This window comes from Littorina saxatilis, linkage group LG9, assembly GCF_037325665.1.
Source record: "Littorina saxatilis isolate snail1 linkage group LG9, US_GU_Lsax_2.0, whole genome shotgun sequence".
In the NCBI taxonomy this organism is placed as follows: Eukaryota; Metazoa; Mollusca; class Gastropoda; order Littorinimorpha; family Littorinidae; genus Littorina; species Littorina saxatilis.
The window spans coordinates 13,965,145-14,035,319 of NC_090253.1; the positions used below are offsets into that span (position 1 = coordinate 13,965,145).

At 42.7% G+C, this 70,175-nt stretch overlaps 4 protein-coding genes across 6 annotated transcripts in view; 2 read left to right on the forward strand and 2 right to left on the reverse strand.

Moving 5' to 3' along the window:
* Nucleotides 1-14,761: 14,761 nt before the first annotated feature.
* On the reverse strand, nucleotides 14,762-23,815 carry LOC138975339 (uncharacterized). Its single transcript, XM_070348000.1, has 4 exons — nucleotides 22,986-23,815; nucleotides 19,012-19,160; nucleotides 17,773-17,897; nucleotides 14,762-15,968 (listed from the first exon to the last, which is right to left on the reverse strand). Exons 1-4 carry the CDS (start codon nucleotides 23,635-23,637, stop codon nucleotides 15,779-15,781), a joined length of 1,116 nt encoding a protein of 371 aa, XP_070204101.1. The 5' UTR covers nucleotides 23,638-23,815; the 3' UTR covers nucleotides 14,762-15,778.
* LOC138975340 (BTB/POZ domain-containing protein KCTD7-like) lies at nucleotides 23,680-28,647 on the forward strand. Its single transcript, XM_070348001.1, has 2 exons — nucleotides 23,680-23,883; nucleotides 27,908-28,647. Exons 1-2 carry the CDS (start codon nucleotides 23,680-23,682, stop codon nucleotides 28,616-28,618), a joined length of 915 nt encoding a protein of 304 aa, XP_070204102.1. The 3' UTR covers nucleotides 28,619-28,647.
* A 26,747-nt stretch (nucleotides 28,648-55,394) lies between these two features.
* Nucleotides 55,395-63,604, forward strand: LOC138975338 (cytochrome P450 1A1-like). The gene is made up of 6 exons (XM_070347999.1): nucleotides 55,395-56,040; nucleotides 56,844-57,304; nucleotides 58,139-58,366; nucleotides 60,039-60,230; nucleotides 61,391-61,490; nucleotides 62,411-63,604. The coding sequence occupies exons 1-6, from the start codon at nucleotides 55,704-55,706 to the stop codon at nucleotides 62,641-62,643; spliced, it is 1,551 nt and encodes a 516-aa protein (XP_070204100.1). The 5' UTR covers nucleotides 55,395-55,703; the 3' UTR covers nucleotides 62,644-63,604.
* A 3,582-nt stretch (nucleotides 63,605-67,186) lies between these two features.
* The window catches only part of LOC138975341 (cytochrome P450 1A1-like), a 10,823-nt gene continuing 7,834 nt past the window's right edge, over nucleotides 67,187-70,175 (reverse strand). For all 3 annotated transcript variants that reach the window (XM_070348004.1, XM_070348003.1, XM_070348002.1), the window contains 3 exons: nucleotides 69,250-69,441; nucleotides 68,662-68,761; nucleotides 67,187-67,773 (listed from right to left, as the gene is read on the reverse strand). In XM_070348004.1, the coding sequence (XP_070204105.1) occupies nucleotides 67,541-67,773; nucleotides 68,662-68,761; nucleotides 69,250-69,441 (525 nt within the window). In that variant the 3' untranslated portion in view covers nucleotides 67,187-67,540. The remainder of the gene's footprint in view (nucleotides 67,774-68,661; nucleotides 68,762-69,249; nucleotides 69,442-70,175) is intronic.

Here is a 70,175-nt window from a genome sequence, read left to right on the forward strand (position 1 = left end):
AGCCGCGGACACAACTTATGAATTCCGCAGGGGTAATCTATTTTTCCGCATCCCATTTCATCCCAGTATCTATAACTTGTTGACCGAATGATATGGAGAGAAGTGAAGATGGAACAGAACCCTGGAGGCTTGAGAGTTAAATTGTGCTGACTGATAACTGATAGTCATTGTGAGCTTCAATGCAATGGGGCGTCACTTGGATCCTATTATTGCCAGTATTGGATTATGAATTATTACGTAAATATGCACCATTACAATGTCACCAATGTTGTGTGAAAGTGTGTTTTTTGTTTGGTTGGGGTTTTTTTTTTTTTTTTTGGGGGGGGGGGGGGGGGGGGGGAGTGAGGAGAATGTCGTTTTTACCTGATCCAAACAAATTGAATTTTAGTCTCAGAATGCACCAGATTGCACAGATTTTAATGTACCATTTAAAAAAAATTCGGGGGAAAAAAGGGATTTCCTCGTTTTTCATCACAAGAGTCCCACCCCTGACTTGGGAGGGGTGTGTCTGAAACACATGGAAAGTTTGTTTAAGCAAGAGTATTCCCCCTTTCACAACCCATACAAACTGGACAGTTACTTCTCCATGGGAGATAATAAGTTGATTTGATTTCTGGAGATCCTCTATTATGATACCCCAAATATCGATTTTCACAATGCAGACTGAAAAATAATACAGCTACTTTTTGCACTGAGAGTTGGCAAGCCTGTTGGGATGGGGGGGGGGGGGGGTGCTCAAGCATTGAGTCGGATACATACATGTGTTGAAACTTGACAATGTACATGACAAGAATACACTGGTACCTGTGATGAAAGGACACCTGTGGGAAGATCAAACATGGATACAGGGATAACAGAAGTTGTCCTTTAAATATTGTATTGTAAAGGTGTATGGCCTGTCAGCGCAGGTGTCTCACTTCAAAGGTACTACATGTACGTACTGTATGTGAAACAGTACAAAATATTCCACCCCGAGAAAGTTTTTGCTATGAATTTACAACCAGTGCAATGCATGTGCTATCTACTGGATGCTCTCAGTGTCATTATTCCTGTTTGATGATATTGTAAATATGTCTGTTGGGATGTCCCTGACAACACGGTGGACCCACACATAACATTTAGACTGCAATGGTGAACTGGTCTGTTGTGTGCGTATAGTGTGAAGGGTAGGGTTAAGGGTTAAATCATTTATTTGTTAGGCTACAGGATTGGGGTGCAAGAGTAGAGGTTAGAGACTTTCGAGGCAGCTAAATTTAAGACGCTTGTTTTGGAACCTCGATCTCTTCTAAAGCCTCGTGCAATCTATTACGTTAAAGCAAAGAAACGTCACTCTGAAAGTGTGGCGTGGCGTGTTAGTTTTAAAAATTCATCGAGGGTAATTAGCGAGCGCAATTCTTTTTCTATTATGACGTTTGTCTCGGTGACTTTGTCATCATAAGCGGTGCAAAAAAACCAGGTCCCTGCCAGACTTGCTTGACATGACCTCATTTACATGATATACACACGTGTGATTTGAACGATTATTATCTCACGAGTGTCTCTCTCACGTATGTAGGATAAAACTCAGTTAGAGATAGCACATTCTCAACGAAAATTCATGCATATATGCCGAGTGCAATGCTATAAGTTAAATCATTTTCAAGCTATTTTGAGCTCAGAATTGATAGTCAGCAATTGTGCCTGAACATAGACATTTTTGTGTGTTGGAAAATGCTGTGAAAGAAATTAACCCCTTCACTGCCCACCCCGTATGTAATACGTGGTCATTTTCAGTTTGTCGTACGCCCATAATCATACGTGGGATTTGTGTCAACAACATTTCAGGACATTTTCTGAAAACTAAATGGGAGGTAACCACTGTCCAACAACTTGTAGGGGTTCTAAACACAGTTTTTCCCATAGACCGTTCGGATAAGTTGCTAAAGTTGCTACCACGTGTTGAAAATGCTGTTATACTGTGGCAGTGAAAGGGTTAAGAGCCAGCTTGGTGAATCTCTTCTTTGTTTGTGAACAAGAATATTGTTACGGTTTTGAGCTGAGCATGATTTGTATTCAAAAAGAATGACTGCTGGCAAGAGCCAAGGTGTTTTCATGTACATGTGCTTTAATATTTTTGTGAATTGCTAAACTGGAAGCTACAGTGGAACCCCCCTTTTGAGACCTAAAACAATCTGAGAAAATCAGGTCTTAAGAACGAGGGAGTCGTAAAGTGGGGGTACATTTTCAAAGCTTATGAATAGCAAATCTTAGAAACCATTGTGTCTTAAAAGGGAGGGTGTGGGGCGGGGATGTAGCTCAGTCGGTAGCGCGCTGGATTTGTATTCAGTTGGCCGCTGTCAGCGTGAGTTCGTCCCCACGTTCGGCGAGAGATTTATTTCTCAGTCAATTTTGTGTGCAGACTCTCCTCGGTGTCCGAACACCCCCCGTGTGTACACGCAAGCACAAGACCAAGTGCGCACAAAAAAGATCCTGTAATCCATGTCAGAGTTCGGTAGGTTATAGGAACACGAAAATACCCAGCATGCTTCCTCCGAAAACGGCGTATGGCTGCCTAAATGGCGGGGTAAAAAACGGTCATACACGTAAAATTCCACTCGTGCAAAAAACACGAGTGTACGTGGGAGTTTCAGCCCACGAACGCAGAAGAAGAAGAAAAGGGAGGGTCTTAAAAATTGGGGGTCTTAAATTGAGGGTCTTGAAAGGAGGGTTCTACTGTACTGTAATGTATACATGGACTCAGGAAAAGTGGTGGAACATTGAAAGGAGATGCGGTTATGATTTTTACCAAGGAAAATGTATGCTGTTTATAATAAAGAGAGAGAGAGAGAGAGTGATGATCCAGAAGTTAAGACTTGCTTTGTTGGTATGTTGTTGCTTTTTCAGGCTATTGAATTTGATCTCAACAAATACCCCTTGGATACAGGACATGGCTTTAGTATTAGCTGGTTACATCATTCCCTATAATCAAAGATAGCTCTCGGTAGCAGCGCTGGCTTGAAACCAGTTGTTGCCATCAGCGTGGGCTTGACCCACGTTCAGCAACGATTTATTTTCCACAAGTCAAAATTGTGCAGACTCTCTTTGGTGTCTGAACACCCCCGTGTGCACGCATGTGCATGATAAAGATCCCAAGTTCACAGCGAAAGTCTCAGGGCTTTGAAACATGAATAAATGCATGCAGGAAAAAGACCACAAAGAAGTGGGTTGCACCTTAACTATCTGGCAGCTCGTGGACTGGGTGGCCGAGTGGTAACGCACTTGCGCTCGGAAGCGAGAGATTGCGAGTTCGACCCTGGGTCAGGGCGTTAGCAATTTTCTCCCCCCTTTCCTAACCTAGGTGGTGGGTTCAAGTGCTAGTCTTTCGGATGAGACGAAAAACCGAGGTCCCTTCGTGTACACTACATTGGGGTGTGCACGTTAAAGATCCCACGATTGACAAAAGGGTCTTTCCTGGCAAAATTGTATTGGCATAGATAAAAATGTCCACCAAAATACCCGTGTGACTTGGAATAATAGGCCGTGAAAAGTAGGATATGCGCTGAAATGGCTGCGATCTGCTGGCCGATGTGAATGCGTGATGTATTGTGTAAACAAATTCCATCTCACACGGCATAAATAAATCCCTGCGCCTTGAATATGTGCGCAATATAAATTGCATTAAAAAAAAATAAAAAAAATCCCTGCGCTTAGAACTGTACCCACGGAATACGCGCGATATAAGCCTCATATTGATTGATTGATTGATTTCCCCAGTGAGAGCAGTCCAAATTTGTATGAGGGTTAAACTGGGTGGCCGAGTGGTAACGCACTTGCGCTCGGAAGCGAGAGGTTGCGTGTTCAGGCCTGGGTCAGGCCGCAATTTTCTCCCCCCTTTCCTAACCTAGGTGGTGGGTTCAAGTGCTAGTCTTTCGGATGAGACGAAAAACCGAGGTCCCTTCGTGTACACTACATTGGGGTGTGCACGTTAAAGATCCCACGATTGACAAAAGGGTCTTTCCTGGCAAAATTGTATTGGCATAGATAAAAATTTCCACCAAAATAACCGTGTGACTTGGAATAATAGGCCGTGAAAAGTAGGATATGCGCCGAAATGGCTGCGATCTGCTGGCCGATGTGAATGCGTGATGTATTGTGTAAACAAATTCCATCTCACACGGCATAAATAAATCCCTGCGCCTTGAATATGTGCGCGATATAAATTGCATTAAAAAATTTGTTTTAAAAATCCCTGCGCTTAGAACTGTACCCACGGAATACGCGCGATATAAGCCTCATATTGATTGATTGATTGATTTCCCCAGTGAGAGCAGTCCAAATTTGTATGAGGGTTAAACCTCACAAGACTTAAGTTTATGTGACTGTATTTCAAGCTAAATGGGAAAGTCTCATTTGACATATAAAACAACAACATAAAGAAAAGAAGGGAGAGAAACAATAGCTAAATCTTTGACATAATTTTATCATGTTTTTTTAGAGGGACTTCAGGAGGGAATGAAAGAAAAGGAATAAGTTGGAGACACACACGGGTGACACTCAAATGTGTCAAATCATTTGTCCTGAGATTTTATGTATAACACTAAAGGCAGGGAATGATATTGATGTTTTGCCTGTTGAAAAGATTTGCTATTCATATTAATAATTACTGTGGGACTAAAACATGTTTGAACAGATTGAGTGTGTGTTTGCCTGGTTTGCGAGAAAATGTTAAAAGTACACATGTGCATTTCATTTACATTTTTGAGTCACTTGAGAAAAAGTGACTCTATGTAATCGGTCAGTGTTAGTCTGTCCGGCCGGCCGGCCATCCGGCCGGCCGGCCGTAGACACCACCTTAACGTTGGACTTTTCTCGGAAACTATCAAAGCGATCGGGCTCATATTTTGTTTAGTCGTGACCTCCAATGACCTCTACACTTTAACGATGGTTTCGTTGACCTTTGACCTTTTTCAAGGTCACAGGTCAGCGTCAAAGGAAAAATTAGACATTTTATATCTTTGACAAAGTTCATCGGATGTGATTGAAACTTTGTAGGATTATTCTTTACATCAAAGTATTTACATCTGTAGCCTTTTACGAACGTTATCAGAAAAACAAGGGAGATAACTAGCCTTTTCTGTTCGGCAACACACAACTTAACGTTGGGCTTTTCTCGGAAACTATAAAAGTGACCGGGCTCAAATTTTATGTGAACGTGACTCATTGTGTTGTGAATAGCAATTTCTTCCTGTCCATCTGATGCCTCATATAATATTCAGAACTGCGAAAGTGACTCGATCGAGCGTTTGCTTTTCTTGTTTATTGTTGTAAGCTGACCCTTACCACCATCTTCATTGTGATATGGTGTTTTTGAAGTGAACAAATAAATCTTTTAGCACAAAAACTGGTGAAATAATGTGTCTCTTTATTTTTCTTTTAGATGTTTTAATTGTAAGCAAGGAAAGAAAGAAAGGGAGAAAGACACAACACACTTCCCTATGGTGACTGTACACTTGCAGAAGAAACGAGTGCACAACAGACAGACAAACACAGTCTTCCCCATAGTAACAAGAGGCGAAGCCATCAAGGCTCACGTAAGAAATCGACAAACAGTAACACAAATTCAATCACTCCGTCACACATACACACACACACACACACACACACAGAAAGAGCATAGGTGAAACTGTGCAAGAAAGCGAGACACTAGATCTAGATCTGTCTGTCTGCATGTAGCCTACTTACAGGGACACGACTGCCAACTAGTCTCGGCCCGCTCAAAATAATAATGACCGAGACTTTCAATACTTCCTTCGCGTGACGTCTAACCCTCTTACGTCATAATGTGACGTCAATGTAATGTGACGTCTTCAAATGTTAGAGTTTCTACCACAGACATACACACGCACGCACGCACATACGCACGCACGCACAGACAAAGTTACGATCGCATAGGCTACACTTACGTGAGCCAAAAACGGAAGCAATCAGTGCTGTGCAACTTCTGCAATAAGAAGTTTTCCTACCAGTCAGTTTTGATATGTCTGAAACACAAGTGTAATGTCTGTAAAGGAAAATCGTGCATTGAAAAGAATCCTTTTGGATGCATGCCCAAAACTTAATCACTTATGCGATAAAGCCATCAAGTGCATTTAACCTGTCTTAGAATAAGCAGTAGGATTCCACATAGAAACATACCAATTTAAGCATTTCAAACAGTAGTCTTTTATCATCTTTCATCCATATAACTATTGTACTGACACTGTTTTAATCATCAGGTTTATTTCGAAAGATGTAAACTTGTAACTGGCAAACAAAAAAACACAAACAAATAATGTATGCATATTTGGATACAAAAACAACACACATTGACAGCTAAACAAAATGATTGGCTCAAAAATTATAAAATCAAATCACTTGATTTAATCAATTTGATTCTTTCTTTCTTTCTTTATTTGGTGTTTAACGTCGTTTTCAAATCAATTTGATATATACAGATATCACAATAACAATCACAGAGAACGTCACACTAATACACACAAACAAATGGATCAAACATCAAGACTACACTCTGAAACATACAATTAATCCATGTTTAAAAATTTACAGATCTTGGCAAGTAATTAGCTTAATAATTTCACATCAAAAATATTTTGATTAGCAAAATAGTATTTGAATTTGTCGCAACAGAATTCATTTCTTAATCAAACACAGAATTCCACCCAGAAGACAAACAGCAGACTAAGTTGGTAGCAACCCCATAGACAATTACATAAAAAAACAACCCAGGTGTTTCGCTGTACCACGCTGCAACACCGAACAATACAGACAGTCGTTCTTCCCACGATCCACAATAGAGTGGAATCACCTGGACAACATAGTTGTCCACTCAACCTCTACTGAGGCATTCAAGTCGGCGCTAACCACCAGCCGCCGCTAGACGACGTCGCTGCGCACACCCACCCGTCGCGCCAAAGCCAGCAATCTGGATGCTAGCGACGTACCCTACAGATACAGAATAAATATGAGGGGAAAGTTCTCCTGCTGTTGTTTTGTTGTTGAGAGATTCAATGACTGTGTTGGTGTTAAGGAATCTTTTTCATCTTAACAGCACATTTCCGATGTGGTAGTATGTGAATAAAAAAACAAGAAAGGTAATTTGTTGGGACTTTTTGATTCTGAATTTTGGCAGTCTCTTTGTTTTTGGATTTGTGGTAGTTTGTGATTTTGAAACGGAATTGAATGGTATTTTTTGTGTATGACTTTTACATATCTGTCTGAAATCTTAACAGCGTGAGATTTGTATGCAGAGAGGCGGTTAGTTGAGAACAATGTTATTAATTAGTACATATATTTAAATATAATATTAATGTTGTAGTCTTTCGTTTGTCTGTATGTTACATGCATCACCACTGACATTTCTCCATGTGAGATAATAAACTTAATTTGATTTGATTGATTTGAACAAACAAACACGCATCTGCAATGGGAAAGCCTATCTTCAAATTAGTTTACTACACATTTAATATATCATACTTTTTAGGGCACATAATATAAACTGTTGCTTGAGTTCATGACCCTATTGCTTTCCATTTTATTATTGTATCATGTTTAAATTAAATAAAATATTGTTTAAACCAATATATATTTTGAACATGTACAGAAAGAAGACCAAACATAGTGAAAATATGGAGCAACACAGAAAGTAACTCTGCCAATAATCTTTCTTTCTTTCTTTATTTGGTGTTTAACGTCGTTTTTAACCACGAAGGTTATATCGCGACGGGGAAAGGGGGAGATGGGATAGGGGAAAGGGGGGAGATGGGATAGAGCCACTTGTTAAGTGTTTCTTGTTCACAAAAGCACTAATCAAAAAATTGCTCCAGGGGCTTGCAACGTAGTACAATATATGACCTTACTGGGAGAATGCAAGTTTCCAGTACAAAGGACTAAACATTTCTTACATACTGCTTGACTAAAATCTTTACAAACATTGACTATATTCTATACAAGAACCACTTAACAAGGGTTAAAGGAGAAACAGAATCCGTTAGTCCCCTCATACGACATGCGGGGTGCAGAGAAATAAGGATGTGGAAAAGAAGACTTTTGGTAAGTGAAATAAAGGTGATGGATCCAGTCACTGCCAATAATGAAGATAACTGTATTTAGATGACCAAATTAACAATACGATAAAAATAACAAGTAGACAACACAGGAGTAAAATACCTCGATCAACACACATTTATTAAATATTCTTCGCATAGCATTACTATCAAACTGCGTACAGTTCCTTAAGGGCAATAAGACACATTTGCACAAAAATACAAGTTCAGCGCTTTGCTATCCCACAACACACAGAGGTCACAGATAACATAAAGACACATTGAAAAATAATAGCATGAGACCACATGCACGACATGTACACAAAATGCAAGTTTTCTACTTGTATCTTCCAAAGCACACAAAAGCCGCAGATAAAATTTATTACACAGCAAAAGATCCTAGCAGTTGAACACTATATCAAAATCATTAAAAGAGGTACATGTACTGGCCATTTATCATTATGTGTAAATCAAAATATTTATAAATAAATAAATCCGTTTTTAGGGCAACTTCTTACACACCACTGTCTGGAATGGTAGATTTCAAAGCCACAGTCTTTTCCCTGTGAATGATTTGGCTTCACATCTTCAGGGGTGGGACTCTCTTGTGATGAAAAAAGAGGAAATCCCTTTTCTCTAGGGGGGTTCTGGGGCATGCTCCCCAGATTTTTTTTTAATGGTACATTAAAATCTGTGCAATCTGTTGCATTCTGAGACTAAAATTCAACTCGTTTGGATCAAGTAAATAAGACAATTTCTTCTCACTCCCCCCAAAAAAATCCACAAAAAAACAACACCCAACCAAACAAAAAACACACTTTCACACAATGGTAACATTGTTCTGGTGCATACTTACTCCATTACTGGCAATAGTACTATTATGATCCAAGTGACGCCCCAATGCATTGAAGCTCAAAATGACTATTAGTTATCAGGAGTTTTCAGTCAGCACAATTTAACTCTCAAGCCTCCAGTGTTCTGTTCCATCTTCACTTCTCTCCATATCATTCAGTCAACAAGTTATAGATACTGGGATGAAATGGGACGCGGAAAAATAGATTACTCCAGCAGAATACGTAAGTTGTGTCCGCGGAAATTCGCGGATTAGTCCCACCCCTGCATCTTAGATCTGTCCAGGGTTTTAAAAAAACGTCCCTCCACTTGGACATGTACCAAAAATCAACATCCTGATTGTTCCATGCGCAGTTGGAATTATCTGTATGAAGTTGAAAAACAAAAAATTCTGAACTCACCGATAGGACAGCACAATAATAAGAATTTTCGATTATAAAATCTTTATCAGGATCAATCAATCAATCAATATGAGGCTTCGATCGCGCGTATTCCGTGGGTACAGTTCTAAGCGCAGGGATTTATTTTTTTATTTTTTATTTTTATTTTATGCAATTTATATTGCGCACATATTCAAGGCGCAGGGATTTATTTATGCCGTGTGAGATGGAATTTTTTCACACAATACATCACGCATTCACATCGGCCAGCAGATCGCAGCCATTTCGGCGCATATCCTACTTTTCACGGCCTATTATTCCAAGTCACACGGGTATTTTGGTGGACATTTTTATCTATGCCAATACAATTTTGCCAGGAAAGACCCTTTTGTCAATCGTGGGATCTTTAACGTGCACACCCCAATGTAGTGTACACGAAGGGACCTCGGTTTTTCGTCTCATCCGAAAGACTAGCACTTGAACCCACCACCTAGGTTAGGAAAGGGGGGAGAAAACTGCTAACGTCCTGACCCAGGGTCGAACTCGCAACCTCTCGCTTCCGAGCGCAAGTGCGTTACCACTCGGCCACCCAGTCCAAAAACAAAGGACAACACCACCAAATTGCATGGACTACAAAATTGGTGTCCTTTGTTTTTGTCTGTTTCCTGATGAAGCTTTTATAATGGAAAATTGGTATTATTGTGCTGCCCTTGTGTTGGTGAGTACACAATTGTTTTGTTTTTCACCTTTGTTCATCTCACTACAGTCACTTTATTATTTAGATTATCTGTATGAATAAGTTTCATTGATTGAAGCTAGTACTCTTTAAGAAATTAATTCATCAAACAATTCTGCACAGAAATGATTCTGGCCGTTGATTCTTGGTTTGTGACCAAGTGGCCTTATTCCATGTAAAAAGCCTGGTCAGATTTTCAATCAATAGTCAAATCGTTTACAGGGGAAGGACTGTGGATTTCTTCTTCTTCTTCTTCTGCGTTCGTGGGCTGAAACTCCCACGTACACTCGTGTTTTTGAACAAGTGGAATTTTACGTGTATGACCAGGCAGCCATACGCCGATTTCGGAGGAAGCATGCTTGGTATTTTCGTGTTTCTATAACCCACCGAACTCTGACATGGATTACAGGATCTTTTCCATGCGCACTTGGTCTTGTGCTTGCGTGTACACACGAAGGCGGATAAGCCACCAGCAGGTCTGCACATAAGTTGACCTTGGAGATCGGAAAAATCTCCACACTTAACTCACCAGGCGGCCGCGGCTGGGATTCGAACCCTCGACCTTCCGATTAAGAGGCCGACGTCTTACCACCCCGCCACAGCGCCCGTCACTGCGGATTTCACCATGCATAGTATTGCTTTAAAATATTGAATGACACAAGATGACCCAGCCCAACACAAGATACTGGAATTACAGATAACGTAATGGAGAAATTGTACATCTGATTATCGACATCTACTTAGTAAATTTATGGTGTTAAATTTGACTTTCTGCCAAGAAGACACATTAAAAGGAAAATTAGCTGAACAGACTAATGTTAATTGAACTGCCCTATATGTAATTTACTCTTTTGTATTTTCTCATTGTTAGCAAGTGGTATATTGTGATTGTCTTTGTTCACATCTCTGCATACATGCATATGTAATTCCTTGTGTTTATCTTCTTCGTTCATGGGCTAAAACTCCCACGTGCACTCATGTTTTTGCACAATTGGGTTTTTACGTGTATGACCGTTTTTACCCCGCCATTTATGCAGCCATATGCCGCTTTCGGGGGACCTTGTGTTTATGAAAAAAGCGGAAGGGGTGTCCTTGTGCATACATTATCATAATTTAAAACCGAAAATTAACAACAAAACATTCAAAAATGTAAAATCAGACCTGTAAAAACATTCAAAAATAAATCACAACAAGCATCTCAAATGAAAACTGTTGACTAGTACAGATAACTCGCGTATGCTTACGTAAACGCAAAAACACACATATATACACACACATTGACTATCAGCATAAAGTGTCTTTGATTTTGTAGTCCATGCAATTTGGTGTTGTGTTCTTTCCATATTCACTGTAGTTCATTCAGTACAGCCTATTTGTCATGAAGGCTGTTTGACAACTGTCCTTTTGATCACAAAATCTTTCAGCACATCATTTGATTATGTATGTCATGGTTAACCACAGCTGTTCCTGGCTTGCATTTTAGTTATGGAAGGTGCAAGTTAAAAATAGCCAGGGCGGAGGGAATCATTTGGATACCAACAGCTGCAGCCAGCACACAGTTACGCTCACTTGCTTGTTATACAGTGGAACCCCCTTTTAAGACCTCCAAAAATCTGAGAAAATCCGGTCTTAAAAAGGAGGGAGTCTTAATATGGGTAAAATTACAGAGATTATGAACAAAAAATCTGAGAAAACAGGGTCTTAAAAGGGAGGGAGTCTTAAATTGGGGGGTCTTAAAAAGGGGATTCCACTGCACCCAAATGCTTCTGCGCTATGCTGGGAGATGGAACTTATCATGGTTGGCACCAAGCTGTTGTGTTATCTCTGCTGTGGGGTGAAGGTTGGGTGCTAAAAATAGCTCAGCCTTCCTGCAGCTAAAGAGGCAGAAATAAAACCCTAGGAACAACCGCGGGCTGAGATCGGAATCTAGCTGGATAGAATCAGAATTCCGACTTCAGCCAGAAGTTCACGGGATAGAATAAGAATTCTAATTTCATCTGGCGGAGATCGGAATTCTGATTCTATCCAGCTGACCTTACCAAAATCAGAATTGGTATCAAAGATATTATAACTTTTTCTGAACCAGTTAATGTCCGGGCATGACCAGTATTCTCTCATGTTTCCCCGCTTTTTCCCTCCTTGTGTGCACACATATACATGTATTCAAATCAACTAAGGTCTTATAAATAGGTACATGTTGTTATATGTGTATATATATATATATATATATATATATAATGAACAAGCAAGCAAACAAAAAACAAGCAAAAATGCAAAGAGTGATAATATATGAAAACTACACTTTCCATTTTAGCAAACACATGATCAGAATAGGGCAGTGATCAAAAATACTGAACACAAATCAGTACACATTCACATCTGACTTTGGATTATTATTGTGTAGAATCACACATAAACACACCATAAATAATTGCATTGATTCCAAAATGTTCTGATCTAAATGGAATGATTAATACGAATATATATTTTTTTTTTATAACGCGCACATATCTCACCAACAGGCGACTCAAGGCGCACAACACGAAAAAACAACACAAACGCCGTCTTAAAGAACTGTAGAATATACTTACCACATACTGTCAATAAAACCACATGTTTTTTGCTTTGCTTTGATGTGTGCTTTTTATTTTGGGAGTCTCTACACACAGTACAGACTGTAAACGTTGAACACAATGACACAGTGCTGAGCCTGTTCATAATCAAAAGTACTTATTCTTCTGATGAGTTTAAAGGCCGGGCGCTCCGCCTCGTGAAAGCAGTTCCCTTCACCGTCTCAGATCTAACCAGGCTTTGGCATGGGATAAGACCATCCATCCACTTGATCACATACCAAAAATCATCACCCTGACTGCTTTCTGTGGTGAGTTGGAATTTTTTTGATGAATTAATTTCCGAAAAAGGCACCGGTGCCTTGTGCGGAATTAATTCTTTCAATAAATACCACTGCGCACTGAGAGCACCCAGGCTGTTCATTTTTGGTATGTGACCAAGTGGAGGGATGGTGTGTGACCAAGTGGAGGGATGGTATGTGACCAAGTGGAGGGATGGTGTGTGACCAAGTGGAGGGATGGTATGTGACCAAGTGGAGGGATGGTATGTGACCAAGTGGAGGGATGGTGTGTGACCAAGTGGAGGGATGGTATGTGACCAAGTGGAGGGATGGTATGTGACCAAGTGGAGGGATGGTGTGTGACCAAGTGGAGGGGTGGTATGTGACCAAGTGGAGGGATGGTATGTGACCAAGTGGAGGGATGGTATGTGACCAAGTGGAGGGATGGTATGTGACCAAGTGGAGGGATGGTATGTGACCAAGTGGAGGGATGGTGTGTGACCAAGTGGAGGGATGGTATGTGACCAAGTGGAGGGATGGTATGTGACCAAGTGGAGGGATGGTATGTGACCAAGTGGAGAGATCGTCTCATCTAATGTAAAAGCCTGGTTAGATCTGAGACGATGAAGGGAACTGTGTGCACGAGGCGGAGTGGGCCTTTATCTCTTTTCTAATAAAGAATATTGCAAACAGGTTGTCTGGTTTGATTCATAACAATATCAAATTCTTCTACATATTAATAAGCTGCCAAAGTGATTGCCATTTTTGCTTTGATTTTTAGCTTGTTGCATTGAAGGATTGCCGATAACCGTAAAGCATATATATGAGACCAAAATAATGAACTACGTACTTAGCTTGTTCAGTCATCATGGTTTCTGAGCAAAGTTGCAACAGTTGGAAAAACATTGTGCAGAACAACCTAATAATGAGAAATTGCAGGCAGAAATGTTTAATGTTAAATCGAAATTGGAAATAATGACCATGGATAAAGCAAGAGGAGCTCATGTACGATCAAGAGCTAAGTGGGTAGAAGAAGGAGAAAGAAATACGAAATATTTTTTGAATTTGGAAAAAGTACAAGCCCAAAATAATGTGATGACACATGTGAGGGCAAGTAATGGTGATATTGTTGATGATCAATTTCTTGTGTTGAATGAACAAGTGCAGTATTATAAATGTTTGTAAGGTAAAAGTCCAGAAAGTCAGGAACGCATCAGGGCAGAAGCAAAGGAATTTTGTGATGAAGAAGAATTGGTTAAATTAACGAACGAAGATAGTAATGTATGTGAAGGGATGTTGACGGAAGCAGAGGTGGCAGCAGCATTAAAGATGATGAAAAATGGTTCATCACCTGGAAGTGACGGACTCACTACAGAGTTTATTAAAATGTTTTGGAATAGATTAAAGAGCATGATTACAGACGCGTTTAATGAAGCCTTTCGTAATAATAATTTGTCTTTTACGCAAAAACAAGGAATAATTAAGTTATTACAAAAAAGTACAGAATTACCCAGGGAAGACCTTAATAATTGGCGTCCAATTACCCTACTTAATACAGATTATAAGATCTTGGCAAAGGTTTTAAATCAGAGATTGAGTTCGGTTATTTGTAAGTTAGTAAATGAAGATCAAGTTGGTTACATAAAAGGAAGGAATATTGGAACCGTGATTCGTACAATAGATGACGTAATAGAGTATTTAAATCGAACGAATAAGTCTGGGTTTATATTGGCCCTTGACTATCGTAAAGCGTTTGATTCCATTTATAAGGAATTTATGATAGAAGCATTTAGATCATATGGTTTTGGTGAAGATTTTCAAAAATGGGTTAAGCTTTTAATGACAGACACTTTTAGTAGTATTAATCACGGAGGGTGGATTTCAGAACCGTTTCCCTTGAAGTGTGGTATAAGACAAGGTTGTCCATTTTCACCCCTGGCCTTTATATTGGCGGTGGAAATACTTGCCATTAAAATTAGGAAAAGTGATATAACGGGTGTTGAATTACCCTCAAAGGTGGGCGAGGAGAGTGCCCTAAAAATTAAACAGTTAGCAGACGATACAACAATATTTTTACAGAACAGTGGTGATGTCTTTAAAGTTAAAGATATAATAATACAGTTTGCAAAGTTTTCAGGACTGACCCTGAATGTTAATAAAACCAAAATAATGAAAATTGGACAGCATTGTGGTCAAAATCAACACTTAATAACTATTAAAAATCAGCTCTAGAGTACTCAGGGGGCTCAACTAGTCCACATCGCCAATCAATTACACAGGCTGCAGACCTAAATGAAATCGATCCTCAACCACTTAGGCTGCTGAACTATTCAAATTCAACTCTCAATTTCTCAGGCTGCCGAACTTGTCAAAATCAACACTCTGGCTGATGAACATTTCAAAATCAAGACACAGTAACTATTCAAAATCAACTCTCAATTTCTCAGACTGATGAACTATTAAAAATCAACACTCTGGCTGCAGAACTTGTCAAAATGAACATACAGTAACTACATGTATTAAAAATCCACCCTCTGGCTGCAGAACTTGTCAAAATCAACATACAGTAACTATTCAAAATCAACCCTCAGACGGCTGAACTAGTCAAAATCAACATACAGTAACTATTCAAAATCAACCCTCAGACTGCTGAACTAGTCAAAATCAACATACAGTAACTATTCAAAATCAACCCTCAGACTGCTGAACTAGTCAAAATCAACATACAGTAACTATTCAAAATCAACCCTCAGACTGCAGAACTTGTCAAAATCAACATACAGTAACTATTCAAAATCAACCCGCTAGCTGCAGAACTTGTCAAAATCAACATACAGTAACTATTCAAAATCAACTATCAGGTACTCAGACTGCTGAACTAGTCACTGGCACTGTCAGGGTCACTGTCAGACCCACGGTTGCTGGGGTCAAAGGCAAAGGAGAGGTCAACATCACCAGACTGGTCAGGTGACAAGGGGACCACTTCATGCATAAGATGGCTCCTCAACCTCTGTTGTTCTGTGGATCCGAACCCGATGTACTCCAGGTAACCCTCCACTGACCCATACCTGCAAGCAACACATACAGTAATGCCAAAAAGACATTGTGACACGGTTAACCTTGACCTCCTCTCTTCAGGATCGTGCTTTTTTTGGATTACCTGTTCATAAGGTCTGCAAATGACTGTAATATTATAGTAATATTTAGTTCTGCCTCGTTATTAGCCATTGAGTATAACTGTTTTATCATCATTGCTTTGTTGTTGTTCTTTAGCCATTTACGTTGACTTGTTATACATTGACATTGATAGTTTTATTCTTCTTCTTCTTCGTCGTTCGCTAGTTAGTTTTTATCATAAGAACCTTTTCTAATTCCTATTAACCCGATGTTCTTTAACTATATCTATACATAAATGCATATATTGTAAAGCAGTATGCATTGTTAGAGGATTTTTTTAGTAGCAGTGTTTAAATGTCGAAGCTGCTTTTCCCATTTTTACCCAAGAGACCGACTGTATATTGTGTTATTGTATTTGTCAGACTTGATTGTACCAAGTCCCTACACATGTTGTAATGCGCTTAGAGCCAAATATTTTTGTTTTTTGTAAGGGATAGGCGCAATATAAATACACTTTATTATTATTATTATTATTAGTAATACGCCTCCATTTTATGACTGGTCTCCCTGTCTTTCAATAAGTAAAAGTGAGTTATGTTTCTTTAAAAGAAACTCACTTGCATACCAAGCTAAGCCTGCAGAAAAGTCAATCACACACACACTCTGATAGATAAGAGTTTGGATTGGCTTTGACAACCACAATGGTGAAATACCCTCACAATAGTTCTGTTGGCTGAAAAAATGCAATGACACAGTTTTTAATTATACTCTAGTTACCGTATTTTTAAAGAATCTATTGCACACAACAACAACTACAAAACAAAAACAAGTCGCGTAAGGAGAAATTACTACATTTAGTCAAGCTGTGGAACTCACAGAATGAAACTGAACGCACTGCATTTTTTCACAATGACTGTAGTCCGCCGCTTGTGTAAAACGGAGTGAAACTGACGAGCCTGTTCAGCGCGGTAGTGGTTTCGCTGTGCTGCATAGCACGCTTTTCTGTACCTCTCTTCGTTTTAACTTTCTGAGCGTGTTTTTAATCCGAACATATCATATCTATATGTTTTTGGAATCAGGAACCGACAAGGAATAAGATGAAATTGTTTTTAAATCGATTTCGGAAATTTAATTTTGATCATAATTTTTATATTTTTAATTTTCAGAGCTTGTTTTTAATCCAAATATGATATATTTATATGTTTTTGGAATCAGAAAATGATGAAGAATAAGATGAACGTAAATTTGGATCGTTTTATAAAAAACACATTTTAATTACAATTTTCAGATTTTTAATGACTAAAGTCATTAATTTTTAAGCCACCAAGCTGAAATGCAATACCGAAGTCCGGCCTTCGTCGAAGATTGCTTTACAAAAATTTCAATCAATTTGATTGAAAAATGAGGGTGTGACAGTGCCGCCTCAACTTTTACAAAAAGCCGGATATGACGTCATCAAAAGTATTTATCGAAAAAAAGAAAAAAACGTCCGGGGATATCATTCCCAGGAACTCTCATGTAAAATTTCATAAAGATCGGTCCAGTAGTTTGGTCTGAATCGCTCTACACACACACATGCACAGACAGACAGACAGACAGACAGACAGACACACACACACACCATGACCCTCGTCTCGATTCCCCCTCTATGTTAAAACATTTAGTCAAAACTTGACTAAATGTAATGATGTAGGGACGAACAGGTCTGCCAACGCCTTCATCAGGGTCAAGGGTAAGTGGAAGTGCATGGTCTACCTTTCTTTGATGTAGTCAAACAGTTGGTGCATGGTTTCTGCCTTCGCAGTAATGAACTCTTCGCTCATGTGGAACTGTTCCACGACTTCTTTGTGCATTCGGTGCTTCACGGTAGCCAGTCCGTCCTGAGAAAAAACACAACAGTACAGTCGATATTAGTGTTGTTCTCAGTCTGTGGTCACTGACCAATATTTTGTTGATTTGATGCATTGTTCTGACCCCCAAGCCTGTCAACTGTCCAGTGACAAGTAGGAGGTCTTCTGACACAACAATGTTTCGTGGCCAGGGCATTTGGACCTATACATATTTTCCATCTAGGTCCAACTGACCTATTGTCCACACACACACACACACACAAACACACACCTACTAGTACTACAGACGCACACACTCCATTCAATACATGTGTCATAGTGACACACAGACACTGAGACAGACACATACAGAAAAATTGACAGACAGACAGACAGACAGACACTCCATTCAAAACTCGTGTCACAGTGACATGTATACAGACACTGAGATAGACAGACACAGACAGACAGATTGACAAGACAGACACACACAACACTCCAGACACACACCCCACTCAACACACCAGAGACCTCCCCACACACACACCAGACCAATGACGGACACACACAACACTCCAGACACACACAACACTCAACACCAGAGACCTCCCCACACACACACAAGACCAATGACAGACACACACAACACTCCAGACACACACCCCACTCAACACACCAGAGACCTCCCCACACACACACCAGACCAATGACAGACACACACAACACTCCAGACACACACCCCACTCAACACACCAGAGACCTCCCCACACACACACAAGACCAATGACAGACACACACAACACTCCAGACACACACCCCACTCAACACACCAGAGACCTCCCCACACACACACCAGACCAACGACGGACACACACAACACTCCAGACACACACCCCACTCAACACACCAGAGACCTCCCCACACACACACCAGACCAACGACGGACACACACAACACTCCAGACACACACCCCACTCAACACACCAGAGACCTCCCCACACACACACCAGACCAATGACGGACACACACAACACTCCAGACACAGACCCCACTCAACACACCAGAGACCTCCCCACACACACACCAGACCAATGACAGACACACGCAACCAAGATGTCACGTTCATGCTCAGTCTCTTTGCCCCGCTCTCTCTCTCACTACTCACATGTGACAGGGCGTATTCCGCAGCAATGTAATCGGGGGATTTGCCAAGACAGCTCAGCACCAGCGCCGACACGATGCCGGTCCTGTCCTTCCCATGGGCGCAGTTTAACAGGGCTGGTAAGTTGCTCTTCACTGACATCAACTTCAAAGCTGCAAACAGCAAAACCTTACTTGAATTCACTTGCGATGAATACATGTAACTAAAACACCAAGCATTTGAATACCGACTTTTCTGTTCTTTGTTTTGGTTCTTTTAAATTAAAATCTAATTTTACACTGCTTGAATTAAACAATCAAACCAAGTCCATGGAAGCTAAGGCCCCCCAAAAAATAGTCTGTTTACGGTAACCCGACCGACCCTATTTTTTTCGCGCGACCCTAGACTTTTTTTTGGCATTTGGGAAAAAAAAAATAACGTAAAAATATGTTGTTTTGAAAGAAAAAAAAAATAAATAAATAAAAATCCCGACCTACCGACCCTATTTTTTTAGCCTATGTTACCGTAAACAGACCTATTTTTTTTTGGCCTTAACGAAGAAATTAAGCTCAGACCAATCAACCGCACACACACATGTAGTGACACGTTCACACACACTTGTTAGGCCAAAAAATAAAATGTCTGTTTACGGTAACATAGGCACACAAAAATAGGGTCGGTAGGTCGGGATTTTTTTTTCCCAACAAACCATATTTTTAAGTTATGTTGCCAAAAAACAAAGATTTTTTTGTTTTTCCCCAAATGCCAAAAAACAATAGGGTCGGTCGGGATACCGTAAACAGACTTTTTTTGTTTTGTTGGCCTTAACACACACACAAACTACACATGGGTGTGACACACGGTGCATATGGCACACACACAGTGACAACCAAACTTATAGTTATAATATATATACACACTATACATACATACATGCACTCATGTAGTCTTAACATTACAGGGTTTAGCCTGGAAGAAAAAGACAATCCCCCTCAACCAAATTCTGATGGGACATTACAAAGACGAAGGCAAAACGCGCAAAGCAGGCTAGGCGGTCCGAAAATGGTTTTGTTGAAAGATGCAAAATAGTGTTATTTAGTGCCATATGATACAGTGGAACCTCCCGTAACGACCTCTCCCAAGAACGACCCCCTCCTTTTGCCAACCGAATTTCTCGGCACGGATGCTTTTGACACTGTAACTAACCTCCCAAGAACGACGCCCTCCTTTTTCCGACGACCGACCTACCAACATAGGGTCAATAACGACTTTGACCTTTTAACCAGTGAGTGTTAAAGTTCGTAATTACCCTGCACACGCGGAACACGCACGCCATTAGTCACGCATCAAGAGTCAGGGGTGGTAGTCAGTAGTGCGTGCAAGTCCAGCGGCCCATGGCTGTCATCTTCTCACCTATTGTTGTCACAATTGAGGGACTGCCCTTGAAGTAGGGGGGGGGGGGGGGGGGGGGGGATAGGCGGGGTTGGGTAAAGGCAGTTAGAACAACAACTCAATAATGAATTGCTGTGTACTATTCTGTGAGTGTGTGCTCACCAACTGAGACCTCGTTCAATGACCCATACTTGCCAATGAGCAAGTTTTACCCTCTGGGATGGTATCCTTTGAATGTTTGAGAGGAAACTCTTCCTGTCCCAGGTTACAGACACTGACTTTCTTACCTGAGGTCAATCACTGAGTTTTACCTATGAGGCAAAAAAAAAAAGAAGGTGTGGTTACGGTAACATCGCCAAAAAAAATAGGGTCGGTAGGTAGGCAATCACTTTTTTTTTTTTTTTACTTTTTTTTCTAATGTGTACAAATTAAACCTACTTGACAGCGAAATAAGTGTGCGACTCGGGCGCTTTCGCTGCGTTTTTTGCACTCGGTTTTCTTTTTTTTTGTTTTTTTGTTGACAAATGTAATAAAAAGTTATAGGATCGGCCCCTAAAAATAGGGTAGGTCGGGTTACCGTAACCACACCTATTTTTTTTTAGGCCTGAGACTGCGCGCACTATGTGTGTTTGTATTATGTCTGCCCGTCTATGCGCTGGTGTATGCACGTACACCTCCATATGCACATCAAATGGGAACAAAAATAGGATAAGGGACACAACTTGACGACTGAACTGCCCAACAGCTGCCACCCCTGTGAAAAAAATTAGACCTCCCAAACTCCCAATAAAGACCCCTCCTTTTTACGACAGATTTTTCTGGACATTTTCAAGGTCGTTAGTGGGAGGTTTTACTGTTCGAGAATTTGCCCCTGTATCAGGTGTGTCTGAGTGTGGTGTGTGTGTGGGTCTGTGTTTCGATTGATATTGCTTCTGTTGACCGTTTCCAAAGAAGTAAACGCGCGAGCACTGATAGTTCGCAGGATTGGTTGAATACATGTACTCATGAATTACATTTTAAAAGCCACTCACAGCGCGTTTCACAAACTCGCAAGTTGCTCGGCTTGACGCGCGTTTTTGCTTAGCTAGGTCATTCCGAACACTGTACTCCCGTGAAAAGTGTGCATGGGGTGGCGCAGTGGAACGTAATCTCAGCGTGCGCCCTTTGACGCACTGAAGGGAATTCCAATCCAGGTTTCCCAATTGCTTCGTTTCCGGCCGATTTATGTGGAGCACGTGATGCGCACAAAAAATATTGGCGGTCTAGAAGTGTCGTCTGCGCAATGATCGCGGCGGCTTTCTTGACCGCCAAGGACGACCACGCACGTTGTGAGACGTCATTCGTCAGACCTCAATGGGACATTTTGAGATGTTATGCGCCAACGGCGCACTATTAGTATTAAATGAAACCCTGCATTAACAACTAGGAAGACACATGAATAACTTGCTATTTCAGTTTTACCATTTGCAATATTACCAGCTATTGTGTTTTCAGCGTAGGAATAGGGCCCGATATTTAGACGAGACAAGTATAATGCCGACGAGTCGAAGACGAGTCGCATTATACTTGTTCGAGTCTAAATATCGGACCCTATTGCTACGATGAAAACACAATAGCGTTTATATAGCTATTCTGACATTAAATTCTGTGTTAAAATCATGTTTTTGTCAGCAACAAGTACCAGAATGGTCCATGTCGCTGATTGCAGACGACGGTTCCCTTTCCGCATGAAGCCACGGAAATAACCGAACATTGAAAAACCCACGGACATGTATTACGGAGAAAACTCGAGATAACCGGATGTTTAGCATTACGTCAATATGCTAGGAATCATATGACGTCATGACGTATCATGCTTGCCTACGTATATTGTATGTTCGAAAGTCTGACTTCTGTTGGGAATTCGCGTGGTGAAGACTGCGGTAAATCTGTAGATGATAAGAGAACAAGGATTGTCTCAGAAAAAACGACTAAATGTTTCAGACCGGTAACTTCATTTCAACATTGCACTATACAATGGACGTTCTATGTGACAGGAGAGTTTGCTGATTTTGTGTTAAACATTGGAGAGATCGTCTGCTAGAATCAGAGATAGGTCGCTTCAGATTGCAGCTTCTGGAAATTTGCAAGGTTTGTTGCCTGTTAAAGAACTGGATTTTACACGTAATGATGTATGTCATGTACAGTAAGCAACAACAAAAACACACACAAAGCAAATGGCATCGTCTGTCGACTAGTCACAGAAACAAACCTGGCGAGGTATGCGTGTACTTTATACACGTGGAAGAAACCGGAACCATGCGTCTTTGTTATCGACAATATGCTTTTGGATATTGAGTAAAATGGCCGACTTCCGCCGCATTATGCTTTGATGATCGGAAGAGACCATCCAATCACAGCCCCCGAATTCCCCCACGTGTTCATCAGAATAGCTAAATATATATATATATATTAACCACAAGCACAGACAGACATGTATGCATGCATGCAAATGCACTTAGCTGAACTTACAAACTTTTGCATACTTGACACATGTGAATACCGTACAATAATTCACATAGAAACACACAGGACACAGTCAAACAATATGGAACCGTTTAGTATACCTGCACAGATGCTTCTTTGGCTGAATTCAATCATATCCTTGTACTGTCCAATGATCCCCGTTGAATTCAGTATTGTTCGCGCAAATAGACGAACAAAGTGCTTGTGACCCGTCCCACACACTAAGTCAATCAACATGTAAAAAAGCGAATACAGGCGGACGTACCATGGAGCTCTGTTAAACACTTCCCAGATGTAGTTCAAAGTGAAGAAGTTGATCAAATAATGTCTGCGGTTGGATTGGATATTCTCAACGTTATCGACGCAAGAAACTCTTTCAACTTCTACCCGTTCATCATGACGATAATTTCGGCCCTTTGGAAATTTGACATGGTATAAATGGTATTCTTGATCGAGAAGATGGTTGCCGTCCGATGCCAAATATTCCTTCTTGGAACGAAAGTCAATGATGCTCTGAATACATGTTTCATTGAACACTTCCAGATCGTCCTGCCCAATTAGGTCAGGCCTCGAAGATCTGAATATTGCGTTCGGGCTTCCCTTTTTATTGCAGAGAGGACGAAAGTTTGGCACAGTTCGTAGCCGTCCAAAAAACGCAGCAACATGCTCTACCAAGGAACCCCGTCTTTCTCCACTTTCGCCCACCGAATTCAGCATTTGCTCAAAGTTTCGATTCGGAACAGCCGCCACCATCTTGAAGTTCTGCACAAACGGACTTTGCCCTCCATTTATTGGATGAAATTCCTGCAGTCAAGGGGAGGCCACGCCGGGTGCATTGCTACGAACAACATGTCCGACAAAAGCGACTACGACTCGGACTCTGTGGAAGAAATAATCACAGTCCGTCCGTTGCCAGTACCTCGATTAAAGCCGGCTCAGGAGGCGAGGACTTTTTTGAAACCACACAATGAAACTGACAGCGGTCGTGGATCGGAATGGGTAAGACATCATTTGAAACAGGTGGTTGTGGAGTGGCTTACCCAAGCACTTGACGTTGAACTCGGAAATCACCTGTTTAAATACGACAGAAAAGCTATTAAAACATTTGCATTGAAAAAACATTAGCCATTGAAAGGATTGGTTATATACAAGTTAATTGTTGTTCCAAACTCAATTAAAAAAAATGATGCACTTGTGTGTGCGTGTGTGTGTGTGTGTATGTGTGTGTTAGTGAACGCCCTGGCTACACGCACTCCGAGCGTATACAAGATTCTGCCCCCGGCAGAATAAATGACTTCTAGTCCCGAAGCGAATTTGCCGTTCGACGCCAATTTGCAATATAGGAACGCAGAGCATATGATTATCAGAGTACAAAAAAACTAAAACAATCTGATGCTGCATGGGCTTTACTGTAATGTAAATTACATTATCGTAGTGTACATAAAGATCATAGAACCTCATCAACACTCAGAGTGTCAGTCGATGCCATTATGTGAAGGAACGTACGCAGTGCATGTGTTAGGCGCGTTTGATCGATCTGCGCGATCGCGCTGCGCGTTTGGTGGATCGATCAAACGCGCACACATCGATCGATGTGTGCGCGTTTGATCGATACAAAGAATACAAGAATCGTTAAAACGCGCAGCTCTTATATACTTGCGCATTTGGACGATCCGTCTCACAAATCACCATACTACGCACACACACGTCTGCTGGCAATGACCGGAAGTACGCCTAGCTATAAGTGTCTAAACAACAATCTGCAGGACATTTAAAAAAAGAAACAAAAAGGGATTAGAGAGAGAGAGAGAGAGAGAGAGTGAGAGAGAGAGAAGAGAGAGAAGAGAGAGCGATAGAGAGAGAGGAGATAGAGAGAGAAGAGAGAGAGAGACTGAGACTAAGAGAGACAGAGAGAGAGAAAAGAGAGCGAGAGAAAGAGAGAGAGAGAGAGAGAGAGAGAGAGAGAGATTGACCTGACAACAAACAAGTACAACAAATAATCTTCAAAATTTGAAAGATCGCTAGAAATTGAAACAAGTCAATCGAGAACAAAAATCTTTGCCCAAACATAATAATATGTAGTTCTTCGTACCTGGCTTTGATGTTTTGGATTGGGGACAACTAACACATCGTTTAATCCCAATCCGGGCATTCATCAAGGAAAATTTCCTCTTCACCCAATGTCGAAAATGGGGTTCCACCTTAGTATGGGATTATCTTAGGTGTTCACAACCGTATTGAACTTTTCGCTTGACATCAAGCTTGATTTGGGACACATGGCTGATGCCAGTATCCGAGTGCCTCCACTTGCAGTGTGTGCCTAAACCTCTCCATCATGTATCAGTTAAACGAATGAAGAGAGAATGAAGCAATCAAGAGAGAATGAAGCAATAAAACTAACTTGAGCCTATGTCATTGCCAGCAGACGTGTGTGTGCGAAGTACTGATGGTGATTTGTGAGACGGATCGTCCAAATGCGCAAGTATATAACAGCTGCGCGTTGTAACGATTCTTGTATTCTTTGTATCGATCAAACGCGCACACATCGATCGATGTGTGCGCGTTTGATTGATCCACCAAACGCGCAGCGCGATCGCGCAGATCGATCAAACGCGCCTAACACATGCACTTTCGAATCATAGTATCAAAGTACGCTAGGGACAAATTAACACACACAAAAACAAACACACACACACACAAAACTGATGTTCAACGGCAGTTTATTGTCGGAGTTTGGAACACACTTGGAGAGTGTATCGACATAGAAGTGGTTGTATACCAGGTGAGTGTACATTATTGCCAGCCTGGTTTGTACACTCCGAAAAGGAGACGGCGGAAGTCAATACATCAGATTGATTTTCATTGGCTTAGAGTTGTAACAGAGTTTTTCATTGTTGGAGTGTATACATCCCTACCGATCCTGTTTACACTTGGAGTGTATATACACTCTTCAAAAAAAGTTAATGATCACTTTTTTACAAGCACGCCACACAAAACAGACAAGACCGAATTCTTTCATTTTTTAAAAATTATATAATTGAACAACCAAGGAGTAATGACAAACAAAGCAAAGATCGAACGCGGCAGCGACAATTTAGCTAGAGTGTGTCAAACGTGACAACCCTCGAAAATGGAATTCACAACAATGTGAATCAGTGTCAATAACGCGTGTGCCCTCCGTTGTGTGCCAGGCATTCAACACATCGTTGGCGCATGGAGTGGATCAGGTTGCATATGAATGCTCTGGGAACTCCATTCCACTCCTGCTGGAGCCATTGCAGCAGTTGACCCAGATTGGCAGGAGGAGGGTGATGTTGCTGTACCAGACGACAAAGCTCGTCCCACATGTGCTCTATGGGGTTCAGGTCCGGGCTGTTGGCTGGCCACAGCATCCTGTTGACCCTGGCCTGCTGGATGAAGGTGTTTACAGCTGCAGAGCGATGGGGAGGTGCGTTGTCATCCTGAAGAATCGCACGAGGGCCGATCGCTTGGAGGGCTGGAACGACCAGGGGTTGCAGGATCTCATTCTGGTAGCGGACACCGGTCAAGTTGCCCACTACATGGTACAGAGGTGTCCTTAGACGTGTGCTGATCCCTCCCCAGACCATCACAGAGCCTCCGCCAAAACGCTGTCGTTCCAGAACAGCGCCTTCTGTGAAGCGCTCTCCTCGACGCCTCCACACTCGGATGCGACCATCAGCAGGTTCCAAGCAAAAGCGGGACTCATCTGTAAACAACACCTGAGCCCACTGCTGACGTTGCCACCTTACATGTTGAGTGCACCAGGCTCGGCGAGCTGCTCGGTGATTAGCAGTCAGGGTTGTTCCTCGGACTGGACGCCTTGCACGCAAGCCAAAGGTGTGTAAGCGGTTTCGGATCGTCTGACCACTAACAACAGTGTTGGTGGTAGCTTGTAGGCGTTGCCTAACGTTGTTTGCCGTAGCCATTCTTTGTTGCATGGCCTGCCTCTGAATGAAGCGATCCTCTCTTTGTGTGGTGACTCTGGGCCGACCAGAACGTTGTCGCTCCTGCACTCTTCCAGTTGCGTGGAATCTCTGTTTTAGTCTGATGATGACAGAGGGAGCCACTGCAAGCCTCTTGGCCACTTGCCTGGCAGCAACACCGTCTTGTAGCCATCCTATTGCCCTTCCTCTATCCAAATCGCTCAGTTTTCTTCGTGGGGGCATGTTGCTACTGTGCATAATTGTGTCAGCGTGTCAACCTTTAAACACAAGCTGGTGAGCGATGTTCATAGCCAGGACCCAGCTGTTGTAGCACGTGCATCACAACCTTTTGCCCTGGCATGCGTTCCGCAAATTTCATGGGGCTATAAAAAACACCCTTTTTCTTCCAAAATGCAGAAGCTTTTGAGAAGTCCCACAAAGGGAAATAACTCTGCCTGCCAAACAAAATTCTAGGTCAAGACTCATTGTTCATTTGTTAATTCAAACACATTAATCTTTTAATTATTATGTCAATGTTTAATTTTTTGGCAATTTTTTATAATTAGATCCGTTTTTTCAACCGATCCTTAACTTTTTTTGAAGAGTGTATAACTTTTGCTGTGACTGCAAAAGCATGATACACATGCAGTTTAAACTATTCCGTTGTTAACTTGGAATGTGCTTCTGGGTCATTTACAACTCGGAGCCCCACACAAAATTGTCTAATTTCATGTGGTCCCAAGATGCCTTGGGGTCATTTTCGTCAAACGGGTTAGTACATTGGTAAATGAACATTGAAGTAGTTCAGGTTACACAATCTGGATTGTGTTGGGCAGCACATAACATTTATATAGTAGTTTTATGTGATAGTAGTTTTATGTGATTTATTTATTCCCAAGGGGATGGCATCGATCATACACGACACATAATTGATACTATTAGTATTTCAAACATGGCATGATTTTACTAAGATGTTGGTGATCAATATCTTGTTCAGTGTTTGTTAGATAGTGTGTGTGAAAGCTTTAATTCTGATTATGATGCCTGTATAATCATCATTTTTTTGACGGTGTTTTCAGGCCAAGGAATCTTTCAGAGAGGCATACACAACCTTTCCTGCAATCATCTCCCTCAACGTTGGAGGTCACATTTACATGACGCGCCTCTCGACACTTTTGAAATACTCCGACTCCATGCTGGCAGCAATGTTTAGCGGGCGGCATCAGATTGACCAAGACAAAGACGGAAATTATTTCCTGGACAGCAACGGTGCAGTGTTTACTCACATATTAGAGTACCTAAGAAACGGCTGTCTGCCTGGGAAAGAGAACACTATGGTTGTGTACAGAGATGCAAACTATTACGGACTGAACGAACTGGTGGACAAACTGTCGCTGAGGCCAGAGATTGCCTCAATTACTGTCAAGGAGGCACAACGAGCGCAGTTTCCAAACTATGCAGAGGTCAGAGAGTTGGTGGTCCGGACGGCAATCTCCAACGCGTGTGTCAACCGCATCGGAGAGGTGAACATTCACGCTTTCCGCAAAGAGTTTATTCCGAAAGCCCACAACTTTAATGCTAGCCATCCCTGTGTGATCGACCAAGCTCACGTAGTGGTTGGTCCGTGGGACGGGCTGGCCGATGAGGAGAACTTTATCCGCTGTCTGGAGACGGATCTGCTCGAGGATGGGTACAACGTCAAGCCTCATGAGACGAAGCGCAAGTGTCGCTACTACAACGGGCAGACCTGTCAGAAGTTTGTCTTCCGAGTCAGCATTATTTTTGATTGACAATTAACTTGATCGGTAGCGCCTGAGGTCCCTGCGTGGGGTACATGACATAAGCTCGAAAGACAAAAGCTCGAACGACAAAATCTCGAACGACAAATGCTCGAATGGACAAATGCTCGACGCGACAAAAGCTCGACGCGACATATGCTCGAACGACGAATGCTCGAATGGACAAATGCTCGACGCGACAAAAGCTCGACGCGACATATGCTCGAACGACAAATGCTCGAATGGACAAATGCTCGACGCGACAAAAGCTCGACGCGACATATGCTCGAACGACAAATGCTCGAATGGACAAATGCTCGACGCGACAAAAGCTCGACGCGACATATGCTCGAACGACAAATGCTCGAATGGACAAATGCTCGACGCGACAAAAGCTCGACGCGACATATGCTCGAACGACAGATGCTCGAATGGACAAATGCTCGACGCGACATATGCTCGAACGACAGAAGCTCGACCGGACTGTAGAATGATGCTGTCAAAATTACTTTGATAACGTCATATCTGAAACTGTCACGGTGATGTTGTTCTAGTTTCGAGCGACAAATTAACTAAATTTGTTTGATATCACGTGGTTGTGGTTGTGGTTGTGGTTGTGGTTGTTGTTGTTGTTAGCACGCTGCTGGATTCCACACACACACACACACACACACACACACACACACACACACACACAAACACACACACACACACAATTACAACAAAAATATTCATCAAGAACTTCATTTCATAATATATACTGGGTAAAATGCTAATGCATCTTATGCATATGCATCTTATACGATTTTTCAAATGCGATTTCTAGTAAAAATTATAAGGGGTAAAATGCAAAGGTAAGACTGGTTAAACTAAAAAGTAGCCATCAATACACAGACTCGGTCCCTGTTGGTGTCATTTTCACACACACACACACACACACACAGAGTCGTCAAGGACCGGATCATGAGTAGTAGGAAGTGTTGTTGGCCATTCCGAAAAGGAACTCCATGAACAGACGCTCTGTGGTGCGCTCCGCGTACTGGCTGACCAGCCGTAGAATGCGATGCTCTTGTCGCTCGTTTTTCTTCCGGCGCTTCTTGCGTTGCTCTCCACAGCGGGCTGCGTGAATTGCCATGAGTCTGTGTGCGCTTGTTCTCCTTTCAGGAATTTGAGAAAGTCCCAGAGATTGGGATGATCTTTACCAATGATAGACTGGACTCGGCGATGCTAGCCTTCTAGTGCATTTGTGGTTCTTGGTTCATGTTCAATCGTCCTTTCATGAACGCACAACATGGCTGGGTTCAACACAGGGTTTCTCCAAACGAGGCGAAGTGCCGCTTACCTGAACCTTTCCTGATAAACAGTCAATCCCTGGCCAAATCAAAATAATAACATTGACAAATCTAAACCCCGACACGATCTTCCCCCTTCTTTTCTCTCTCTCTCTCTCTCTCTCTCTCTCTCTCTCTCTCTCTCTCTCTCTCTCTCTCTCTCTCTCTCTCTCTCTCTCTCTCTCTCTCTCTCTCTCTCTCTCTCTCTCTTTTGCAGACAGATTTTAAAATAACACAGACAGGCAAAATAACACCGAGAACGACATTCGAGCTTTTATCGCGTCGAGCTTTTGTCGCGTCGAGCATTTGCAGGGTTCGTACAGAGTCCTTGAACCCTGGAAAACTCCTTGAAAATTGGAAAACCTTTTCCAGGCCTTGAAAAGTGCTTGAAAATAGAGTTTTGTTAAATAGTCATTGAAAAGTACTTGATTTTTCCAAATTGTTGCCTATACATTTCGTCAGCAGCTTGTCTCATTAAAAAAAAATGCAACCCCCTTTTTTTCGTCAAATACAGTACACACATTTTGGGAGAATAAAAGATCGAGTGAAAACAAAAGCAGACGAACTAACTATTACTAGTTACCTGTAGTTGCTTCCCTTCCTGAAGGTAAGCTTGGTGCTTTGCATTAATTTGGGGAAAATCATGTCCTTGAAAGGCATTTATTTGGTCCTGGAAATGTCCTTGAAAACTCCTTGAATTGTATCAGCTCTGCCCTGCAGGAACCCTGCATTTGTCCATTCGAGCATTTGTCGTTCGAGCATATGTCGCGTCGAGCATTTGTCCATTCGAGCATTTGTCGTTCGAGCATATGTCGTGTCGAGCTTTTGTCGTGTCGAGCTTTTTTCACGACGAGCATTTGAGCATTTGTCGTTCGAGCATATGTCGCGTCAAGCATTTGTCCATTCGAGCATTTGTTGTTCGAGCATATGTCGCGTCGAGCTTTTGTCGCGTCGAGCATTTGTCCATTCGAGCATTTGTCGTTCGAGATTTTGTCGTTCGAGCTTTTGTCGTTCGAGCTTATGTCGGACACCGCCCTGCGTGTGGTGTAACAGAATTGCAAAATTGACAGTTTGTAAGACTGTTAACCCCTTCACTGCCACAGTATAACAGCATTTTCAAAACGTGGTAGCAACTTTAGCAACTTATCCGAACGGTCTATGGGAAAGAACTGTGTTTAGAACCCCTACAAGTTGCTGGACAGAAATGTCCTGAAATGTTGTTGACACAAATCCCACGTATGATTATGGGCGTACGACAAACTGAAAATGACCACGTATTACATACGGGGTGGGCAGTGAAGGGGTTAAAGTATGTTTTGAGGCTTGTTTTGTTTATTTTATGTTTCTATTTTAGTTTCCTTGTTCTGGGATGTTTGTGAACCATGGTATTGTTTTATTTAAAAGCAGCAGCACTCTATTTTGTGTGTGTGTCTGACATGACACATTTAATTTTAATACGCAGGTTTTGATAATGTGTAATTGTTCAAGTGGGTAGACAGACTAAAGCTATGTTTCCATTTAGCGACACAACGGCGGCACGATGGTTGTGGCAAGGTGGCGGCAGCGGCAAAACCGATCGCAACAGTAGTAACAAAGAACGGGTGTTTGCATATCCGCGACGTGGCGGCGACGATTCAGCTGCAAGGTTTTGTTTGCTCCAGGGAGCGAACAAAAATTGCTGCCGCCCGGTATTCGTGTCCGAAGTGGGCATGGTCTATTAGTCTTTCCAAAAATTTGAAGACCCCCCACAACCAGGTTTATTGTCTATTTTGACTTGTTTTTTTTCTGTCAGATACATGTATTTCCTGAGCTGCACATAGTCCAGCAAGAATTTCTTCAAAGGTTGTAAAAGTCACCAGGTTCGTTCCGCTTTTTGAGCATTTTGTTGAAAAAAATTGTTTTTCCTTACATTTCTCCTCTGTTAAATTTTCTTAGAAACATAAGTAGCTTTTAATATAATTTCTCTTAATTACAGCATAGTTATGTGAGTTTTTGACTGATTTATCAGAAGAAGTTGACAGAAAGAACAAAAATCCGCCTGCCGCACCGCATTTTAATGAAAACACTCGCGGCAAAATTCGCTAGCGGCATCGCGTTTTTGTTGTCGCCGTCGCGCTGCTATTTGGAAATGTAGCTTAACAGTTCATTGGTCAGTTAGTTAGTTAAGAAAATAAAATGGCGCTACTATGCATGGTAGTCACCATAAACAAGAGATATTAAGGTGAAAAATGTGTAAGTAAATGTATAAATCAGTGGGGAAAAAAATCTGAAACAGAATACGTACTTTCCAAAATCAAGAATCAAAATCAAGAAAGGTTATTGGGACGTTTTATAATTGAAAAACAAAACATTCACCAGCACGGTCACCTATAATGGTCTTTGAAGTGGACACAGAAACAACTAATAATGTGATAATCAACAGAAATAGAACGGGCGGGGATGTAGCTCAGTCGGTAGCGCGCTGGATTTGTATCCAGTTGGCCGCTGTCAGCGTGAGTTCGTCCCCACGTTCGGTGAGAGATTTATTTCTCAGAGTCAACTTTGTGTGCAGACTCTCCTCGGTGTCCGAACACCCCGCGTGTGTACACGCAAGCACAAGACCAAGTGCGCACGAAAAAGATCCTGTAATCCATGTCAGAGTTCGGTGGGTTATAGAAACACGAAAATACCCAGCATGCTTCCTCCGAAAACGGCGTATGGCTGCCTAAATGGCGGGGTAAAAAACGGTCATACACGTAAAATTCCACTCGTGTAAAAAACACGAGTGTACGTGGGAGTTTCAGCCCACGAACGCAGAAGAAGAAGAACAGAAATAGAACTTCCGTTGGCTAAATGCAGTCTCGATCTGCATGGTCATCCAGAGAAACGATGCTTTTTTTGCCATTCAAGATTTTGCTTTAGTTAGGGTCGCAAATTAAGGTTTATGTAAAAGTTTCCATCAACCACGGTGATACATATGCGCCCTTTGAACTTTCCAAAAAAACAGTGTTACTGAAATTAGCAAAAGGAGATCTTGGAAACTACTGAAGGCGAGCAACTCCCTGACTGATCACAAACCTTGCTGGATAGTATTGTTGAAGGAATTTATGTTGCCACTTGCACCAGTGTGTAGTTTACATTTGCTATACACAGTATTATTTGTGATCACTGGTTCAATGAGGTGTAAGGAGAGGAGGAGGACCCTCTGATATTTGAAAAACTTGATGGAAGCTGACTGGTTGAAGATAAGGATAAGATTTCACTTAGTCCTGTGAGGTTACCCTCATGGAATTTCGGGCTGTTTTCTCAGGGGGAAAGCGAGCTGCCATACAGTATACGGCGCTACCCATTTTTTACTTTCTTCCTGTAGGCATGTATTCATGTTTCCAAGCTCTGTCGTGGGACATTCATTTATCTGAGCTAGATTGTGAAGAAAGAAATGTGCAGCTCAAAAATGGAACACCTTCACCATTAAGGTCATAGCCCTGCACTAGAAGACAACCTTTTCCTGTGTGAACTGTCTTATATATAACCATAAGATCCATCTAGGCTCTTCCATAGAATAAGAGCATGCTTTGCCAGTATTGCTGTTAACCGGTAATTACCGTTATTTTACCGGATGAAATGAAAAAATACCGGAACAAAAATGGCTGCCGGTATGAGTCTATGACCTATCGGTTGATTTTTGAACTACCTTTTTTTTTTCGCTGGAAAAACAACAAAACTAGTACTCTGAGTTGGACTCTTACTGGTTCCATTAATGACCAGCCTACCCTTTTTTCTGGACTGTTGCATCATGAAAGTTTGAGTACCGGTTTGAAGAAATACGTACTAGCGGCATCACTGTTTACATGATTGACATGTACTAGCTAAGACAACTTTTTGTATTGAGAGAATTGTTTTGCCGAAAAATGTGCAACTGTCACCTTCATCAATAGAAATAAAAATAAATTCAGCTAAAAAGTTACACTCTCACAAGAACAAGTCCTAGTGTTCAGTGTGGGTATGTGTTTAAAGAAGGCCGGATGATGCCCTTATTATCTCATGTAAAAACCTGAACATATGTAAAGTAAGTAATTATATGATTGTTTAAAAGGGAAGGAGAGCCTCTTTAAAGCTTCAGCTGTGTGATATAATTATGATGATCTATATAATTATTAATATGTATGATACAATTAGTTCAGTAGTTCAGATGATTGTGTCAAATTCAACCACTTCAACTCCTAATAGTAGGAATTTGCCACCCCCAGCCATATTTTATTTGTATGTTTGCATGCACATGTAGCTCTGGCATTCTTCTTACCTTTTTAATTATTTTTTTTATAGGTACCCCATAAGGGGTTTTGAAATATATATCATATGTTCATAAGCACACCTCAAATAAGCTGTGTCATGCAAGTGGAGCCATTTATCTCACTTTGCCTTGCCTTGCAACAGTAAACGTATCCCTTTTGAAAGTTTGGCACACTGATGGTCACAATTGTTGGATTTTGTGTGTGTAATTTCACAATTAAAATGATATGATGAGATCATACATTTTTGGGAGAAAAAAATTCCAAAGTGAAAATTGGTTTAAGAATTAACCTTGTTAATTGTTCTGTCTATATGTTGGCAGAGTCTTAACAATTATTCTTGTAAGTTGTTCTGTATATATACATGTATGTATGGGTAGATTCCTTAAATATAACAACACAAATTAGCGTACTATTTATTTAATGTTACTACTATAACTCTAAACCAAGTTTATATTTATTGCAGTTAACCGTATCTCACTTTGTCCCATTCTGTTGTGTGCTTATACCAATGTTTTGTTTGATGTAGAACTTTATACTTTTTCTCTACATTTGTGACAACATTTTTTGTTGTTGTTGCCATGTGTTATAATTTTTTCTCAGGTGTGTTCAAGGATGGGCCGCATGAAAAAAATATTATTTTTATTCTGTTGTGACATGTATTTTTTGAATTTTGGATAACTGTTTCATGCTAGAAAAAGAAAAGAAACTCCAACTTACACTGGATGTTCCTTTTGGCTTTATATAGAGGGCAGTGTGTAAAATGTTTTTGTTTTTTTAATTGAAATCTGACATTTCATGCTGCACCTCACCATAATAAATCCCAGTCATGTTTTTCCAAGTAGTACCTCATTGTGTTTTATTTGCTCAGAATTTTTCTTTAACCTTAACACCTGTAGACATTTTCAATACCACCACATTCGTGAATAATCTGTCAGAAAAGGGGACCAATACCAATGACATTTATTTAAAATGCCACATCAGTTAATGTTGTGGATGTTTATGTTTAGTTTCTATTCCTGTGGCTTCTTTTTCCCTGAAGAGTAACCCCTCTATATTAGAGAGAGAGAGAGAGAGAGAGAGAGAGAGAGAGAGAGAGAGAGAGAGAGAGAGAGAGAGAGAGAGAGAGAGAGAGAGAGAGAGAGCTATTTTATGCTTGTATTTTGCATTTTTCTTAATACCAGGGTGTATTTGCTTGAAGCCTGAATTGAGCCCGTGGGACTTTTTGTGTGATTTTCAAATATTTATTTGAAGCTGCAATTTAAAGTTTGCGTTAGTATTGTAAAATAATCAGAAAAAATGTTCATGGCATGTTTTATACTTAATATACGGTAGTCCCCAAATGCACTTATATTAATTATGATATTCGCAAATTTCATACATCGTGTAAGCAATGAAGATAGTCGAAAGGTTCAAATGTCTCAACACTTGTTAACTGGGCAATGTACCAGGAATTGGAACTTGATATGTGTTGTTTTCTCTGTGATGTTTTTATTTATTTTATTTTTTATGTTAGAACATAATAGTGCAAAATTATTTCTATGTTGGGCCGGGTTATGCCTTGTCATGTGGCTTGCAGCGACATTGCTGTGAGGTTGTGGTGAGGCCATAATTAACAATGCAAATTAGGTTTGCAGCGACTAAGTTCATTCAGATGGGAATTTAGAAAGGCATGCTGTCATTTACGTTTTGGTTTTACTACTGTGTAAGTATTTTTTGTACACTGACACATTTTCATATCAGCATGCATGGTGTGTTTGTGTTTTTATGTATCTAAACCTGTGCATTTGTTAGCTTGCTTTAATGTTTATGCTTACATGTTTTACTCATCAGGCAAGCGGAAAAACCTGTTAATATTTTTGGACAGTAAATTACTGTTAAAAAAAAAAGAGTGCTAGGCTATGGGAGAATTGTCACAAACTTGTATCAAAAGATCTCATGCGCTGATACTAAGACTCTGGAAGAAAGGGCATGGGTACCAACTCATCATGAAGTAGGTTATTTATTTATTTTATAATTTATTTATTTCGTTATTTAATTACATACTTATTTATTTATTTTTTCATTTATTTTGTAGAAAATTATTCCTTTGCATACCATTTTGTGATATTGACCATGGAGTGACACACCATAGAATGTGTTCAATATGTCTCATTGCTTCCAGATTTCCCCTGTTCAGGCCTGTCACTTCATCAGCCAAAGCAATTAAGTTATTTGAAGCAAAGCATTGTATTTGGAATGTAGTGAAAAAAAACACTTAACATTCTATGCATAAACAGTTTTGTTGTGAGCACTTTTTAATGGCATTTGTTATAATCATGTTATGGCAACCTAGCTGCTTTCAGGCATTAGCTAATCTGTTGCTTCAAAAATGCTCATTTTTCAAATAGAATGCATTTTCAGCCAGTTTTTTGGTTATTATCAAAGGCATTCATTGGGTAAAACTGCATGTATGTGGATCTTTATGTTGAACACATTGTGTTCTTTTTATTATAACACATGTTCAGAGGGAGATTTGTGAGTAAGTTTGTATATTTAGAAGTCATTTCAAAACCTGCCTGTTTACAAAAAGGTAAAACAACAACAACAACAACAACAACAACTAACCCTAACAACAACAACAACAACAACCGAGAATGGTTAATTTATGGAATGTTTGGCAATTCACAAGCCTGAACATTCACCAGAGCATTGACCTCGGTAAGTTTTCTATAAGTTCATTACGCACGGAAGGTCTTTGAAGTAGACTGGGAGACAGACCCACGAGAATGGAAAAATTAACATATAATGAGGACTCATAAGCTGATTTAGGTGTTGTTAAATCTTCAGTCTCAAGATGGTTGTGGCTGTTTACAATTATTTTTCATTGTTTGGGTTGCTGATTATAACTGGACATAATATTGCTTTTTTTAGTTTTTATAAACTGGTTTAGAATAGATTATAATTATGTGATATATATGGCTGTGATTGTATGACTTACAATTATGTATGCTTATGTACAGATTTATAAAGCATACTGTGTTTGTACCCCCCGCGGGTTAGGGGGAGTCCCATATTCCCCCCCGCGGGTTAGGGGGAAGAATTTACCCGATGCTCCCCAGCATGTCGTAAGAGGCGACTAACGGATTCTGTTTCTCTTTTTACCCTTGTTAAGTGTTTCTTGTATAGAATATAGTCAATTTTTGTAAAGATTTTAGTCAAGCAGTATGTAAAAAATGTTAAGTCCTTTGTACTGGAAACTTGCATTCTCCCAGTAAGGTAATATATTGTACTACGTTGCAAGCCCCTGGAGCAAATTTTTGATTAGTGCTTTTGTGAACAAGAAACAATTGACAAGTGGCTCTATCCCATCTCCCCCCTTTCCCCGTCGCGATATAACCTTCGTGGTTGAAAACGACGTTAAACACCAAATAAAGAAAGAAAGAAAGTCCCATATTGGTTGGGACGAGAAAGAATTTACCCGATGCTCCCCAGCATGTCGTAAGAGGCGACTAACGGATTCTGTTTCTCCTTTTACCCTTGTTAAGTGTTTCTTGTATAGAATATAGTCAATTTTTGTAAAGATTTTAGTCAAGCAGTATGTAAGAAATGTTAAGTCCTTTGTACTGGAAACTTGCATTCTTCCAGTAAGGTAATATATTGTACTACGTTGCAAGCCCCTATCCCATCTCCCCCCTTTCCCTCGTCGCGATATAACCTGCGTGGTTGAAAACGACGTTAAACACCAAATAAAGAAAGAAAGAAAGAATGGGCTGAAACTCCCACGGCTTTTACGCGTATGACCGTTTTTACCCCGCCATTTAGGCAGCCATACGCAGCTTTCGGAGGAAGCATGCTGGGTATTTTCGTGTTTCTATAACCCACCGAACTCTGACATGGATTACAGGATCTTTTTCGTGTGCACTTGGTCTTGTGCTTGCGTGTACACACGGGGGTGTTCGGACACCGAGGAGAGTCTGCACACAAAGTTGACTGAGAAATAAATCTCTCGCCGAACGTGGGGACGTCCCCATATGGACGTCTTATCTACTCACCTGTTGTGCTGTATCTTCAACATTAATTCAGCAAAAAAATCCCTCTCTGCTAAGAAAGCGGTGGCCACAATGTAGATGTCTGGTATTCACACTCATGCAAGTGATGCTCTTATTCCATGTAAAAGCCTGGATGATATTTGTGCTGGTTTACATTGCCCTTTACACGGGAATGAAGCTATCTTTTACATGCAAGGTAATACACATGGATTTTGTGAAGAGCACTATTTGATTAAGAAACACACTAACGACAATTAATGTTGTATTTTTGTCACTTAATCAGCATGACATTATTTTGTAGTGGTTTATGGATGTCACGTTTCAATATATCACTCAAGGTGATTATGAACCGGTTAATTACTACTAATTAACTAACCACACCACGATCCACTCTCGCAGTCATACAATTAAATAGAGTCAACAAAAGTATAAGTTTCAGACGCCTGTTTATGTATAAACTCTCCACCTCCCTCGAGCCTTCACTCAAAATATGTTCCTTTTACGTTCTCAACACGTAAAAAACCAGTGTTCACTGACAAAATGCCAGTAGTATGTAGAAAATTATAGGAACACGCTGAACCCGTGTAAATATAGTTAAATGAGAATGTTCTGTCCGAAAAGCCCTAGTTCGTGCAGGTGTCACACACCCCACGTTGTCACTACTCCAATGAAATCATAGATACGAAAAGACAACGGTGGTCAACGGGGTGCGTACGACATGGTGCACTTAGCTTTATCTCTGCTGCTGCTGCTTAGCCGGTATGCTGGTTAGTCGGTTCGCTGGTTAGCCGGTCCGCTGCCGGTTAGCCGGTCCGCTGGTTAGCCGGTCTCCTGGTTAGCCGGTCTCCTGGTTAGCGTAGCCTCAACAGTTCCCGCCAGAGTCAGCCGTGCAGATGTTACAGGAACGTAACGAAGCGAGGCGAACGAAGCGAAACGAAACGAATCGAACGAACGAAGGAAGGCTGCAAACAGAAAGCATCGGTGCACTAAACATGTCAGCTACCCCTCACCCACCACCTTAAAACATGTCATCTTTAAATATCTCATCGAGCACGTGGGTCTGCACAAAACTGACTTTTTACAACAACAAAACAGCCATTTTCCGTCCTTCTCTCCCTATCTGCAAAAACCATATACAGATTAGTATTTTAGCGTCACAGAGAGTAAATTATGCGCTAACCTGGAAAGAACAACAGAGAGTATTTCATTCCACAACACAGACTCATCAACAGCGTTAAATAATGATTTATTACCTCAAAAGCCTATGATTGTAACTCTCAATGGAAGCAAAGTCCGCCTCCTCCCTGGAACAGTCTCTGTTCGTCAACAGTGACCCAAAACGTCCAGAACCCCTTGTCGAATCCTTATGCGAAAGCCATCGCCGACGAAGGAAATGTGACGACTTGTCCTCAGCAAAATACGTGGCAGAGGAAAGGAATAACTTGTGGAAGTTCCCCTAGAGTGCCGAATATGATACTCGGTGAAAAACCATCATACTCTAGTAACTGTGTGTTAGGTCCTTCCCCTTCTGCCGCTGGGTGTCAAGTGTGTCGTCCTTGAGTCTCTGACAGACCACCTAGCCAAATACACGTGACTGACCTTGTCACCAAACCAGTCCAGCTATACACAGTTTTGCCTCCCCAAGCAGGAAAAAGACACGAGAAACTCAATCCCTGAAAATCCCGTGCGCGCTGTCAGCGAAAAAAACCGTCAGCCCTATGACAGCAGAAACCTGCACTGTGAAGCTCGTGCGTTTCAAAACATCCGTGCTCGGGAGCACTGTCAGCAAAAACTCTGCTGTGTCCAATATCACGCACAGGCGCTTTCTATCATACATTGACCCAGAACAGGCACTCCACTGAGTGACGCTTTCTTGGTCTCTGTCACCCGATCGTGACACACCTCCCCTCTTCAAGACGAAACCTCGGTTTCGCTCACAGTCATGTTCTCCTCTACAGCCCGAGAGAGAAAGTCAGCTCCAACATTGTTGGCGCCCGGAATGACGCGTACCGTGAATTGGTACGGTTGGAGAATCAACGCCCAGCGCATAAGTCTGGCGTTTGCCAACCTTGCAACCTGAAGATATTGCAGAGGTTGATGGTCCGTCTCCAGACAGAAAGGTCGTCCTCAAGAACGAGCAACCCCTCGTTTCACCCCTGATAACTGCAACCTTCTCTGTCTTCTTGTCTTTGTTCTTCTGGTCTTTGTTCTTCTCCCCGTAGGCTGTCCTCTCTATGTAGGCGCGCAGCAGGTTGGCGTGGTACAGGCGTGCTTTCCCGTGCATCATGATCCTGTAGTCGTTCTGGCCCACCCTCGCTGTCACCTCAAAAGGTCCTTGCCACTGCAGTTGTAGCTTGTTGTGTTTGACAGGTAGAAGTAGCAACACCCGTTCTCCAATCTTGAAGCTGCGCGGCCGTGCCTTGCGGTCGAATCCTCGCGCGTAACGCTGTGCTGCTCTTCCCAGGTTCTCTTGAGCCAATTTTGCAGGTCTCTTCAATCCTGTTCCTGAGTTCTACGATGTAGGTCGCTGTCGTCTGCACCTCCTCGTCAGCTTCTTCGTCCGTCCAAGCTTGACGCAGGATAGCCATGGGACCGCGTACCTGTCTGCCGTACAACAACTCAAATGGGGAAAAACCCAAGCTCTCCTGAGGAACCTCGCGGTATGCAAAAAGCAATGCTGGGATGTACCTGTCCCACGTGCGTGGTTTCTCCTGAGCTAGTTTCCTCAGCATGGTCTTCAAGGTGCCATTGAACCTTTCCACCAGTCCGTTGCACTGAGCATGGTAAGGAGTGGTGAAGTGCTGCTCCAGTGATAGCAGTCGTGCTGCCTCCGCCATCACTCCTCCCGTGAACTGCGTGCCTCTGTCGGTGAGTACCTCTGATGGAATTCCCAGCCGGGACCACATAGTAACCAGAGCCTCAGCTACTCGCGTGGCTTCAATCGATTTCAGAGGGATCGCCTCTGGGTATCGAGTAGCGTAGTCCACCATGGTCAAAATGTATCTGTTTCCGTCCTCAGACGCAGGCAAGATGGGCCCGATGATGTCCACTGCCACCCGACGAAAGGGTTCGTCGATGAGCGGCATCTTCTCTAAGGGGACCTTCCTCACCCTTCCTTTGGCAACCACCTTCTGGCACTTATCGCAGGACGCACAGAAACGTCGGACATCCGTGCAGATGCCTGGCCAGTAAAAGTGGCGCCAGACACGATCCGTGGTCTTCTTGGTACCAAGATGACCTCCCAGAATCGAGTCGTGTGCCGTTGCCATGACACCCTCGCGAAACTCGCGAGGCACGACAACCTGTTTGAATGTACCTTCTTGGTTGCTGAACTCACGGTAGAGCAACTTCTTGTCCCTGAGGAACCTTGACCTCCCATGCTTCCCGCTCAGCTTCACCTTCCCCGACTTCGCATGCTCCCGAGGAGTAGCTAAGGTCGGGTCAGAATCCTGAGCCTTCGCGAGAAGCGCGGGGGTCACGTTCCCCAGGGCAGCTCGTGCAGCAGGTAGGGGTTTGAGAGGTTTGTCCTCTCGCTCCGCCTGTGCCCGCGTGAGCACTGAAATGACGTCGGGAGCCCGATAAACGGGAACCTCCCTGGTGACGCCGTCCACAAACTGGACCCGGTTTCCAATGAGCAGGTCGCATGGAGGATCGTCCATGACGACGGCCACAATGGTCCCCGTGAACAACGGGGTTACGACCTTGATCACTGCCGTGTTCAAGTCGTAAGCGTGAGATGCCTCGGCCATTCTCACCCTGATGCTGTCTCCTGTGTAGGCCATAGCTGGAACTAGACTCGCCCGAACCACTATCATGTCTGCCCCTGTGTCCCGCAGACCTTCGCCCTTCACTCCGTTAACGTAGACGTTGCAGTGGGGCTGGAAATGTTTCCTGGAGCACGGAACGCAGAGTTGTGGGATGGTGCATGAGCTCGTGACGTCCCTGAACTCCTCACTGCCAACGAAGTGAACGCCCTTCTGGTCAGCCTGTCTCTTGTGGCAGTCCTTCTTCACGTGGCCCCGCTTGTTGCAGTAGTAACACTGGATGTCAGTTCTGGAACTCGATCCCTTGTGTCCCTGATCGTCCTTCCCGTCCTTGGGTCCTGAAGAACCCGAATTTCCCGTTTTTCCTGGCCGTGAGCCTGAAGATTTGCCGGAGATCGCCTGGGCGTCCTCGTGCACTCTGATCCAGTCGGCTGCCTCCTGAGTAGTCTTGGGCTGGTGCTCCTGCACGAAGGTCACCACCTCAGGTCGCAGGCTGGACATCAGTTGTTCCATGACTATGAGGTCGGCAAGGTCGTTGACGGTCCAGTCCTTTTCGGCCATCTCCACCCAGCGCCGCAGGTAGAGATTAAGGCGTGCCACAAACTGATGACTCAGCTCGCCGCTCAGTCTCTTGCTGTTACGCAGACGTCGTCTGTAGGCTTCAGCAGTCAGGTTAAAGCGCTGGAGTAACGCCTTCTTAAGTGCCTGATAGTCTCTCGCCTCGTCGTCATCCAAAGCATTGTAGAGCTGTAATGCGCGTCCTTTTAAGCAGGTGCTAAGGCGGCTAGCCCACGTGGCCTCTTCCCACTTCTGGTCAGATGCAATGCGCTCAAACCGGCGTAAAAAATCGTCGAGCTCGTCCTTGTCATCGTCGAACGTCGGCAGTCTCGTACGGTCGGCAACAAACGTCGGCGCGCTAGCCTGAGTAAGCGTACCCTTCTCGGCCTGTAGCCTAGCTAGCTCTAGCTGGAGATCGCGATCCGCCTGCTCTTTCTCTTTCCGTTCCTGTCTGTCACGCTCGGCCTGTCGTTCCTGTCTCTCAAGCTCGTCTTTCTTTTCTTGTCTGTCTCGTTCTCTTTCTTGTCTGTCAAGTTCGTCTTTCCTTTCCTGTCTGTCTCGTTCTGCCTGTCGTTCCCTTTCTTGTCTGTCAAGTTCGTCTTTCTTTTCCTGTCTGTCACGTTCTTCTTTCCTTTCCTGTCTGTCTCGTTCAGCCTGTCGTTCTGCCTGTCGTTCCCTTTCTTGTCTGTCAAGTTCGTCCTTCTTGTCCTGTCGGTCACGTTCTTCTTTTCTTGTCAGTCGCTCAAATTCTTCCTTCCGTTCTACTTCTAAGCGTTTTAGAACGCTTCGGGCTCTAACGCGTGCGTCTCGCTCAGTCGGTTGCTCGCTCCCAGGAGTCTCGAAAGTTATTCTCCTCGTAGGAGATCCCCCTGTAGCCATGGTTAGTTTTAGCAAAGCTTTATTACCAAAATAAGTCTAACGCAGCTATAGCTAGAACACGCGGTGATGAAAGCGGTGGATACAAAAATCCAGCAACCAGAAAATGCAGAAGAAAAATCCAAACGGTGTAGAACAAATCGCGTAGCCTACTTTATGGCTGCTTTTTGCGGTGAAACAAAGTGTTTCCCACAGCCGTGGCCTACTTTATCGGCTGCTTTTTGCGGTGAAACAGAGTGTCTCCCACAGCCTTGGTTAGGACAGAAGTCCTCGGACCCTTCCCCCCCAAAATTCCAACAAAGTCAAAATATGGAGAAAAATCCAAGTGTAAAACAAGACGGTAGAAATGTAACCTGTTACAGAATGCGAAACAACAATGTAGAGAAAACTGAGTAAAACGAACAACAAATCCGTTAACCCCGCTCAGCTCTCTGCAACGGAAAACTCTGAACGTACAACAACAAAGATTCACAAACAAAGGAAAGGGAAGTAATCACAGTTAGCGCATACAATAACTCACAAATTACAATTTACATTTCCTGCAAGATGTGAATCGCTTAAGGTGTGGTATATGATCAAAACTATACAAAAAAGGGTAGCACCAAGCAGAAAATAAGTCGAGCACTGACGAGATTATCTGCTCTTAGTTATCCTTAATTGGTGGGTCTTTATCAGTCAGAAATTAACTGAGTAAATCCCGGCTTGGCCCCCATGTGTCACGTTTCAATATATCACTCAAGGTGATTATGAACCGGTTAATTACTACTAATTAACTAACCACACCACGATCCACTCTCGCAGTCATACAATTAAATAGAGTCAACAAAAGTATAAGTTTCAGACGCCTGTTTATGTATAAACTCTCCACCTCCCTCGAGCCTTCACTCAAAATATGTTCCTTTTACGTTCTCAACACGTAAAAAACCAGTGTTCACTGACAAAATGCCAGTAGTATGTAGAAAATTATAGGAACACGCTGAACCCGTGTAAATATAGTTAAATGAGAATGTTCTGTCCGAAAAGCCCTAGTTCGTGCAGGTGTCACACACCCCACGTTGTCACTACTCCAATGAAATCATAGATACGAAAAGACAACGGTGGTCAACGGGGTGCGTACGACATGGTGCACTTAGCTTTATCTCTGCTGCTGCTGCTTAGCCGGTATGCTGGTTAGTCGGTTCGCTGGTTAGCCGGTCCGCTGCCGGTTAGCCGGTCCGCTGGTTAGCCGGTCTCCTGGTTAGCCGGTCTCCTGGTTAGCGTAGCCTCAACAGTTCCCGCCAGAGTCAGCCGTGCAGATGTTACAGGAACGTAACGAAGCGAGGCGAACGAAGCGAAACGAAACGAATCGAACGAACGAAGGAAGGCTGCAAACAGAAAGCATCGGTGCACTAAACATGTCAGCTACCCCTCACCCACCACCTTAAAACATGTCATCTTTAAATATCTCATCGAGCACGTGGGTCTGCACAAAACTGACTTTTTACAACAACAAAACAGCCATTTTCCGTCCTTCTCTCCCTATCTGCAAAAACCATATACAGATTAGTATTTTAGCGTCACAGAGAGTAAATTATGCGCTAACCTGGAAAGAACAACAGAGAGTATTTCATTCCACAACACAGACTCATCAACAGCGTTAAATAATGATTTATTACCTCAAAAGCCTATGATTGTAACTCTCAATGGAAGCAAAGTCCGCCTCCTCCCTGGAACAGTCTCTGTTCGTCAACAGTGACCCAAAACGTCCAGAACCCCTTGTCGAATCCTTATGCGAAAGCCATCGCCGACGAAGGAAATGTGACGACTTGTCCTCAGCAAAATACGTGGCAGAGGAAAGGAATAACTTGTGGAAGTTCCCCTAGAGTGCCGAATATGATACTCGGTGAAAAACCATCATACTCTAGTAACTGTGTGTTAGGTCCTTCCCCTTCTGCCGCTGGGTGTCAAGTGTGTCGTCCTTGAGTCTCTGACAGACCACCTAGCCAAATACACGTGACTGACCTTGTCACCAAACCAGTCCAGCTATACACAGTTTTGCCTCCCCAAGCAGGAAAAAGACACGAGAAACTCAATCCCTGAAAATCCCGTGCGCGCTGTCAGCGAAAAAAACCGTCAGCCCTATGACAGCAGAAACCTGCACTGTGAAGCTCGTGCGTTTCAAAACATCCGTGCTCGGGAGCACTGTCAGCAAAAACTCTGCTGTGTCCAATATCACGCACAGGCGCTTTCTATCATACATTGACCCAGAACAGGCACTCCACTGAGTGACGCTTTCTTGGTCTCTGTCACCCGATCGTGACAATGGAACGTTTTCAAAAAATGTCGCCAAAGCTGTCCCTAATCTTTTTCTGTACCCCCCGCGGGTTAGGGGGAAGAATTTACCCGATGCTCCCCAGCATGTCGTAAGAGGCGACTAACGGATTCTGTTTCTCCTTTTACCCTTGTTAAGTGTTTCTTGTATAGAATATAGTCAATGTTTGTAAAGATTTTAGTCAAGCAGTATGTAAGAAATGTTAAGTCCTTTGTACTGGAAACTTGCATTCTCCCAGTAAGGTAATATATTGTACTACGTTGCAAGCCCCTGGACCAATTTTTTTAATAGTGCTTTTGTGAACAAGAAACAATTAACAAGTGGCTCTATCCCATCTCCCCCCCCTTTCCCCGTCGCGATATAACTTTCGTGGTTGAAAACGACGTTAAACACCAAATAAAGAAAGAAAGAAAGATCTTTTTCTGTGCATAGGGTGTAATTTGACCAGAAAAGGCAACATTTGGTAACAGTTAGTTCATTGAGAAAGGGGCATTTACTTCATGTATTGTAATAAAATACACTCGTCTACTGGAGGAAAGACTGAGTCAAACATTGTTTAAACAAAATCTTAACTTATACAATATATGAAATGTAGTTTAGTTACGCGATCTCTCTCACAGCTATCAAAAACAAGATAGTCTAAAACAAAAATGAAGTACATGTATGTGATTATCAGTCCAAGAAAGAGGCAGACTACTGCGCCTCATGGAAGTTATCCGTGACGCTGCAACAGTATCTCTCGTAATTGAGTCACTTGAGAAAAAGTGACTCTATGTAATCGGTCAGTGTTAGTCTGTCCGGCCGGCCGGCCGGCCGGCCGTCCGTCCGGCCGGCCGTCCGGCCGGCCGGCCGTCCGTAGACACCACCTTAACGTTGGACTTTTCTCGGAAACTATCAAAGCGATCGGGCTCATATTTTGTTTAGTCGTGACCTCCAATGACCTCTACACTTTAACGATGGTTTCGTTGACCTTTGACCTTTTTCAAGGTCACAGGTCAGCGTCAAAGGAAAAATTAGACATTTTATATCTTTGACAAAGTTCATCGGATGTGATTGAAACTTTGTAGGATTATTCTTTACATCAAAGTATTTACATCTGTAGCCTTTTACGAACGTTATCAGAAAAACAAGGGAGATCACTAGCCTTTTCTGTTCGGCAACACACAACTTAACGTTGGGCTTTTCTCGGAAACTATAAAAGTGACCGGGCTCAAATTTTATGTGAACGTGACTCCCAGTGACCTCTACACTTTGACGTCTGCTTTGGTGACCTTTGACCTTTTTCAAGGTCACAGGTATGTCTTGAAGGAAAAAAATTGAAATATCATATCTCTGAAACTATTCATCGGATTTGATTCAAACTTTATAGGATTATTCTTTACATCAAATTATTTACATCTGTATTGTGTTGTGAATAGCAATTTCTTCCTGTCCATCTGATGCCTCATATAATATTCAGAACTGCGAAAGTGACTCGATCGAGCGTTTGCTCTTCTTGTTTTAACATATCTTTCTAAACCATGTTCATTAAGTGGAAAATTTCGATTTGGTATCACTAAATAAATACAGATAACACTTAACAGTCAAAACGTCAAAATAAATTTTTTTGAAAGTTGGTTTTTCGCAAAAATATAACTCGATTTAGCGACATGTTTTGAAAACATCCCATATAGAATTGTAAGGTTACAAACCTGTTGGGGAAAGTTGATGTTTTTGAATACTCACCAGCGTATTGCTGAGCTTAAACCCTTTGACTATAATTTAACTCTCCATTGACATTCTCACTGAGTGTTTTTAACTATCTACGTATTTATGAGTTCGGTTGTTTATGACAATTTTTAAGCAGGTAACTTTTTTTGAGATTAACTAACAGTTTTAGCGGTATTTGATAGAGCGTGTTTAGTGTTCACATCTGATGCTTATTGATCACAGATCAAATGGCATTGAAAGAACTAACACATCCTTATGCAAAATAAACAGAAGCTTAGTAGATCCGTGTGTGTGTGTGTGTGTGTGTGTGTGTGTGTGTGTGTGTGTGTGTGTGTGTGTGTGTGTGTTTGTGCTAGTGTGTGTGTGTGTGTGTGTGTGTGTGTGTGTGTGTGTGTGTGAGAGAGAGAGAGAAAGCAGAAAACAGTTGTGTCTTACAGTATCCATTATCTGTGCAGGAAGCATTGACAGCACTTTAAAGACCTCCGACACCGATTAAACAACCATTAAAAATCGCTAATGTTTTGCCTGATGTATGTTTAAAGTCTGACAAAACAAATGTGTTAAAATCAGAGTAATGGATCGTAGCGTTTTTAAGATACAGCCTCGTGAATTTCACGTTTTTGGGTAAATCAGGGTAGGCTATTGGATATGGTATCTAACCGATAAATTAGAATCACAACTACTTGTTTTTGTAAGTGGCGTAAATACCGACTTTGTGCACATACAAATAATGTTTTTTTTAAATAAATAAGTGTTACCATTCTTTGTGAAATGGCTAATATTCGTTAATGAATAATGTACATGACGTTTTACGTGCTAAAATTAGACCAGCTGCTCACTTCAACTGAATATATTTGCTACTAGAACCATTAGATTTTCCCAAAAGTTAACATAATGCATACTTGGGTCTACACAATCAGATATTAAAAAAAGAATAAAAAACGCTCGTGAAATTATTGCACAAGTTTACAAAACGTAACCCTAACCCCATTTTGAAGTTAAAGGTACAAAGAAAGGTAAACATTATGACACTCGTTGCGAATGGAAAATATGGTTGAATCTAATGATTTTTTTCCTGTTACAGGGCTCCCCACGGACGCCCCTCCTAGAGGGTCCCTGATCCCCACTTTCCATGGACCCCCTCAGCGGAGTTTTAGAGGGTCCCAAGAGTCCAGGGGCCCCTATAAGCCCTCGTGTATTGATAATATATTGTGATCACGCATAGTGTGATTTGACGTGTCATAAAAATAAGGACGTTTACTGGGTAAGGGGTGGGGCTTCTTTTACCGTAGATGTATTTCATTGACTGAGAGCAAGTTGCTATATATCACTTTGGGTACCTTGGTACTTCATTTTGGCCATTTATGCCAGGCATTTTTCAATCAGTGTTAATTTTGTTCCCGTACAATGGTGCACAGCACCGGGACCATTATGATTTTGTTTTTACCAAAACATGTGTTTGAAAAGGCGAATTAATTAGGTGTTCATTGAAACTACATTGTACTTAAACACAGTGTAAGAGTGCCCCTTGTCGAGGCCCCATGAGTTACTGGGTCACCGAGTAAGCACGTGGAATCATGTGTGACCACACTGGTGGCTACATGCGGACTTCTATCATTGTGTTCGTGTGAATGTCGTGCAGAAAGTGGCTCCTGCATTTCGTGCAGAAAGTGGCTCCTGCATTTCGTGCAGAAAGTGGCTCCTGCATTTCGTGCAGAAAGTGGCTCCTGCATTCCGTGGATCTGTTTCTACATTCTTGAACCATATAACTTTGTCGGATATGCTTTCACTACTGATATAATAATAATAATAATAATAATGCATCATATTTATATAGCGCATGTATCCAATCAAAATACTACAACAAAACATTATTTAACGTTCAATCACACACATATCAATGAATAACACATTGCTCTAAAAAACAAACATTATCACAAACACACGCATGGGCACACACACGCACTACATAAAGCAAATTGCACAATAATACATTATCACAAACATACGCACTCACGCGCGCGCAAAACACGTACGTGAAAAACTATGTACAGTACATGGGACAAAAGTGACCATCATGCAGGAACGGACAAGGCTTGAAAATGCATTTTACGGTAAATGTTTGCGGAAAAGGTGTGTTTTTAGTTTTGATTTGAACCGAGATAGGGAAGAGCAACAGCGAAGGTCAGCGGGCAGTGAATTCCAAACAGAAGGGGCCTGATACTTAAAGGATTTCTTTCCGTACGTTTCCAGTTTAAATTTTGGTACTCTGAGGAGCTTTTCAGAGCTGGACCTGAGAGAGCGAGAGGGCTCGTAGATGCTCAGGGGAGCATCTCGTTACTCCCCCGTATCGTTACTCCTCCGGCTCGTTACTCCCCCGTATCGCTACTCCCCCGGCTCGTTACTCTCCCGTGCCTTTTTTTATTACACTTAAGTAATGCAGTTAATACTTAATTGAATTTTCAAGAGAGAGAGAGAGCATGTTTAAAGAACTTACAACTGTCAGATCTGCCTGTACATTCGTGTACAGTACATCTTTGAAAAAAAAAGTATATATTTTAAGCAGAAGTCGAGATACGGGGGAGTAACGAGATGCTCAGCTCGTTACTCCCCCGTATCGCTACTCCCCCGGCTCGTTATTCCCCCGGCTCGTTACTCCCCCGTATCGCTACTCCCCCGGCTCGTTACTCCCCCGTACACAGAAAATGACTGGATAACCCTGTGATAGTAAGTTAGCATGAAATATTGTTTTTCCGGAGAAATTGTCTGGATAAACAAACAAAGAAACAAACAAAACAGCTGGACAGGGGGGGGGGGGGGGGGGGGGGAACAATATTTCATGCCAACTTACTATCACAGGGTTATCCAGTCATTTTCTGTGTACGGGGGAGTAACGAGCCGGGGGAGTAGCGATACGGGGGAGTAACGAGCCGGGGGAGTATCGAGCCGGGAGAGTAGCGATACGGGGGAGTAACGAGCTGATCCCGATGCTCAGTACTGATGATAGGTATGGGGGAAGGGTGTTCTCAAAGTGCCTAAAAGAGAGACATGCAATATTGTACTCCACCCTGGCATCAACGGGAAGCCAATGGAGCTTTTTGAGGAGAGGTGTGGCCGGCGCGATGTGTTTTGCGCTTACGAAGCACAACTCCTAGCAGCACAGTTCTGAACCTTTTGGTTGGTTGGTTAGTTGATTATTATTGTCTATCGTCTCTTAAGCATTTTTAATGCCATTCTAGACCGATGCAAGTTTGTTTGCAGTTCACATGGTAACTTCCATGCTAAAAACTATTTACAATCAGGTCCATTATTGTAAAAAGGAAGGTTCTAAAACGTCATCACTTTAACAATATACGAACTGAAAAGAAAATAAGATATCATATTTATGTCATCGATCTTCATGGAGTAAATCAACCAGAACAGCTTAATCAACAGCTCACATGTCTTTCTTCTGTTTAAATAAGTCATCAGACGAGGCGTGGGTCAAGTTCAGAAACTGCTGTCGTCACTGTTACTGCATGTCACTTACGTCGGAAATGTGTGTGTTTTTATGTGATGTTATCACGAGCCAAAAGAAAAATGTATGTTTGTTGCATTCAGACAAAAAAAGTGTTATTGAATTGAATTGAATTGATTTGAAATGTTAATGATAACGAGAACAATGGTACGGGATGTTGTCCTGAGAACAATAGACATGTTCCAGGGTACGAACACACATGTTATCTACCCACATCTCGTCCAGATAGAACACAATTCTGCAATGTTCGCGGTGTTTCTTTAAGTTCTAGATCCTGAGAAAGTGAATGCGTTTTTCTACAATGTCTTTGTTAACCAAACCAGTGTCTTTTCTGTCAATCTTAATTTGTGCAAGGATTTCTACAAAGCGTATTTTGATAGAGTAAGATCGTGTTTTATTTTTATTTTTTATTTCAGCTGTTCCCATAGACCCGATAGCAATAAACATTCATTGTTTGGTATCATTTCCATTGCGGTGCATTTAATTAAACACAAGTCACACGAATAAACTTAAAAAAGTGACGTTGATGCCGCTACTGGCGATGTCACCTTTGTCCGTAGACTCGCTGAGTGCGCGATTTGGTTCTCACCTGTGAGGGCCCCAAAGGGGGGGTATCATCACGATCACGGGAAGGGAAATTTTAGCTTTCACGATCACAGTTACCTTGATTTTTGTTTTCACGATCACAAACACCTTGACGAATAGAGGATCATAGAGTGATACAGCTGTGAAAAATGTACGTTGAAAATAAAATGCTTTGCAATAATGCCCATCACGATCACGAAAACAAATGACGATCACGATCACGAGACTTGATTTTTTTGTCATCACGGGCAAAGTCCCATCACGATCACAGAAATGGAAATTTCGGCAATCACGGTCACGGAAAGGTCAAAAAACGCCAATCACGATCACGATTTTAAACCCTTTGGGGCCCTCACCTGTGGGGGGGGGGGGGGGGGTAAAAACGATCATAAACGTACTAACCAACTCGTGCAAAAGGCATGAGTGAGCGTTAGAGTTTCAGCCCATGAACAAAGAATAATAAAAAGAAGAAGTTTTTACCAGGATAATTACCGATTGTCTTACATTCCCGTTAGTTGACTTGTCCTCAGGCAAAACGGGGTCTTCTTTTGTTTAGATTCCTCCATGAACACTTTATATATATTTCTAGTCGCACTCTTTAACCTTCATACAGACATACTGGCTGCAATAAGCAAAACGTATAGAACGATGTAACTTGACAATTTTCTTGCAGCATTGAGGTTTGAGATGCGACGGAAAAAAGCAGGCATACAAAATAAATAAAACAAGTCGCGTAAGGCAAACATACTACATTTAGTCAATCTGTCGAACTCACTGAACGCATTGCATTTTTTCACCAAGGCTTTTCAGCGTCGTCAATCCCTGCGCAAGGAAATCGCTCACACTTTTCACGTGGATTAAGCAGTGAAATTGACAAGCCAGTATAGCGCAGTAGCCGTTCCCCTAAGCAGGAATGCGCGCTTATCTGTATACGTTTTTGCTTTCTGAGCTTGTTTTAAATCCAAAATAACATATTTATATATGTTTTTGGAATCAGGAAATGATAAATAATAAGATGAACTCATTTTTGGATCGATTACTAACATTTTAATCGTAGTACCTATTAAGCTATTTTCGTTAATCGTGATCACATTTTTAGAGTAAGCAAAACATATTTATATATGTTTAGATTCAGAATTTAATGAAGAACACGATGCAATCATTTTAAAATCTTTTTAATACACACACACACACACACACACACACCACACACACACAATCACACACATACTCCCATACGTGCATACTCCACACACACATTCGCGATCACGCTGTGGCTCTCCAGAGAAAGGACGAGACACATAATAGGCAGACCGAAATGGAAAGAGAATCTGACACACAGATAAACAACCATGCAAATACTCTTTCTCCCTTGTTCGTCCATACACTGTTACGCATGCACTCGAGTACGCAGACAAAGACTGACATTTTCAAACACCACAACTTACACGTAAGTACAATGCACAAAGTTAGGCTTTGTCCGGGTGAAAAACTGAAATTGTTCAGAAAATGAAATCTGTTTGCGCCTCAATGAAATACTCACAGCCCTTGGACCGACCAGCATTTCAAGCCAAAGGATACGTTGCTTTAGAAGTGAATTCACAGTTTCAGTTTCTGTTAGTGTTGGGTTATGACAAAGCAATAGGAACGTTTGATAACAAGATTTGTGATGTCACCGAAGACATACAATACATGTATCACTTTATGATCACACATCATGGATGTAAAAGCTAACTTAATGCGTCATAACAGAGAATTATCTTGAATGGGCATGATTAAAATAGAAGGTGACGGTGCAGCTGTGATAAGACATTCACTCTCAGCTTGTGCAAGTTTTTGGGCTTTTGAAAATCACCAACGTTTTCTGTTGCTCTACAACTAATGCAATACTGTATAACCATGAAGTCTGTAAAATCTATAGAAATCCTTTGGAGACCAAACAAATAAAAAACAAAAAGAGCAAACGCTCGATCGAGTCACTTTCGCAGTTCTGAATATTATATGAGGCATCAGATGGACAGGAAGAAATTGCTATTCACAACACAATGAGTCACGTTCACATAAAATTTGAGCCCGGTCACTTTTATAGTTTCCGAGAAAAGCCCAACGTTAAGTTGTGTGTTGCCGAACAGAAAAGGCTAGTTATCTCCCTTGTTTTTCTGATAACGTTCGTAAAAGGCTACAGATGTAAATACTTTGATGTAAAGAATAATCCTACAAAGTTTCAATCACATCCGATGAACTTTGTCAAAGATATAAAATGTCTAATTTTTTCTTTGACGCTGACCTGTGACCTTGAAAAAGGTCAAAGGTCAACGAAACCATCGTTAAAGTGTAGAGGTCATTGGAGGTCACGACTAAACAAAATATGAGCCCGATCGCTTTGATAGTTTCCGAGAAAAGTCCAACGTTAAGGTGGTGTCTACGGCCGGACAGACTAACACTGACCGATTACATAGAGTCACTTTTTCTCAAGTGACTCAAAAATAAAAAATCCAAGTATCACCGTCTTGTAGCTGGTTTGATTCGGGCGGTGAAGGTGATCCCCAGCTGTCCTTGGAAGTCAGGTGTGTGACCTTCAGCCAAGGTGAAGGTCTGCAGCAGTGTGCATCAATCTGAGAGTAAGTCTCTGTGGTAACGTCGAGGAAAAATAGATCGGCTGTTCGGTTGAGAAGCAGACAGATTACTTTCATTGAAATGAATCACTTGCAAAATAGATAAATGCGCCTTGAAATCTTATACTTACTGATGGACCTGTATTTTGACATGATGAGTGTTTATATGTTTTGCAGTCCATTTGTCAACGCACTCTTTCGTAGCAGACATATTTTCTTGACGGCGAGACTGAATTGGTACGCGAAATGTTCCATTCTTCAACTCGCGAGCTTGAATATTTCGAATATGACGTCAGTTCAGCTTTCATCATTCCTGATCGTTTTGGTAAGCTTATTCCAACCAGTGCGAGTTTCCATCACTATGTTCTGCGTGCGTTTTGACAGACCACAGGCGGAAGGTATCGTTCACTGGACCACTACTTCCATAGTCTTTCTATGGAAGTAGTGGTCCAGTGAACGATACCTTCCGCCTGTGGACAGACCTAACGTCTTGAGAAAAGCATCTCAAAACATTGCGGTAAAGCAGCAGAATATGAACAGAAAAGGAAGCGTGCAGAAGGATGTTTGAGTCTTGCAAGAATTTCTGAAAAAGATTCCTCCCTTGAAAGAAAACAAAGATGTCTGCGAGTCGTCTGCTTTGGAGGTAGGGAGATTTTGAAGCATTCAAGTCAAATCGCAAATCGCATTCGTGTTGATAAGCTTGTTAAGGTTATTCTTTCTTTGAATTGCCGTGGATTTGTTCGCAACCATTTTTTGAGCTGTGCCTTGAAAGGAAATGGTAAAAAAGCATTTGAATACCAACTTTCAAAGAAATCTAGATCGTTTGCTCAGAAACTGCAACGTCGATATCGCGGGAAAAATAAAATCTGGATCAGTTTGTGAGGACAGGCTGTAGATCTACCTTAGTGTCACATTTTTGATATGGGTTTGGAAGAACTAATCATAATCAACATTGCACTCTGGCCCTGTTCTTTTTTTCGTCACGCCCAAAACCGTTATTTCTTTTGAGCGACGCAGCATTATATTAGGCCTACTATCCTTAGCGGATTATGACTTTATTCAGTTGTCTGCAGAAAAACAGAAATGCTGCAGGAAAACGTCAACGATGCTTCGGCGGATGATGACATTATTCAGAAATGGTGCAGATAAAAAGTTTTTTCTGCAGCATTTCTGTTTTTCTGCAAAATAGCTGAATAATGTCATAATCCGCTTAGGATAGAACACGGCCAAATGGACGCTTCGTTACTACTACCACAATAAAATAAACGAACATATTTTAAACGGTTTGGTACTCTTGAGAAGAAAAAGGACAAGAGGAGAGAGAGAGAGAGAGAAAAAAAATCAGGCGACGACCCCTGCTTTACTGTGGAACACAGCCAAATGGACGCTCCGTTACTTCCACCACAATAAGACAAACAAACATATTTTCAACCGTTTGGAAAAGGACAAGAGAGTGAAAGCACACTCAGACGAACGACACCTTCTTTACTCAGGAACACAACCAGACCGGGCCGACTGAAACCGAAACATGCTATCACCATCTCACGGCGTTTTGACGTTCGCCAAAGGCGTGAGCAACCGATTACCGGGTTCTTCCCAAACCCACGCCTTGCTGGTGGGAGCCCTTGTGGGGTTCCTGGCTTACGTCCTGACCAGGAAACGGTACCGCCTGCCCCCTGGGCCCTGGGCCTGGCCGCTGGTGGGCAACCTGTCGCTGACCAGGGACGACCAGGAGGCCTTCTACGTCAAGCTCCGTCGTCTGGCCGTGGAGAGGTACGGGCCTGTCATCACCGTGCACCTGGGCACCGTCAGGTGCGTCACGCTCAACAGTGTTGAGGTCATCACGGAGGCCTTGCTCCAGAAAGGTGAGCTGGAGATGATGGTGGTGGTGGTGGTGGTGGTGGCCGCTGACTGTTTCGTGTACGGCAGCCGGTGTCACGAACTGAAAACTCTGCCTGAACAATCCTTCTCAATGCGGTCAATGCGCATGCGCTAACATGGGGAGATTAATCAGGTCGTGAACAACCTAACCCTAACCCTTACCCTAATCCTAACCCTAATCCTAAACCTAAACCTAACCCTAAACCATGGTTCGTTTGGTCAAAGGGTCGCATTTTTTAAGTCCAAGATTGGCGCATGCGCATTGACCGCAATGAGAAGGATTGTTCAGCAGAGGTTTCAGTTCGTGACACCGGCACTCATTTTATTCGTTTACTAATGTTAAGCTAATTGCCAAAGTAACAGGAATTTTGATTCTGTGCCCTCTTTTATTTAATATCGCATTCGTCACAGTTTATCTAATTTGGTAAGCTAGTTTGTCTCAATTTTCTTTTACCATAAACCATTGCCCACGGTGCTCCAATGACTGGCCCGGACTACGTTCTGCAAGCTCCTGCAGCTTATCTCAGTGTTTATAATGTCTTGCTCGTGAAACATGAATGACAGATTTCGTATAAATAGGTGTTGGTCTTCATGGCTTGCGTAAGCGTGGTTAAGAATGTCGACCATTTGATGACTAACTGTGTCGGTGGGGTGTATTAGGCCTACACTTGTTTTCGTCAAAATATCCGACATTATCGCTACACTGAAAACACGAGAGCTGTTAATAATTTGCCATGCTTTCTTGTCCCAATTGTGGTAATATTTGCCATTTTGTTGCGCTCCGCAGGCGCCGAATTCGCAGGAAGACCTTACCAGTACAGCCTGCACGAGATATCAGAGGGTTTCAAAAACGTTGCCTTCGCAGACTACGGACCTGGCTGGAAACTCCGACGCAAGCTGGCCCTGCAAGCCATCAGGCACTACTTGCGCGGCGCTCAGATGGAGAATGCGGTGCACGAGGTCGTGGCTGTCACAGCGGACAAGATGCTGTCAGAGCCCGGAGCGTTCGATCCCAAGGGGTACATCTCCGTCCTCATGTTCATGATCCTGGACAGCATCCTCTTCGGGCAGATCAAACCCTTTGACTGTCCGCCCCCGGAGCGAATGATGGACGTCTTCGACCAGTTCTCCGATGAGACTGAGGAGCGTTTCCTTGAAGACGTCATCCCGCTGCTGAGGTTCTGCCCCACGCCGCGCTTCCGTCGGGCAATGAAGGCCAGCAAACGGTTCAGCGACTACGTTCGCAAGGTTAGATGTGTGGGTCGTGTGTTGTTGTCTTTTGGTATATCGTTCATTCTTTCTTCTTGTCGATCGTCTTTACACTTGGAGTTCAGCTCTGGATAGGAAGCTGGTGGTCTTTTATAGAGCCTTCACGGGACCGTGCAGCTTGTCTTGGAGGGTCGTTGGCGGCCTGGGCCAAGTCTCTCGTTCCTCTCCTTAGGGAATTCCCCAAAGAAATTCGGGCTGCTACCCCTGAGGATAGCGTACATGCAGCCACGGAATCGCGCTACCCTTTTTTCCCCACTGCATTCCCTGTGTGTATTCGTGTTTTCCTGGTCCTGAGATTTTGCTGTGACATTTGGATCTTTATCGTGCGCATGCGTGTACAAGGGACACCGAGGAGAGTCTGCATGATGTTGACTCTGGAAAATAAATCCCTTGCTGAATGTGTGGGTCGAACCCTCACCGATAGCGACATCTTGTTTCAAAGCCAGCACCGTTATCGACTGAGCTATCTCCCCGTGGTTGTGGTTGTGGTTGTGGTTGTGATGGTGCTGGTATTGCTGGGTGTTGTGGTCAGTTCGTAAACTACATTCACAAAGTTTGTTTTTTCAGTGGTGGTGGTGATGGTGTTTGTAGTGGCGGTGGTGATGGTGATAATGTTGTTGTTGTTGATTGTGATGATGAGGAGGAGGAGGAGATGACGATTATGATTATGATGACGACGACGACGACGACGACACTTAAAAGAAGATGATGATTATGATGACGACAATGAAGATGATCATGACCACGACGATGACGACAACTGACCTTTACTACTGCTTTTGTTTTACACATTGTTTTTTACACGTTCACAAGAACATCGAGGAACACCGGAAGTCAGTTTGCCCAGACAACATACGGGATCTGACAGACAGCATCATACTGGCTCAGATCGAGGCTGCAAGCGCGAATGTCACTGAGACGATGGAGGAGTTTTCCGACACCCACGTCGTGCGTACCATCACGGATATTTTCTTTGCAGGAATCGACACTACCAGAATGACGCTGCATTGGGCGCTGCTTTTTCTGGCTGGACATCCAAAGGTGGATAGAAAGGAGGGAGAAAGGAAGGAAGGGAGGAAGAATGGAGGGTGGAATGAAGGATGGATGGATTGGAGGGTGGATGGATGGATGGATTGGTGGGTGGATGGATGGAAGAATGGAGGGTGGAATGAAGGATGGATGGATTGATGGAGTGAGGGGGATGGATGGATGGATTGGATGGATGGATGGATGGATTGGTGGGTGGATGGATGGAAGAATGGAGGGTGGAATGAAGGATGGATGGATTGGAGGGTGGATGGATGGATGGATTGGTGGGTGGATGGATGGAAGAATGGAGGGTGGAATGAAGGATGGATGGATTGATGGAGTGAGGGGGATGGATGGATGGATTGGAGGGTGGATGGATGGAAGAATGGAGGGTGGAATGAAGGATGGATGGATTGATGGAGTGAGGGGGATGGATGGATGGATTGGTGGGTGGATGGATGGAAGAATGGAGGGTGGAATGAAGGATGGATGGATTGATGGAGTGAGGGGGATGGATGGATGGATTGGAGGGTGGATGGATGGAAGAATGGAGGGTGGAATGAAGGATGGATGGATTGATGGAGTGAGGGGGATGGATGGATGGATTGGTGGGTGGATGGATGGAAGAATGGAGGGTGGAATGAAGGATGGATGGATTGATGGAGTGAGGGGGATGGATGGATGGATTGGTGGGTGGATGGATGGAAGAATGGAGGGTGGAATGAAGGATGGATGGATTGATGGAGTGAGGGGGATGGATGGATGGATTGGTGGGTGGATGGATGGAAGAATGGAGGGTGGCATGAAGGATGGATGGATTGATGGAGTGAGGGGGATGGATGGATGGATTTGTGGGTGGATGGATGGAAGAATGGAGGGTGGAATGAAGGATGGATTAATGGAGGTATTGATGGATGGAGGGGGATGGATGGATGGATGGAGGAGAGGAAGAAATTGAAAGAGTAGCGAGAAAACTTAAGGAAAGGAGGAAGGAAAGATGGATGGATTGATTGATAGATGGAAGGAAGGAAGGAAGAAATGGAAAGAGTAGGTAAGGGAGGATGGAGGGAGGGAGGAAGGTGTAGGGAAGGATGGCTAGATGGATGGATTGAAGAGAGGAAGGTAGGGAGGGAGGATGGAGGGAAGGTAGGAATGGAAGTAGGAGAGGGGGGGAGGGGGAAGGAAGGAAGGAGCAGAAGAAAAAAGAAACGAAGGGTAGAAAGAAGGAAGAAAAACCACCGCTATGATAATCAAAGCAAATAATCTACCATACTGTATCTCCTATTCACCGGCAATTTCACAAATAAATCCGGTTAAACGTACGTTCGGGGAATGGCAAAATTGAGTCAAATGAAGCTCACCAGCTACAAAAAACATTTTCACCCTCATGCACGGGTTGAAATCAGCTCCATAGACCCAGGCGTCAACATAGTAGATCCAAGGCGAGACACACTCACGAGTCAATAGATCGAAGAGTCAGAAGATGTAAGGTTCGTTTGATGCAATATTACATTTTTTCAAGTGCTGAAATATTCAAGAGTCAATATCTCCAAGTGTTTTTTTTAGATCCAACTTTTGATAGAAGTTACAGCCCCATGTTTCGAAAGACCAAACAAGATCCACCGATGTTTGGATTTAGCGACAGTCATGGCTCCCTTAGATCCATCAAAATGCTGTCTGACAGGTTCAAACCCGCATGCAGGCCGAGATCGACGCGGCCACTGGACCACGCCTGCCCCAGCTGGCTGACAAGCCTAACCTGCCCTACTGTGAAGCGACGCTGTATGAGGTGATGCGACTGTCCCCTGTCGCCCCCACCTCCCTACCTCACAAAACTATGTGCGACACCACGGTCGGCGGCTACGATGTTCCCAAGGTGAGTTCGTGTGTATGTGTGGGGTGTGGGCGGAGAGGGTGTGTGTGTGTGTGTGTGTGTGTGTGTGTGTGTGTGTGTGTGTGTGTGTGTGTGTGTGTGTGTGTGTGTGTGTGTGTGTGTGATCTAAACAATCAGAGAATCAATCGGTTTATATTGAAATGCAATGGGTGGTGTTCAATGAAGCTTGATAAAAGAAAATGAATAATACATTGGGGAAATCTTACCAATCAGAGAATCCGATTCATTCTGAAATCAAACCCTATGTAATCACAATGTATATTTGCTTATGTCGAACGCTTTCTGTAACAGGATGAGGAAATTCAGATTAAATATCCTAAGCGGCAGAAGTGACCAATTAGTGACATCTTTTGTTAATACACTGCCACACCCTGCCACAGAACGATGACATTCATATTAAATGTCCTAAGTAGCCCCAGTGGTCAGCTAGTGACTTGTTTTGTTAATACACTGCCACTTCATGCCACAGTGGTCAGCTAGTGACTTGTTTTGTTAATACACTGCCACTTCATGCCACAGTGGTCAGCTAGTGACTTGTTTTGTTAATACACTGCCACTTCATGCCACAGTGGTCAGCTAGTGACTTGTTTTGTTAATACACTGCCACTTCATGCCACAGTGGTCAGCTAGTGACTTGTTTTGTTAATACACTGCCACTTCATGCCACAGTGACCAGCTAGTGACATGTTTTGTTAATACACTGCCACTTCATGCCACAGTGACCAGCTAGTGACATGTTTTGTTAATACACTGCCACTTCATGCCACAGTGACCAGCTAGTGACATGTTTTGTTAATACACTGCCACTTCATGCCACAGTGACCAGCTAGTGACATGTTTTGTTAATACATTGCCACTTCATGCCACAGTGACCAGCTAGTGACATGTTTTGTTAATACACTGCCACTTCATGCCACAGTGGTCAGCTGGTGACATGTTTTGTTAATACACTGCCACTTTATGCCACAGTAGTCAGCTAGTGACATGTTTTGTTAATACACTGCCACAGTGACCAGCTAGTGACATGTTTTGTTAATACACTGCCACAGTGACCAGCTAGTGACATGTTTTGTTAATACACTGCCACAGTGACCAGCTAGTGACATGTTTTGTTATAAATGCACTGCCCTTTCATGCCACAGGACACGTTGGTGCTGGTCAACCTTTGGGCAGCCATGCATGACCCAGACAAGTGGGAGCAACCCGAGGAGTTCAAACCAGAACGCTTCCTGGACGTTGAAGGTAAGCAAATGCAAGGTCATACGTTTGCGACTCACAACCTTGCCACTGCCAGACATTGAACGCACGTTCATCTTACTCTATGCATGCCTTTCTCTACGGGACACAGGTCTTGTATCAAAGAGTCCAATCTTATCTCAAGCAGTCAGATCTCATCACGTCTCACCCAATTTCATCTCAACTGATAATTTGATCTCTTGGTCCAGGCCAGCTGAATGCCTGACAGGGGAACTGGATGCCGTTCTCCACGGGGCGAAGGTCTCGTATCGGAGAGTCAGATCTAATCGCAACTCATCATATGATTTTACCCAGGAAAGATATAGAAAATACTATATGGCTTGCTGTATCGTACCAGATTTACACGAGTTTTTTTTTTAATATTGAACTGCGAGCGAAAGCGAGCTGTTCACTATTTGAAAAAGCAACGAGTGTAAATCTGGTACGACACAGCAAGCCATGTAGTATTCTGTTTATCCTACATACTGTACTTACGTGTATTTTACTGAAAATGTCCTGCAGTGGAGGCAGCTAAATTGAAGACGCTTGTTTTGGAACCTCGATCTCTTCTAAAGCCTCGTGCAATTTATTACGTCAAAGCAAAGAAACGTCACTCTGAAAGTGTGGCGTGACGTGTAAGTTCTAAAGATTCATCGAGGGTAATTAGCGAGCGCAATTTTTGTTTCTATAATGACGTTTGTCTCGGTGACTTTGGCATCATAAGCAGTGGAAAAACAGGTCCCTGCCAGACTTGCTTGACATGACCTCATTTACATGATATACACACGTGTGATTTGAACGATTATTATCTCACGGATGTCTCTCTCTCGTATGTAGGATAAAGGTTGATATGTAACACAACACAACATTTTTAGACCACACAACAAGCTTATGCTAATATTTAGCTTTGTTGTCTTGGTGTGCAGGCCAGCTGAGCGCCAGACCGGAGAGCTGGATGCCGTTCTCCACGGGGCGGAGGTCGTGTGTCGGAGAGTCGGTGGTGAAGCATGAGCTGGTGCTGATCCTGGCCTGTCTGCTGAAGACGCTCTCCGTGTCGCTAGCCCCCGGGCAGGAGTATCGGGTCACCACCCGCCTCGTCAGCTACTTCATGAACCCGCCCTTGCCCTACTCCATCGCTGTCACACCACGCAACCAATAAGGCGATTTTTTTTTTACATTTAGTCAAGTTTTGACTGAATGTTTTAACATTGACGGGGAATCAAAACGAGGGTCGTGGTGTATGTTTTTATGTGTGTGTGTGTGTGTGTGTGTGTGTGTGTGTGTGTGTGTGTGTGTAAAGCGATTCTGAGAAAACTACTGGACCGATCTTCATTAAACTTTACATGAGAGTTCCTGGTATAATATCCTTAGATTTTTTTCTAATATTTTCGATAAATGTTTTTGATGACGTCATATCCGGCTTTTTGTGAAAGTTGAGGCAGCACTGTCACGCCCTCATTTTTTTAATCATATTGAGTGAAATTTTAGTCATGCAATCTTCGACAAAGGCCGGACTATGGGATTGAATTTCAGCTTCGGACTATGGGATTGAATTTGAGCTCGGTAGCATAAAAATTATTTAATAAGTTTGCTCATTAAAGTTCTCATTAAAATCAAATGTTCACAAATGATTGCATTGTATTACTAATTTTCACCTGAATTCAAAACAATATAGATATGTCATGTTTACTCTAAAAATGTGCTCAGAATTACCGAAAATAGGTTAAGTTAGTACTACGTTCGCACGCTTCGCGGAGACAAGAATGACCGTCTCGGTCTTCGGGTGTGGTTAGTCGAGATTATTTTAAATAATTATAGTCTCGGCGAAGACTGTTTTTTGGTGTTGATCTTTAGTTTGATGCCGACAGATTGACTAACTGTTTTTATATCACTTCACGCGACTTGTTTTCTCTATGATTTCCTCGCTTGTTTCAGGCGAACAGGAAAGCTAAGCTTACGAACATCACTATAGCAACCGTATATATATATATCAACTTTAGAACAATCATACTAAAAACGCCGGATCCATTTCAAAATGTGTATTTTTTTCAGGAATGTTTGTTTAAATTTCTTTTTTAATTCTTTTTCTTTTGTGGTGTGATTAACAAGATGTTATACATTAAAACAGTATCAAAACGAACGGTCGTGAATACTGCCTGTGTGATGTGTGTGTGTGTGTGGGGGGGAGGGTGTGTGTGCGTATTTGTGTGTGTGTGTGTGTGTGTGTTTGTGTGTGCGTGTCCACCCGTCAATTTTTTCATGAATATCTTTCATAACGGACACAAGAAGCATTTGATATATTTCATTAAATTTATTCACGAACAACTCGCACTGCACAGAAAGCATTCAATACATACCCCCATTTCCGCTTTGAGAGGGGCGTTTTGAAAGAAGAGCTTTGTGATGTAATATCAGAATTAAGGGAAAAGGAACGTGAAGACAGTGTGGATTGTGAGGTGAATGAGAATACTGTTTTTACATTTTGTCAAGTTTTGACTAAATGTTTTAACATTGACGGGGAATCGAGAAGATGGTCATAGTGTATGTGTGTGTGTGTGCGTGTGTATGTGTAGTGCAACTGTTTTGACATGTGCAAGTTGTCCAGAGAGGGTGAATACGGCTCCCCCCGCTGGTTAGGGGGAAGAATTTACCCGATGCTCTCCAGCATGTCGTAAGAGGCGACTAACGGATTCTGTTTCTCCTTTTACCCTTGTTGAGTGTTTCTTGTATAGAATATAGTCAATGTTTGTAAAGATTTTTGTCAAGCAGTATGTAAGAAATGTTAAGTCCTTTGTACTGGAAACTTGCATTCTCCCAGTAAGGTCATATATTGTACTACGTTGCAAGCCCCTGGAGCAAATTTTTGATTAGTGCTTTTGTGAACAAGAAACAATTGACAAGTGGCTCTATCCCATCTCCCCCCTTTCCCCGTCGCGATATAACCTTCGTGGTTGAAAACGACGTTAAACACCAAATAAAGAAAGACAGCCAATGGAATTATTTTGGGCGCTCTAGCGCCGTTAGTTTGTCAGAACAGGAGGTGGTCCATATTAGGAGCCGGTCCGTATCATAGGAGCCCTTCCCCTACAAATGACGCAACACTCCTCCTTCTTGTACCGCATCCATACTCATCTGGAAAAAACAGCATCTTTTGTACGTATTGTGTTCGTTGAGTTTTCATCGGCATTTAACACAATCCAACCGCATCTTATGGCACGTAAACTCCTTGATTTAAGAGTTAACCCAAAGCTCATTTCCTAGATTTTTGATTTTTTGGGTAGACAGGAATGTTCTGGACAGGGGTGTGCAGGGCCGGACCAAGTTCGTTTGAGGGGGGGGGGGGGGTTCCAACTGAAGGCAGGGGTCCAAAGTCCACATTTTCTTTCTCTCTGAGAGGTACATTGGATGGCCAGGGGGGGGGGGGGGTCCGGTCCGGAACCCCAGGAACCCCCCCCCCCCCAGATCCGGCCCTGGGTGTGAGAATGTGCAGCAAGATTGTGGGTGAGAGACAGATGAGTTTGACTGAGCTGTACAAAAGAAGAGTGGTGCGAAAGGCTGGACTAATTGCAATTTATGACAAAGCACATGTACTGGCCCAGTACTAGGAACGACTGCCATCGCGTCGACGGTTCCGTGTGCCAAAAAATAAAACTACTGTATCAGGGCTAGTAAGAGTTTTATTCCATTTTCCATTACGCTCTTAAACAAACAGTAATGTTTCTGCGATTCCGATGCTGCTGTTTTAGGTTTGGATAATATGAGGAGGAAGTTCTCCTGTTGTTGTTTGTGAGGGATGCAATGACTGTGAATGAATATGAATCTTTTACATCTTAGCGGATATGTCCGATGTGGTAGTTTGTGATTTTTAAACAAAATTGAACGGCATTTTGTATGACTCTTTTACATATGTGTTTTAAATCTTCACAGCGAAAGATTTGTATGTAGAGAGAGTTGTTTTAGTTGAGAACAATGTTATTAATTAGTACATATATTTAAATATACTATTAATGTTGTAGTCTTTCGTTTGTCTGTATGTTACATGCATCACCACTGCAATTTCTCCATGTGAGATAATAAAGTTGATTTGATTTGATTTGATCCCCCCGCGGGTTTGGGGGATGAATTTACCCGATGCTCCCCAGCATGTCGTAAGAGGCGACTAACGGATTCTGTTTCTCCTTTTACCCTTTTTGAGTGTTTCTTGTAAGAATATAGTCAATGTTTGCAAAGATTTTAGTCAAGCAGTATGTAAGAAATGTTAAGTCCTTTGCACTGGAAACTTGCATTCTCCCAGTAAGGTAATATATTGTACTGCGTTGCAAGCCCCTGGAGCAATTTTTTGATCAGTGCTTTTGTGAACGAGAAACAATTAACAAGTGGCTCTATCCCATCTCCCCCCTTTCCCCGTCGCGATATAACCTTCGTGGTTGAAAACGACGTTAAACACCAAATAAAGAAAAGAAAGATTTGATTTGATTTGATTTGATGTTGGTTTGATTTGATTTGATGTTGGTTTGATTTGATTTGATGTTGATTTGGAGAACTGTACCTTAACCTTCACTGGATCACGCTTTGGACTACACAGTCCGGATGATGTGGGTCGTATACGACCCACGCCACCCAGTGGCGGATTTAGGGGAGGGGGGGGGGGGGGCCCCCCCTTCAGGGGGAAAAAAAAAAGAGAGAGAGAGAGAGAGAGAGAGAGAGAGAGAGAGAGAGAGAGAGAGAGAGACAGAGAGAGAGAGAGAGAGAGATGATTAAATGACAGTTTCTGAGCTCAGGTGGCCCTAGATTGCAGCATTTTGCTTCCTTGAAAAACAAATTCCGAGGGGACATGCCCCCGGACCTCCCTAGCATGTTCAGGCGCTTCACGCCCTCAATTCATGCGCTTCGCGCCTTTAAGTTTGTGCAAAAACGTTTGGGTGGGCAAAAACGTTTGGGTGGGCCCCCCTTCCTTAAGATCCTGGATCCACCCTTGCCATCCGAATAGGGATAAACGTTTTGCCGCTTCTTTGCAGAGTATTAACTAATGGGTTGTACACGACCCACGCCATCCGAATAAGGATAAACAACGTAACATTCCTCACGTAATTCCATATGGGTCGTCCACGACCCACATCATTCGCACTGTGTAGTTCAATTTACGTCATCATTTATTTGTTTGTTTACAAAGATAATCTTTCAAAAGTTTGGGCAATAGGAAGGTCGTATGGTGATGAGATTACATGAAGTCTCAATTAAAAACTCCAAATAGTTTCAGAGAAAAAGACGATTTTGTGAGTCTCTGGGTCGTCCACGACCCACGAAACACGGTGAAGGTATAGTGCAGCTGAACCAACTCGTGAGGTGCACATTACTTGCTGTCGATTTTCTTGTCGCTGTGCGACGCAAACGGTTAAAAAAAACGAAGTATAGGTTTCACATGTTATGAAGTGTTCAGAAATATTTATGAAGATTGAAATTAAACTGCATTCATAAAAAGGGAAGTATACACACACACACACACACACACACACACACACACACACACACACACACACACACGCACACACACACACACTCACGCGCGCGCGCACACACACAAACACACAAACAGTCTGCGGAAAGCAGACATACACATAAACACGCACCCACACTCACACACACCCTACACCCACGCACACACACACACATCCTACACACACAGACGCACACATCACACAAGCAGTATTCACGACCGTTTTCTTAATACTGTGTGAATGTATAACATCTTGTTAATCACACCACAAAAGAAAAAACAAAAGAAGAAAAAAGAAACCAACGAACACACCCGCACAATAAAAAAAAACATTCCTGAAAAAACAAAAACATTTTGGAATGGACCGGCGTTTTTGGTATGAACTACAGGAATGTTAATATCCTACAGGCTCTTACAGATTGGCAGATTATATATGATAACGATTTCGTATGATTGTTTAAAGACGGTATATACGGTTGCTAGCGTTGTTCGAAAGCTTAGGCTTTCCTGTGTTCGCCTGAAACAAGCGAGGAAGTCATAGAGAGAAAAAAAAATCGCCTTATTTGTTGCGTGGTGTGACAGCGATGGAGTAGGGCAAGGGCGGGTTCATGAAGAGGCTGACGAGGCGGGTGGTGACCCGATACTCCTGCCCGGGGGCCAGCGACACGGAGAGCGTCTTCAGCAGACAGGCCAGGATCAGCACCAGCTCAGGCTTCACCACCGACTCTCCGATACACGACCTCCGCCCCGTGGAGAACGGCATCCAGCTCTCCTGCTTGGCGCTCAGCTGGCCTGTACCAAGAGATCAAATTCTGAGATGAGGTGAGATGAGATGGGATGGGATGGGATGAGATAGGGTAATGTGAGTGGAGGTATGGTGAAGTGAGATGAGGTGAGATGGGATGGGATGGGGTGAGGTGAGGTGGGGTGAGGTGTTCTTCAAATAATGTTCTCATCGAACCGAAACAAATAAATCTGATGCATATTTGATTAAGCCTGACTCGCACACCGAGTTGTATCATGTTATTATGAAGTACATGAATAGTGAGCTTTGTACAATGATTCGTGACGGCCTCTTTCCTGGACCATACTAGGTGCCCAGGCTCCTAATACGGACCAGTTGTGAATTTGTATGTATCTAAGATTTGCTGAATGTCTATCAAAGCTCACTCGCTCTTAGTAGACTGTAGGCCTAACGGTTAGCTAAAGAGAGAACAACTACCAAGCAAAAATTTAAACTTCTACGAAAGAAAACAAGATAGCTATCAGCATGAAACGAACAAGTATTTTATGTGTGCAAGCATGCATATTGGAGCTCATTACTCAATGTGACGCCATCGGTGTGTCATTTGTATTCTTGCCCAACTTCAAGGAGCGCAACTCTTCCTCAGAAAAAAAGCTTGACAGAGATAGTTCCGAACATCGTCTTATAACGGTTCGAACACGTTCCTTGCTAAAAACCCACAACGAAAAAAACTAAACAAAAAAACAGCAACAAAACCAACAAGAAAGATAAAGTTAATGGAACGTTTAAAACATCGAACAAATGGTCTTAATACTGGACCGACAGCCAATAATTATGAGACAAATGGACAAAGAAGAAAACTTGTATGAATGTGCGATCAATGTCTGGCAGTGGCAAGGTTGTGAGTCGCAAACGTATGAACTTGCATTGCTTACCTTCAGCGTCCAGGAAGCGTTCTGGTTTGAACTCCTCGGGTTGCTCCCACTTGTCTGGGTCATGCATGGCTGCCCAGAGGTTGACCAGCACCAACGTGTTCTGAGGTAGGGCGTGGCAGTGTTAGCAAAACATGTCACTAACTGACCACTCCTGTTATTCAGGACACTAACATTTGAATTTCCTCATCCTGTGGCAGATACAGTTCGCCAAATGCAAATATATACATTGTAAATAAATCGGGTTGTATTTATAAATAAATTGGATTATCTGATTGGTCAGATTGCCATGATTTATCATACATTTCCTGTCATCAGGCTTCATTGAACACAACCCATTGCAATTCGATGTAAACAGATTCTCTGAATGTTCAGATGACACACACACTCACGCACGCACTCACGCACACACTCACACACGCACGCACGCACGCACGCACGCACGCACGCAAGTGCGTTGTTCAGGTCACACACACACACACACACACACACACAAGTACACACACACAAACTGACACACATACACCCATTCACACCTACAAACACCCCCCCCCACTCACCTCCCACACACACACTGACACACGAACTCACCTTGGGCACATCGTATCCACCGACCGTGGTGTCGCACATAGTTTTGTGAGGTAGGGAGGTGGGGGCGACAGGGGACAGTCGCATCACCTCATACAGTGTCGCTTCACAGTAGGGCAGGTTGGGCTTGTCAGCCAGCTGGGGCAAGCGTGGTCCAGTGGCCGCGTCGATCTCTGCCTGCATGCGGGTTTGAACCTGTCAGACAGCATTGTGATGGATCTAAGGGAGCCATGACTGTCGGCGGATCTTGTTTGGTCTTTCAAAACTTGCGTCTGTTAACTTTTGGTTCTATCAAATGTTGGATATATTTCCTCCTTAGTAAAATAACAACCCTGGGAGACATTGACTCTTGGATATTTCAGCACCTGAAAATATCTAATATTGCATCAAATGGACCTTAGATCTTCTGACTCTTCAATCTATTGACTCGTGATTGTGTCTAGTCTTGGATCTACTATATTTTGGGTATACCAAGGCTAGGATTTGTTGACGCCTGGGTCTATCGAGCTGATTTCAACCCGTGCAAGAGGGTGCAAACGTTGTTTGTAGCTGGTGAGCTTTATTTGACTCACTTTTGCAAATCCCCGCACGTAGGTCTAACCGGATTTATTTGTGAAATTGGCGGTGAATGACAGATTCAGTATGATAGATAATTTGCTTTGTTTATCATAGCGGTGTGTTTTTCTTCCATCTTTCTACTCTTCATTTTTTTTCTCTTCCGCTCCTTCCTTCCTTCTCCCCCCTCCTCCTTCTGTTCCTTCCTCTCTTCAATCCACCCATATATCCATCCTTCCTTCCTCCCTCCCATCCTACCTCCCTCTATCCCTCCCTCCCTCCATCCATCCTTCCTCCCTTACCTACTCTTTCCATTTTGTCCTTCCTTTCATCGTTCCTCCATCCATCCATCCATCTATCCTTCTTTCCTCCCT

Bases quoted from the DNA above. Each gene is read 5' to 3' on its own strand.
- LOC138975340 (XM_070348001.1), top strand. From the start codon at position 23,680: ATGAAATTCCTGCAGTCAAGGGGAGGCCACGCCGGGTGCATTGCTACG. The intron at 23,884-27,907 runs GTAAGACATCAT...CGGTGTTTTCAG, and splicing joins GCGGTCGTGGATCGGAATGG to GCCAAGGAATCTTTCAGAGA.
- LOC138975338 (XM_070347999.1), top strand. From the start codon at position 55,704: ATGCTATCACCATCTCACGGCGTTTTGACGTTCGCCAAAGGCGTGAGC. The intron at 56,041-56,843 runs GTGAGCTGGAGA...TGCGCTCCGCAG, and splicing joins GGAGGCCTTGCTCCAGAAAG to GCGCCGAATTCGCAGGAAGA. The intron at 58,367-60,038 runs GTGGATAGAAAG...GCTGTCTGACAG, and splicing joins TTCTGGCTGGACATCCAAAG to GTTCAAACCCGCATGCAGGC.
- LOC138975339 (XM_070348000.1), bottom strand. From the start codon at position 23,637: ATGGTGGCGGCTGTTCCGAATCGAAACTTTGAGCAAATGCTGAATTCG. The intron at 19,161-22,985 runs GTATACTAAACG...TGCTGTTTGCAG, and splicing joins CCAAAGAAGCATCTGTGCAG to CTTTGAAGTTGATGTCAGTG. The intron at 17,898-19,011 runs GTGAGTAGTGAG...GTTTTTTCTCAG, and splicing joins CGGAATACGCCCTGTCACAT to GACGGACTGGCTACCGTGAA.